The sequence below is a fragment of the Bufo bufo genome, chromosome 6, assembly GCF_905171765.1.
Source record: "Bufo bufo chromosome 6, aBufBuf1.1, whole genome shotgun sequence".
Classification (NCBI taxonomy): Eukaryota; Metazoa; Chordata; class Amphibia; order Anura; family Bufonidae; genus Bufo; species Bufo bufo.
The window spans coordinates 299,854,532-299,923,279 of NC_053394.1; the positions used below are offsets into that span (position 1 = coordinate 299,854,532).

Here is a 68,748-nt window from a genome sequence, read left to right on the forward strand (position 1 = left end):
CATCAGGACCTGGATGGATTGCTATCATCGAAGGAAAAATGAATTCCCAAGTTTATCAAGACATTTTGCATGAGAACTTAAGGCCATCTGTCCACCAGCTGAAGCTCAACAGAAGATGAGTGTTGCAACAGGACAACGACCCAAAGCATAGAAGTAAATCAACAACAGAATGTCTTAAACAGAAGAAAATACACCTTCTGGAGTGGCCCAGTCAGAGTCCTGACCTCAACCTGATTGAGATGCTGTGGCATGACCTCAAGAAAGCGATTCACACAAGACATCCCAAGAATATTGCTGACGTGAAACAGTTCTGTAAAGAGGAATGGTCAAGAATTACTCCTGACCGTTGTGCATGTCTGATCTGCAACTACAGGAAACATTTGGTTGAAGTTATTGCTGCCAAAGGAGGTTCAACCAGTTATTAAATCCAAGGGTTCACATACTTTTTACACCTGCACTTTGAATGTTTACATGGTGTGTTCAATAAAAACATGGTAACATTTAATTCTTTGTGTGTTATTAGTTTAAGCAGACTGTGATTGTCTATTGTTGTGACTTAGATGAAGATCAGATCACATTTTATGACAAATTTGTGCAGAAATCCATATCATTCCAAAGGGTTCACATACTTTTTCTTGCAACTGTATAGATAGATAGATAGATAGAGAGATAGAGAGAGGAAAATAAAAAAAGCAGCACACATTAAACGCGGGTGCAAGTCCTTATAGGGGCCTGTGACCAAGGTTCCAAGTACATATAGAAGAAAAAAGGCAGCACTCCAGATTAGTGAAAAAAAGTGGATGGTTTATTCACCCATCTAGCAGCAACTTTTCAGCTCTCTCATTGGAGCCTTTGTCTGGCTGAATAACATGTGCATAGTGGCATACATAAATAGTGCAAACAATTTCATAATCACAAATCAATAATTAAACAATAAAGTGCAAGTGCATCAAGAATATAGCAATATTAAAAGTACAATTCATCTATCATCATGATTATATCTAAATTGATTGTGAACATCGTCATATAAAGTGTATAACGTGATCCGTACAGTGGAAAAATCAATAAACATACATGATTACCAATCAACGTATAGAGTGTGCACAGTGTATAACAATCACAAGTTGATTAAAACCTTAAAAAACTTTGGATGGGTCACGTTGAGTCATGGAGACATAGTGGAGTCTGCTGGCGTCCGGAAGGGTGGTCTGAGCATGCGCCGCTCCATGTGCTCTCGCGAGACACGTAGCGGACATGCTGACAGGTCTGGACAGTGAGGTATATACGGTCTGACATTCCGTGATGCCCCCCTAACACAGACATTGCGGTACGGAGACTGGTGGTTACCCGCCGATCTTCCGTTTGTGGATCAGCTTTTGTCTTCTAAAAACTGCGGAGCTTTGGACACTTTGAGTGTGTCTTTGTAATTCTGTATAGGGAACTTGCCGGCCTGTATGGGCATGAGCATGCGCCCTGCTAGAAAGTTAGATAGCGGCCATCTTTATTGTGGTTCCCATATTCTCCTATATCACTACGTGTCTCGCGAGAGCACATGGAGCGGCGCATGCACAGACCACCCTTCCGGACGCCAGCAGACTCCACTATGTCTCTTGTGATTGTTATACACTGTGCACACTCTATACGTTGATTGGTAATCATGTATGTTTATTGATTTTTCCACTGTACGGATCGCGTTATGCACTTTATATGACGATGTTCACAATCAATTTAGATATAATCATGATAGATGAATTGTACTTTTAATATTGCTATATTCTTGATGCACTTGCACTTTATTGTTTAATCATTGATCTGTGATTATGAAATTGTTTGCACTATTTATGTATGCCACTATGCACGTTATTCAGCCAGACAAAGGGTCCAATGAGAGCTGAAACGTTGCTGCTAGATGGGTGAATAAACCGTCCACTAATCTGGATTGCTGCCTTTTTTCATATATATATATTTTTTTTACTTTTATACACCGATTGCTTCATATCGTAAAGCTTTTGACAACATCCTTTGGAATTTTATCTTTTCTTTCACCTCATCTCACTTCCATAAATTACGACTTTTGTCTCATACTCAAGACATTAGTCATTGTTTTGTTGAATGACAATTAACTGAAAAAACCCTGTTAGCTAATATATATATATATATTTGATACTTATCACTTGTCTCCATGAGTTGTTTTTCATTTCTTAACCACCTCAGCCCCCAGTGCTTAAACACCCTGAAAGACCAGGCCACTTTTTACACTTCTGACCTACACTACTTTCACCGTTTATTGATCGGTCATGCAACTTACCACCCAAATGAATTTGACCTCCTCCACCAAATAGAGCTTTCATTTGGTGGTATTTCATTGCTGCTGACATTTTTACTTTTTTTGTTATTAATCGAAATTTAACGATTTTTTTGCAAAAAAATGAAATTTTTCACTTTCAGTTGTAAAATTTTGCAAAAAAAAACAAGATCCATATATAAATTTTGCTCTAAATTTATTGTTCTACATGTCTTTGATAAAAAAAAAATGTTTGGGTAAAAAAAAAATGGTTTGGGTAAAAGTTATAGCGTTTACAAACTATGGTACAAAAATGTGAATTTCCGCTTTTTGAAGCAGCTCTGTCTTTCTGAGCACCTGTCATGTTTCCTGAGGTTCTACAATGCCCAGACAGTAAAAACACCCCACAAATGACCCCATTTCGGAAAGTACACACCCTAAGGTATTCGCTGATGGGCATAGTGAGTTCATAGAACTTTTTATTTTTTGTCACAAGTTAGCGGAAAATGATGATTTTTTTTTTTTTCTTACAAAGTCTCGTATTCCACTAACTTGTGACAAAAAATAAAAAGTTCTATGAACTCACTATGCCCATCACGAAATACCTTGGGGTCTCTTCTTTCCAAAATGGGGTCACTTGTGGGGTAGTTATACTGCCCTGGCATTCTAGGGGCCCAAATGTGTGGTAAGGAGTTTGAAATCAAATTCTGTAAAGAATGACCAGTGAAATCCGAAAGGTGCTCTTTGGAATATGGGCCCCTTTGCCCACCTAGGCTGCAAAAAAGTGTCACACATCTGGTATCTCTGTATTCAGGAGAAGTTGAGGAATGTGTTTTGGGGTGTCTTTTTACATATACCCATGCTGGGTGAGATAAATATCTTGGTCAAATGCCAACTTTGTATAAAAAAAATGGGAAAAGTTGTCGTTTGCCAAGATATTTCTCTCACCCAGCATGGGTATATGTAAAATGACACCCCAAAACACATTCCCCAACTTCTCCTGAGTACGGAGATACTAGATGTGTGACACTTTTTTGCAGCCTAGGTGGGCAAAGGGGCCCATATTCCAAAGAGCACCTTTCGGATTTCACAGGTCATTTTTTACAGAATTTGATTTCAAACTCCTTACCACACATTTGGGCCCCTAGAATGCCAGGGCAGTATAACTACCCCACAAGTGACCCCATTTTGGAAAGAAGACACCCCAAGGTATTCGCTGATGGGCATAGTGAGTTCATGGAAGTTTTTATTTTTTGTCACAAGTTAGTGGAATATGAGACTTTGTAAGAAAAAAATAAATTAAAAAAAAATCATCATTTTCCACTAACTTGTGACAAAAAATAAAAAAATTCTAGGAACTCGCCATGCCCCTCACGGAATACCTTGGGGTGTCTTCTTTCCAAAATTGTGGGGTAGTTATACTGCCCTGGCATTTTCCAGGGGCCCTAATGTGTGGTAAGTAGGTAAATGACCTGTGAAATCCGAAAGGTGCTCTTTGGAATGTGGGCCCCTTTGCCCACCTAGGCTGCAAAAAAGTGCCACACATGTGGTATCTCCGTACTCGGGAGAAGTTGGGGAATGTGTTTTCGGGTGTCATTTTACATATACCCATGCTGGGTGAGATAAATATCTTGGTCAAATGCCAACTTTGTATAAAAAAATGGGAAAAGTTGTCTTTTGCCAAGATATTTCTCTCACCCAGCATGGGTATATGTAAAATGACACCCCAAAACACATTCCCCAACTTCTCCTGAGTACGGCGATACCAGATGTGTGACACTTTTTTGCAGCCTAAATGCGCAAAGGGGCCCACATTCCTTTTAGGAGGGCATTTTTAGACATTTGGATCCCAGACTTCTTTTCACGCTTTAGGGCCCCTAGAATGCCAGGGCAGTATAAATACCCCACATGTGACCCCATTTTGGAAAGAAGACACCCCAAGGTATTCAATGAGGGGCATGGCGAGTTCATAGAAATTATTTTTTTTTGGCACAAGTTAGCGGAAATTGATTTTATTTATTTTTTTCTCACAAAGTCTCCCTTTCCGCTAACTTGGGACAAAAATTTCAATCTTTCATGGACTCAATATGCCCCTCACGGAATACCTGGGGGTGCCTTCTTTCCGAAATGGGGTCACATGTGGGGTATTTATACTGCCCTGGCATTCTAGGGGCCCTAAAGCGTGAGAAGAAGTCTGGAATATAAATGTCTAAAAATTTTTACGCATTTGGATTCCGTGAGGGGTATGGTGAGTTCATGTGAGATTTAATTTTTTGACGCAAGTTAGTGGAATATGAGACTTTGTAAGAAAAAAAAAATAAATTTCCGCTAACTTGGGCCAAAAAAATGTCTGAATGGAACCTTACAGAGGGGTGATCAATGACAGGGGGGTGATCAATGACAGGGGGGTGATCAGAGAGTCTATATGGGGTGATCACCAGTCATTGATCACGCCCCTGTAAGGCTCCATTCAGACGTCCGTGTGCGTTTTGCGGATCCGATCCATCTATCAGTGGATCCGTAAAAATCATGCAGACATCTGAATGGCGCTTTACAGGGGGGTGATCGATGACAGGGGGGTGATCAGGGAGTCTATATGGGGTGATCACCACAGTCATTGATCATGCCCCTGTAAGGCTCCATTCAGACGTCCGTGTGCGTTTTGCGGATCCGATCCATCTATCAGTGGATCCGTAAAAATCATGCGGACGTCTGAATGGAGCTTTACAGGGGTGTGCGCGCGTTCACAGGAAATCTCGGCCATCGCGAGAGGACGCGCCGGCACGTCCACTCGGAATCAATCAACCACCTCCAGGACGCGTCTGTGCGTACAGCGGTCCGGAGGTGGTTAAAGGGCTTCTGTCACCCCACTAAACCTTTTTTTTTTTGCTTACTTATAATCCCCACACTGCGATTTATGCCTACATAATCAAATTAATCATTTTGGTCCTGTAGATTTTGTTTAAAACATGCTTTTAAAATATGCAAATGACCTTGCTACCAGCAAGTAGGGCGGCTACTTGCTGGTAGCAGCTGCATCCTCCGATCCTAATGACGCCCCCTCCGCATTGTGATTGACAGGGCCAGGGAACGGAATCGTTCTCTGCTGGCCCTGCCTGTTAGCATTCAAAATCTGGCGCCTGCGCCGCGGCCGCACCTGTCTTCAATCGGCGCAGGCGCACTGAGAGGTGGCCCTCGCTCGGCCGCTCCATCCCCAATGCGCCTGCGCCGATGACGTCACATCTACACCCGGCGCAGACGCATTGAGGATGGAGCGGCCGCCTCTCAGTGCGCCTGCGCAGATTGAAGACAGGTACGCAGGCGCCAGATTTTGAATGCTAACAGGCAGGGCCAGCAGAGAACGATTCCGTTCCCTGGCCCTGTCAATCACCATGTGGAGGGGGCGTCTTTAGGATCGGAGGATGCGGCTGCTACCAGCAAGTAGCTGCCCTACTTGCTGGTAGCAAGGTAATTTGCATGTTTTAAAAGCATGTTTTAAACAAAATCTACAGGACCAAAATGATTAATTTGATTATGTAGGCATAAATCGCAGTGTGGGGATTATAAGTAAGCAAAAAAAAAAAAAAAAAAAAAGGTTTAGTGGGGTGACAGAAGCCCTTTAAATGCGACTGACAAAAAGTCACATCTTTATACCATAAATGCTACTTTTTACATAAACCACCACATAAGCTGGCGTAGTTGTCCACAACAATTTGAGCCATTTATGCCCATAAGAGGATGATAAATGAGGTGTAACGTGCGCCAATTTGATAGCCCCACCCACTTTGACATTTATAACTCATTTCTGGCGTGATGCATTCTTTATGGTGATAATTCTGGAGAAAACAGTTGATATATTTGGTGCAAATCAAAACACCATTCTTTTTGGCGCATTTTACACCATAATTCTGGTGGAACAAGCTTAACCCCTTAGTGACTACCCATAGGCCTTTTTACAACGGTCACTCAGGGGCCTTAGGCCGCTTTTTTACTGCGGCCCAGTCTAAGCGGAGACCCAGCTCTGCACCCCAAAATGGCGCCATTAAAAACTACAACTTGTCCCGCAAAAAACAAGCCCTCATAAAGTTATATAGACGGAAAAATAAAAAAAGTTATAGCTCTTGGAACGCGACGATGAAAAAAAGAAGAAAATCGCTTGGTCAGTAAGGCCTAAAACAGGCTCGTCACTAAGGGGTAATAAATGTCCCCCAATGAGTTCACAGCCAAATGCAGCATGCACACAGATCTGTAAGCATGAGGCCTTACTCAGGTTGCTTTCTCATGTGCAGAATGCCACTTGTAATTTGCTGCGGCAGAACCACATAAGCTTTATAGCCTGCACGCCATCTACAGGTGAAATAAGTCAAAAGCACTTGTTCACCTGGAGAAAACACAACACAGTTTTGCCTCACGTGAAAAAGCTCAGGGTTCGGACTAGGTCTAAACATTCCTGGCAGCATTTAAAGGAGTTTCCCATAAGCAGCCTTCATGACACACTAGTAACCTAGAGGGTTATGCCCACCTGGTACATTGGTGACACATCACTAGGGTATGCCACCAATGTCAGATAGGTTCGGTGTCTGAGATGAGACAACTGCTTTAACGTCAGACCAGTATTAGAACCCCCTCTAATTCTCAGAAGCTGTCACAACCCATAAAAACAGACAGATTTGTAAGCAGTGCAAAGAAAGAGGCAAACAGTCACGTACAAAAGATAGTAGATAAACTCCACAAAGATTTATTAACTTAGAATTATTCTCAGTTCACAAAAAATACAGTTTTTTATTTTTATTTTAAAGAAAACAAACACCTGCACAGAGCAAAATGATAAAAAATAATTATAAAGCCATCACAGTGAGTTTAGGTCAAGAACATTTCAAAAACATGACTAAGCGGAAGAGGGGAGATATACAAAAAGGACAACCCGTCCACGTCCAGTGATTTGTGATACACTTACATCAGCTATAGCACTCTGGCAAGGAAGCAGTTAACACTTATGGTTCAAAAGCCATTTAAAGGGGTGTTCTGGCAATAATTACTTTTAGCGTGTCTCCTGAAACTGAAAATTCATACTTACCCGTTTCCCGACGCTCCAGTCCTCTGTGCTGCCTCCGCTGTGTCCGTTTTCCAGTCCCTGGAGTGTTTACATCTGATGCTGCATGGTCACATGCTCTGCTGCAGCCAATAACTGGCTTCAGCAGTGATGTGGCTACAAGCGGCATATTACCGCTGAAGCCAGTCATTGGCTGCAGCCGAGCATGACCATGGAGCACTAGATGACTCTGGGAACCAGAACATGGACACAATGGAGGCAGCGCGGAGGACAAGAGCGGTGGGGAGCAGGTAAGTATGAATTGTATGTTTCGTGAGACAGGCTGAGGGCATGTAACCATTTCTTAACCACATAGCAGGAGATTTATTACTGGATAGAAATAACTAGTGATGCGGAAAGCAAGCAACCGAGGTACAGCACTACCCTTGGTCAGCCATATTTGAACCTGTGCATATATTAATATACAGTAAAAGTGTAATATCATTTAATTACTAGAATGGCTGGAGAAATCTATTTAAGCAAATATCTCCCCCCCCCTCCTATATTCTTATGTTGTGGAAACTTAGGGCTCTTTCACACGAGCGGATGCCGTGCGTGGAATCCGCTGCGTGAAAGAGAGCCAAGCCCCGCTCCGGACAGCAGAGACACGGAGCATTAATTAATAATGCTCTTTGCCTCTCTGATCTTTTTACTACAAAATCACGCTGACAACTTTATATCACTGTGATTTTGTAGTAAAAAGACCAGAGAGAGGCACAGAGCATAAAATCATGTTACTGCTCCGTGTCTCTGCTGTCCGGAGCGGGGCTTGGCTCTCTTTCATGCAGTGGATTCCACACACGGCATCCGCTCGTGTGAAAGAGCCCTTAAGGTTCATGTATACTGACTATAGGGACGACAAAGAAAGGCTGCTGTATGTGCAGCTCCTGGATATACTAGACTCGGTCACACGAACATTTTGTTCCCCGTGTCTGTTCCAGCACGTATGCGGAACCGTTCACGTCAATGGGGCCCGGGAAAAAAAAAAAAAAGAACATGTCCCATTATGGACAAGGACAGGACTGTTCTATTAGGGGCCAACTGTTACATTCAGCAAAATGCGGAATGCACATGGATGGTATCCGTGCTTTACGGATCTGCAGATTGCCAATGCATGAGCCCTTAGCCAGATGAATGAACCAGCACTTATGAAGACAACAGATTTGACAATGGATTCCAGCAGCAGTGGTTTTTCCAGGATCTATTTTTGGGGAAAAAGGGAACAGTCCTGAAATAAAAGTTGCAGTTATGACAATGATAGCAACACTTCAATATGTGTAATGTGGTGAATGGACTAAAACACTGGATTAGAGGAGGTGAGGAAGGTAAGTTTAAAGTGTCCTTGTACTTTCAAAATGCTTGATATGTCACAGCCATATATTCCCCCAATTCTCTCCCCCCCCCCCCCGGAGTACTTGGACCCCATAAATCACAAAAACATGGAGTTAAAAATGCACATATGGAGTGCTGTCTCCTCGCTGCTGAAAGGAGAGAGAGGGTGCATCTATCTCCACATTTTTGCGATAATGGGAGTCTCAGCTATCGGACTCCCTCCGTTCAAAACCATTCATGTGTCACTATGACATTCCAGCCTCCCTGCTGTTTGTCCCAGAAAAGTTTGAACTTTGACCACCCCTTTAATTCCCATACAGGGAATGACACAGATTTAAAGAATTGCTGTTATGCTCCACCCTCTCAGACCCTGCACTAGACATAACACAATGTTTCTGTTTTGTCCAGAGCATTCCTTTAATATTTTTACATTTCTCAGATGCAGACCCCTTCTTTCTACAGCCACCAAGAATAACAATGGATGCCGCTGGACCAGAATTTTTGAGGACACGTATTCTAAAGCTGGTCATACATCAGGGTACATCAGTTAGAGGAAGTCTCCGCTCATTAATATCCAGAGGCTGAATGGGTGGGTGGTCAGCAGTATACACATTCCCATACCCCAGAACATCATTACAACCCACTCCAATCACTAGGAACCCTGATGTAGCCGAGTGCTATAGGTGGCGCTTTCCTAAAATACAATGTGTATAATGGTTTAATTATTCTTCAAAACAAAAGGTTTATTCAGTATACAGCTGTAGGGGCAAAGTAAATCCAATTTCAGCTTCAATTTCCTAGAATATGTAGTGATGTGACTGGTTGCTATGGGCAACACTGATTTTTTCTTTTTATGCATGCAACCCCATATTTGAGCAAAAGTACAATAACCAAACTGACCATCTCAAATTATATTATATTATAATCCAAGAGAAATTATACAGGCATTTACTTTAGTACGCAGTAGTTACTGACATGGGCATTGGAGCGAGCTATGCGGCCTCTATAGTCTGTATCCCTAGACTAATACAGCCAATGAACTGAGGGCTACTGGACAGCACAGTCCCAATCATTTCTTCTCCTAACTATAGCATATGATGCAAAAATAAAGGACTCTTGATTGATATCCATACTTAGGCAGAAACTAAAAGGCAAGAACTTCTGATCTTGCTTGCCATAAGACTTCATGTACTAAAGTCCACCTGCCATAACCTGCAGCCTGCTAACGTCATTTATCTGCTTACTTAAAGCAACTATGGGCTTCTAATTCAGGCAAAGCAAACTGTGTATAGCCAGATACTGGACCTCCAGGGGCGGAGCATGACACACGAATCCAAAGAGTGCCACAGAGAATCTCTATGTCCAGCACCTCCCCACGAGACAACGCTCTAGACAAGAAAAAAAAATACGAATACAGTACGTCTGGGGGATTTCTTCGCAACATTACAAACTACAGACAACGGTTTGGAAGTTGATGGAAAGAACTTTTTTTTCACAACTTGTTCTATTCAGGAAAATATCTTGGAAACACTTCAAAGATTAATTTTTTAATATATCCGTTGAATGTAATACTTTTTTTTTTTTAGCAGCAGTTTCACTTGCGCTTTTTCCAAATAAAAAGCTGTACAAAGACAGAAGGAACGTAGGCACGCAGCAAAAGAACAAAAACTTTCCTTACATATATCCAAACATGTAACAATATACATTTAATGGTCTATCAACATACCAAAAATGACATCTCTATTGGTGAATGGTGCAAAGAACAGCTTAAAGTTCTAATAAAATCTGGGGAATCCCTCACGGCCCGAGATATTTTTTTCAGTAAAGAAAAATTAAAACAATAAAAGGAAAAAATAAAATACTGTTCTATAAACCAGGACACTCTTCTTGGGAAATAAGCTCAGGAGCTGCTCTTCTCTCTTGCCTTCAAGTGTCTGTTTTCCTGGAAGAAAGGATTTGAAGAAATATTTCATGTTTTCTGGATGTAAGAGGAAAGATGCTAATTCCAACTTTCAAGAGTGACATGAATGTAGCACTGAAAGTCTGCAATAAAGTACAATGCCCAATACATGTGAATGGAGTGAAAAACCGGCCACGCAACAGATTTTTAAACTCCCAGCAGGTCTATTATGTCACAAATCCGTAATAAAAGCTGCCAAACTTAAAGGGGTTGTGTCAAAAAACATTCAACATTTTTCAAACCAGAACATGGATCTGAATACTTTTTGTAATCGCATGTAACATTTTGTATAGCCACCAAGTTATTCAATAGGATCTATCTGTAGAGCGCAACCTGCTGTTTTATTTTCATCACGTCCCGACTCACTGGGTTGGTCAAATGTGCTCAGTATAAATCTTCAACTGCCACAAGCCATATGTTCTTGTTAGAAGCTGTGGCAGAGAGCTGCAGCAGAAAGGACATGCCCAGCAATCCTGGCCACAACCAGTGCGTGTAGCTGTACCCTAAGGCCTAAAGGGGTTGTCCCATGAGCACAACCCTCTACAACTGAAGCTAACCTGTCATCTGGCTGTTCACTGTATTTCAAGCTTCAGAGACCCTAGTGATGACGTCCCCTGTTGCGGCAGGGGATGTGTAGTATTACATGCCAGCCATTCAATTTAGTGAATCTAAACTGTAGACCAACAGGATGAAATTAGACTGTAAGGCTCCATTCACACGTCCGCAAAATGTGTCCGCATCCTTTCCGCAATTTTGCGGAAAGGGTGCGGACCCATTCATTCTCTATGGGGACGGAATGTGCTGTCCGCATCCACATTTGCGGATCCGCACTTCCGCATCCGTGCTTCCGTTTCCGCAAAAAAATAGAACATGTCCTATTCTTGTCCGCAATTGCGGACAAGAACAGGCATATTCTATTATGTCGGCAATGTGCGGTCCGCAAAATGCGGAACACACATTGCCGCTTTCCGTGTTTTGCGGATCCGTGTCTCCGTGTATCCGCAAAACACATTGCGGACGTGTGAATGGAGCCTAAGACATATTGCTCCTTCACGTTACCTCGGGTGGTGGTGGTTTTATAGTGACTGGTTGCGATGTGCGTCGTGGTGGTGAAGGCTTCGGCTGAACTTGTTGGTGTACAGGGTTATAATACGTTACTCCTCCAAACACTTGGGACTGGGCCTAGAAGGTTTAACAAAAAAAATATATATGTCACATAGTAGTAATTATACATAAAGGCGACTATGTTTTAGTAATACACAACATTCTCTCTTACCTGTGTATTGGGATATAAATGGGTCGGTGGTGGTGGTGGCGGAAGGGCACCTGGTGGATAAGGGTAGGTTGGAGTTCCAAAATTAATGACACTAGGGGGAGCAGTAAAGTAAGGTGGAGGTAATAACTGTTGAGGGGGGGGCTGTCCAGGGGGGATGGGAACTGGGCCAGGGTAAAGGTTTGGGGTAGACATCGGAGCAGCAGGCGGGTGCAAACCTGAAAGTGATAACAGACGATTAGTAAGTTATAATAATGTGTGAGACGCACTGCTATGTCTTCAAGTAATCTGAAGCACACCCCTGTATCATTAATGGCTCAGACTATAAGCCAATATGTATTCTCTACCAGAAAAGATAGAGTGGTTGTAAAACTACAAGCAAGTAAACCATTGCACATACACAAGCCAGAATGAGCCTCAGTTGGGAGGGGGGATCCATTTTACTCATGCCACATTCAACCTGGCTGAACATGAAGGCATCTCTAGAGGATGTAGAGAGCAGTGGTGAATGGGGTGGCACAGCCGCACATACTAAGGACAGCTATGGTTTCGTTTCAGGAAACCCTTTTGTAGTTGACAAAATTACCAATAACTAAAAAAATATTGAAAAAAATATGGCCTTAGGCACAAGGAAACTTCAGGTTGCCCCAAAGCAACTAAAAGAGATGCTGGAATCTGACGGGCAGCCAAGTGCTAAAGTTGTTAAAAGGTAGCTTCACACAGAGTTTTTACAGAATAAGATTTTTGCAGCAGGCTTCAGGTGTTTTTTTTATTAGCCAAAGTCAGAAGTGGATCCAATAGGAATGGGAAATATAAAAGGGCATTTACTTCCTTCCACTCCTGGCACGGACACAAAAAAAAAACTGCGGAAAAAAAAAGTTAAAAACACAAAGCTGTGTGAGAGCAGACTAATGTCACTTTCACGCGGTCAGTAAATTCATCGGTATGATGTAAGACACAATCATACTTTTCTTTCATAGGTTCCATTCCTGGTTTTGGCTCACAAATACTGACAGTAAGAAAGTGGTCAAAGGCAGATAGATGTGTATTAAAAAGGGTTTTCTGAGTTTTACATCACTCCAAGCCCTTACCTGTATCTGTCAACAGTTTTGTATTGACTAAACTGCTGACAGACTCCGCCTTTCGAAGATAAAGCAAATCTTTATAATGTGATTACAATCATATGGGTCAACTGAACACTATAGAATCAATGAATCAATCTCATTGCCACAACGGACAAAAGTCCCGGAGCGAAGAGATACCTGGATGAGGAAGGTGCATTTCTTGCGGTACAATCATCCCTTGAGGGGGAATAGAAGGAGGATTTTCTCCATGTGTATATACTGGTCCCTGGAATTGGACTGCAAAGAAAAAAAATATAAAATAAAAGTCAAATCTGATCTGTGCAAAGTTTATGTGGATAGAAATTGTAACAACTTGTGTTGCGGACACTGACGTGGATCATAGTAATGTCCTTCCATGAGGCTGATGTGCATGGGAGCAGGGTCTGGCACTGGTCGCTGACGCTGAGAGGAATACCTTTTAACACGCCCACTCTGAACACCCTAGAAGACCATGATAGTTACTGATGAAACTAAAATAGAAGATATTGCATATACACAACCTAATTGTATTTACTGTTTGGGCGCAACAAAACAGTTTTTTTTTTAATAAACATTAAAAAAAATGTCAGACACCGCTATAGATCATTTAATAGGAGTGGATTAACAACTGGCCACATTGTCGGTCTGTGTAAAGGGACCATTTGGTCCACTGTATGTATTTTTGGTTAACACTACAAATTCGTTTAAATACAATACAGTTTGTACATATTAAAATATGGCAAGCCTTGGAGAGATCTGAGCATGACTTACCATTCCTTCCAAGCGGTTGTACTGGGGAGGTCCTCCTGCCATGTGAATATGATTTGGAATTCCTAGAAAAGAGTAAAAATGACAAATTATTTACTAAGCTAAATGTGCTAAATTTTTCAACAAAAAACAAAAAATCTCTTGCATATGGCATGCGCCACGTTTATTTTAGTGTTTAGACACTTTGGGGGTCATTTATTAAGCTGAAATACACCTATATTAGGCTATTTCAGGCGCAGATTGCGATGCAACAGCTAGTTGTGCTGCAATCTGCGACTTCTCCCTGTTCACGCCAAAAAAAGTGGGCATGGCGTGGGCGGGCTGGCAGGCCTGTCTCATTTACCATTTTTTACGCCTGTTTCAGGCATAGAAAAAGGTCTAAATGGAAGACAGCAAGGAAGCGGTCATACATTTAGAACTGGCAGACGATCTGCCGAAGTTATGTAGAGGGCAGTGCCTCTTGATAACTTAGGGCTTTATTAAGACCGGTGTCTAAAACGTCGGTCTTAATAAATATGCCCCTCTGTGCCTCACTTGGCAAGGGGAGTGCTTTAGCGGGAACTGGTTGTGGCAGAACTGAATGAGGCATGGCTTAGGATGTGCCAAAACACTTTTGCAAAGTATATCAACCAACAGTAGGTGTAAATTTATGATCCAGCACAAACCACTGAAAAATCTGGTGCATTTTCAGTAAATCTGCCCCAATATTTCTAGCAATTGTTGAAGGGGACTTCATTACAATGGTTTACATGATCTCAGTTACTACTCCCTCCACCAATACAATGTACTATGAACATCAGAGAGAGAAATACTCCTCAAACGCTTTCCTTTATAAGGCTACTTTCACACTAGCGTTCGGGTGTCCGCTTGTGAGCTCCGTTTGAAGGGGCTCACAAGCGGCCCCGAACACATCCGTCCAGCTACCAATGCATTCTGAGTGGACGCGGATCCGCTCAGAATGCATCAGTTTGGCACCGTTTGTCCTCCGCTCCGCTCAGCAAGCAGACACCTGAACGCTGCTTGCAGCGTTTGGGTGTCCGCCTGGCCGTGCGGAGGCAAACGGATCCGTCCAGACTTACAATGTAAGTCAATGGGGACGGATCCATTTGAAGATGACACAATATGGCTCAATCTTCAAACGGATCCGTCCCCCATTGACTTTCAATGTAAAGTCTGGACGGATCCGTCTGAAGCTACTTTTACACTTAGACATTTTTCTACAATATAATGCAGACGGATCCGTTCTGAACGGATCCCAAGTCTGCATTATATGAGTGGATCCGTCTGAGCAGACATCAGACGGACCCGCTCTGAACGGTAGTGTGAAAGTAGCCTTATCCATTACATTCAAGATGAGAGCGATCCCCCAGCCCCTCTCTGTAGTGACTGTCAGGCTCCGAAACCTGTATGTCTGGTGTATTCTTACAGCACACCTGCAGCGGTCATATGTTACCCTTACAGATTTGCTGTACCGATGAAGTAGAAATTCTAGTCTTATAACCCATGCTCAATCCTGGGCCAGCTTCACAAACATATCAAATGGAGAAACTAGTCGCAGCTTCAAAAACATTATAGGTAACAATAACTGTGGCATACAACTAGCACAGACAAAACTAATGGAGTTGCCAAGCAGGGGGCCATTCTCCTTTACTTAGATGTCAAAGCAAATGACAACTGATATATGAACAAGTCGTATATAAAGCAATGCAGGAAGCCCCCTTACCACGTGCAGGGATGTACGTAGACTGTCCTGGACTCCAGTTTTGATCTGAAATGTTGACCTGTGACAAGTCCTGTTCCAGTCCTGTCACATTACCTTCTACAGGAGGCTCCCAGCTACCAGGTTTCACTACAGGTATTGGAGGGGAGGGCTCTGGAACCACTTCCGTAGGTATCTGAGGAGGTGGGGGAGGTGGCAAGTCAGGGAATGTAGTGTCATCTATGCTCTTTCCTGCTTCTCCCCCTTTAACCCGAATGCGTCTAGCTCTGGAGTAGGACTTTTTCTCCACAGGTCGATCTGGAGGTGGAGGTGATGGATCTTCCACTTGTTTGTTAGCTGCTGGTTCGGTTTTGATTTGCACTTCAGTGGAGCTTTCACTGGGCTGTGATGGAGTCTGCTCTGTACTTCTCCCTCGGTAGCCTCCATACTCTTGCCTTCTCTCTGAAGTAGAATGTGGGGTAGTACCATCTTCAGGAGGGTAGCTGGCAGGCCGATTCTCTTTGTATCCTGGCCGAGAATAAGTCCTATTAGGGGGGGCTCTGCCGTTATTGGGAGCACTGCGATTGTTGTAGGTTCTTGGTGGAGGAGCAGAATTCGACTCCTGGTAACGGTTTGAAAGTCTGTTAGGCTTTTCATCTTCGTCTTCCCTCTGAGGACTGCTATACCTGCAAAGATGTGTGAACACAGACTTGTAATACAGTTCTTCAATATAAAGCCTCCAAGTTGAAGGACAAAATGCAACCAAGCCGCTGCTCTTCTCTTATACCACGAAAGCAGCATTGCTCATCTTAGCACAGCACAGGACCCTCATCCAACCGTGAGACAGACATCAGCTCTTACCACCCTGGTCTGGAATAGAATTAGTGGCTCCACTGCGAGCAGTCAGATACGCATATTTATCTCATTATCTAACGTATTCCAGCACATAACAGTGTACTATTAAGTAGAATAAGTTGTCTTTTCTGCCTCAGTTTACATCATGAAGTGAATGATTATTTAATTTTTTCACACCATATATAACTGTGGCAGTCAGTGTGTGCCGTGATTTAAGACACCGCTGTATTTGATGTCTCCGTGTGGTATTGTGTGGTTTTGTCCTAATTTTCATCTAATTCTGCACTAGAGACTATATTTATAGGTAGTCTGATATTGATTGCCCTCTGATGAATCTGGTACAAGAGAAAACGCATCAGGGAATTAGTGAGGGGTAACTGTTATTAGTCCTATGTATTATTGATGCTTTAAAGGGCGTTTCAGGGACAATTGAGGGTAGGTAGGAGCACAGAGTGCATCCACCATTAGGGTGCGACAGGGTTTAGGATGAGGGATAGCTATATTACAAGTCCTCTCCTCCCCACTCTCTGCCCAGCTCTCTATTGTGTTATCACCATTTTTGTTGTTGGTATCATTGGGGCTTATGTTTGTTAATACTTTGAATTATATTTTAGATGCAACATTAATAAAAGGTTAATTTTTTGATGGCACTTTCAGTGAATCCAGTAAAATTTAGCAGTGTCTAAAGTTGGATCAGCATATGTCCGCTATACTTCAGTGATATGTGTCATGAAAGCAGCAACCATCAAAAAATGTTTAACATACCTTGGCTTTCTTGGTCGACGTGGGCGAATCTCCTCTGAATTTTTACATGACCGGATGTCATAACCGTACATAGCAATTAGCTCATCTCTAGACTTCGGAGCTTGCTCATCTTCCCGAAACCTATCATGCTCCCACCGACCCTCATCCTTCCACAGTTTGCGGGGGTGGCGTCCCTTTGGCCTGAAATAACAATGATTTTCACCATTGACATTAACAGTACATTCACAGGAACATGTGAGTTTTGCAGTCCGCAAATTACGGATACCGGCCATGTGCGCTCCGCATTTTGCGGAACACACACGGCCAGCCCTATGAAAGAAAAGCTTATTCTTGTCCGCAATGGTGTTGAAATGAATAGATGTGGACCCATAAATAATGGACATGTGAATGTACCCTAACATAGTTTGCCAGCTGGACTTGTTGAGGACACACTGGATTCATGCCCTACTATCTGATCTACGTGTGCTCACCTGACTTCCTCATCATTTGTGTGTCCACGCAAGTCATGTTCAAAGAAGAGCCCCTTACGAGGAATATAGGCTGGATTCTTCCTGTCTTCATCATCATCCAGCTGTTTCTGAGACTTCTTGGTGGTCTTGTTCTCCTCTGGCTCTGTGCTCTCCTAGGAACAGGATATTGACAAATATTATTATATAATTTAAAAAAAATCACGTCAGGGGGATGAATATTAGACAGAAAATATTTTGGACATAAATATGGAAATATGTGCTGAGGTCACAGGCGGAGACGTGATGACGCAGTCATGCTACGTTGCGTCTCCCTCCTCCCATTCCACCTCGTCACGCCGTGCAAACTATGCTCTACCCTGACTGATCTATGGGTATTACTGCCTCTGAGCCTTGGACACGCTCAGACCTCCTCAACACCTTGCCTGTTTCCCTGCCATGATCGCCTGCTTCCACCTGGCGTTTGTGGACAGTCCCTGCTTCTGGTGCCCGCTTGCTTCTCTTTATAGACCCACGCCGTGACAATCTGTTTCCACAGGCGCTCGTGGATTGTCCCCGTCTCCGCCTGCTTTCCTCTACCTCTCTGCTTCTTGACCCTCTGCTTCCATGCTCTTTTCTTCCCGCTGGCTTAGGATTGAGACTTGAAGAGATGCTGCCCTGCGTCCTCTCCGGTCTGTATGTTTGATCCATTACTCCTTTTTGTCTCCTGTGTATACCCTTCGATCCTCCTGTGTTTGCCTTGTTACACCAAAGGTCCGCTCTATTTGCTGATTATACTACTGGATGGGTACTGGCTGCACATTGGAAGAACAAATTTTTTTGGTTCATTCTTTTTTTATCAAGGAAAGTCTTGATTAGATTGTTTATACTATCTTCCTCTGTGGTAATTAATATAAGGAAAGGAAAAGAAGAGAATTTAAAAAAAAAAAAAAAAAAAAAAAAGGGAAAGGAAAGAGGAAAAAGAGAAAAAGGGAATGAAAAAGTAAAAAGGGGTAAAAAAAAAAAAGTCCCCCAAGAAAAAATAGCCATTCTGCTGAGTATACATCTGCCAACCGAACCGCTCCAGGGTCCTTGATGAGGACGTCGTCCAAGTAAGGAAGCAGAAAAACACCCCTGGAGCGGAGCATGGCCAGGACAGGGGCTAGGATCTTAGTGAACACCCGAGGAGCCGTCGCCAGGCCGAAGGGGAGGGCGACAAATTGATAGTGGTCGTTCCCCACCGCAAAGTGAAGGAAACGCTGGTGACACCGAGCGATCGGGACGTGGAGGTAAGCATCCTGGATGTCGATTGACGACAAACTCCCCTTTCTCCAGAGAAGTTACCACGGATCGGAGGGACTCCATCCTGAACCGGCAAAGACTGAGAAAACGGTTTAACCGTTTGAGGTCCAAGATCGGTCTCACCGAGCCTTCCTTTTTGGGAACCACAAAGAGGTTTGAGTAGAACCCCTTGAATATGTCCTTTGGAGGAACGGGAGTAATAACTCCCTTGTCCAGAAGGGCGCGAATGGCTTCGGAGAAGGCGGCCGCACAATCGGGATCCCGCGGAGAACGGGACCAAATGAAACGATCCGGAGGGAGGGACGTGTACTCGATTTTGTATCCGGTTGACACAATCTCGAGTGCCCAGGCGTCGGAGACGTGTGCCTGCCAGATGTCCCTGAAAAGGAGGAGGCGGCCCCCCCACCCGGGTGGGTGTGGGCGCACCTTCAGGCGGAGGTCTGCTTGGCCGTGGAGGGGCGAGCAGGTTGAGACTTACGCCAGGAGGGCTGAGTCCGAAAAAAAGGCTTCTTATGCCTATCCTGGGAGGAACTAGAGGAGGGAGCGGTCGCGGGCCGAGGGCCGGAGGACCGAAAACGAGAGAACCCAGGACGGCCTCGAGTAGCGCCCTTGGTCCTGGACTGGGGAAGATGGGTGCTCTTTCCACCCGTGGTTCAGAAATGATCTCGTCCAAGCGGGTCCCGAATAAACGGGAACCCGCGAAAGGGAGTCCAGCAAAATACCGCTTGGAAGCGGCATCCGCCGTCCAAACTTTCAGCCAAAGTTCTCTCCTGACTGAGACAGCCAGAGCAGAGGAACGGGCTATGAGGGCACCCGCGTCAAGGGAGGCCTCACAAATGAATTACCCTGCCTGAACAATGAGCTGGGCTAAAGAACGGAGGTCCTGAAGAGAGATGTCCGAATCAAGTTCCTGGTCAAGTTGGGAAGCCCATTCCGAGACCGCCTTCCTGGCCCAGGAGGAAGCAAAGACCGGTCTGAGGGCTGATCCGGAGGCGGTAAATATGGCTTTCGTAAGGGATTCCATGCGACGGTCTTCAGTGGACTGAAGAGAGGAGCCGTCTGCCACAGGAATGGCCGTGCTTTTAGACAGGCGGGCCACGGGAGGGTCGACCTTAGGTGGAGACGCCCAAGTGGAGATGCAATCCGCTGGGAAGGGATAACAGATATCCAACTCCTTGGGGGGGTAAAACGGGCATCAGGGCAAGCCCAAGCCTTAGAGACCACCGAAGAGAAGTCGGCGTGGAGAGGGAAAACCGTGGACGCCTGTTTGGGGCAGAAAAAGGACACACCGGCCTTGTCAGTGCTGGGAGGGTCGTCGTGAATTTTAAAGGTGTCGCGAATATGCAATGCCGAGTCCATGTCCCAATCTGAATCCACCAATTCTCCCTCAGAGGGCATGTCCTGTGAGGAGGAGTGACCCGACTGAGTCGGCACACGTGGAGGAGATAGGGAAGCATCCGAGGAAGATGCACACTCCACCCTGGAGCGCTTCTGGAGGTGCCGGGCCCTGGAGGAGTCACTGGGAGCGAGGGACCCCGACGGGTCGGCAGAAGCAGCGGACCCAGAGGGTACGACAGGGGGTGTAGCAGGCTGTGTGTCTACAAAGCGGCCCACAACATGAGTAAGGCTTTTCATGGCCTGGGACAGGGATCTTGCCCAGTCAGGAGGAAACAGGGGGCAGCACAGCAAGTGGCGGACCCTGTATTGGGGCCTGGCATGCAGAGCAATGCGGGTCAGATTGCCCCCGTGGAAAGGGTGCTTCACAGGCGGTGCAAGCGTGGTACCAGGGTCTAGGGGCGCTGTAAATGAAAGGGCGCGACACCCATAGCGCACAATGAATATGCCAATAGATAATCCACACGACCCGAGGGGCGGCACGGCCGCCGCAGAGTAAGGGAGAGCCGCTCTCTCCTAAGACAGAGGAATAGAGCTACCACCGCGATTCTCCCTGCGAAGCCGAGGACATGGGTTGCTAGATACATATGCAAATTAACTTGAGATGTGTCCTGTACGTGAGATGAGTCCAGCGTGAAGGAGCCCAGCACCGCCCCGCATCCTCAGAATCTCCTCCTTGCTCCCCGACGTCAGAAAGCTAGAGCGCCGTAATCTCGCGATGCGCGAAGTAGCGCATGCGCAGTTCCTTCCCTTCCCGCAGTTGAATCACTATTTCTTCTAAGAATAAAGACTTCCTACAGCTTAATTTGATCCCATTGATAACTAAATTGAGATCTAAAATAAAGATATGGCTGTGACTCCCGCTATCTAAAGCCGATAGAATATTGTTGGTAAAGATGGTGATTTTTCCCCAATTACTGTATATCCTTAAGAACTCCCCAGTATGGATTTTGCAGGTCCTGAAAGAAGAAGGAAGACCATGCCGGCTGCGCGATCAAATGGATAAGGTGAGTTAATTATTATTATTTTTTTTAACCCCTTAATCCACATTTTAGTAAGCATTCTGTATTAAGAATGCTATTACTTTCCCTTATAACCATGTTATAAGGGGGGGGGGGGGGGGGGGGCGGGGGGATGGGAGACGCATCGCAAAGGGGTGGGGAGCTTGGGAGGGAATTGGGGGCTAAGGTTTAAAGGGCTAGTCCCATCTTCCCTTTTCATACTTACCTTCCTTGAGCGCGACGTTCACTTCTTGGATTCTTCTCCCGGCCGCGCTTGCGCAGAAGACTGAAGATTTTCTCCCAGCCGGGCAATGTCCTGAACGCGGACGCCGCATGCGCCATGGTGACTTATTCCTGGCCTGTATAGTACAGAGTCGGCATGCATTCGCGGCTCTGTACTATACTAGCCAGGAAGAAGTCATCATGTCGCATGCGCGGCGGTGTGCGCGTTCAGGACAATGCGTGACCTGGCGAAAATCTTCAGCCTTCTGCGCAAGCGCGGCCCGGCGGGATTCGACAGGAGAGGTGGCCGTAACCAGGGGAGACGAAAGACAAAGATCAGGTAAGAGGGGACTTATTTTCTCAAAAAGGGTAGGAATTGGGTAATTAAATGCATTTACAAAAATGATCACAGTCAAATCATTAAAAGATTTAACAGTAAACATTGGGATGGGAATACCCCTTGAAGAAATGAAAATAATTTGGATGTTTTCTTCTCTATGGAAATATCATGGTTTAAAAATGAAAAATAAAAAATTATAATAATTGAAATATGTGATTTTTCACCTGTCCATCCCCACTCTGCCGCTCCCCTGTAACTGCTCCCTTTGACTTGGGCTTTTCTTCTTTTGGGGCAGGTGTCTCAGATGCATTATTTTCGGATTTCAAAGTTGTTTTAAGGGCATCATCCTCACTGAAGCGAGCCTCCTCTTCCTCCTTGGTAAAGAGAAACAAGTTTTTTTATACTTGGCAAAAATTGTATAGTTGCTCACCTGTTTAGTGACTGGATTAAGGTGCTCTAAGTCGTATCTGATCCACCCAATCAGAAAAAATGTACAGAAAGTATTACTATAGAGACCGGCACTCTAAATCTGAGGTCACGCAGAGGGTTAAATATGTAACTAAATTAATATCAATAATAAAAGTCCATAAACGCACCCATTAATAAAATACAAAACAATAAAATAAAATGAGATAGAATAAAATAAAAAAAGGATAACCCCCTGTAATATGTAGGTATTAGTTCTGTGACATTTACACTGCAATCGCCTAATAGGGAGAAAAAAAATAATAACCGTTTAAAACACTATGAACAGTATAGAAAAGGAGCACAATATTTGTGCTATTTAGCTGCCAATGTAGACGCGCTATTAGTCCACATCAAATCTGTCTCTGTATAGTCACCATGTGGTATTTGTAGTATAGCCATCAGTTCAATATATAACACTGCAGGATGGGTTCTTAATGTTACTTGTGGAGCAGATGTAATATTACCACAGGGTGGCAGCACAGACCAGAACTGGGCACGTAGCGAGTCCTGTATCTCGGCTCGCTCGGAATATCTTCAAAAGTGTACACATATAGCCACAAGAGTGTGACGGTAAGTTCCATCAATTATCTCTGTATGTTCAACATGCTTAATCCCGGTCAATGGTAAAATATCGCTGCTCTGATCAATGCACTAATCAGATATCCCCACTTCTGCCGACCAACAGGGACGGTCAGAAATAATCTCTGCATGTATTTTTCAATACTTCCACTGCTAAGTCCATTTGGCAGATAGAATAATAGCAGGCCTGTGCTCACCGATGTGTAACAGTGGCGTCCCACTGTACACGGGTGTGCTGGCCGCTTACCTATCCCGGCATCCGCCCGGAGCTCTCGCTGTTGGTGAAGGCGGGATGCTTTGCCTGCAATTAGCGTCCGACGTGTGTCGGCTCCGTGTATTTTGCTTGTGCGGACAGATCGTTACTTGGTAAGACTAATGGAAGCGCTTCCACTTTCAATGCCCAATATATTCTTTCTGAGTGGGGTATATGGGTGCTGCATCCTCTCTTTTACACCAGACGCGTTTCGAAGTCCATTCTCGACTTCTTCCTCAGTGGTCACCCGTTACCCCATGTTGCAGTCCTTTAATACCCTCACCGGGTTGAATAGAAAAAGTGAAATGGATCCCACATTCCGATATTTAATGAAACCATAGAATTATTGTTGCGGTACCGTTGCGTTATAGTTGTTGACATTTTTTTCATTAACGGAAATATAAATATAATGGGGGGTTCCATTCCCATATACATTTATTTCTCAATAACATGGAGATATGTGAAAATATATCATTCATTCAAAAGGGGTTTGAATATTGTGATAAAACTTTCTATCACACTAGGAACTCTAATTTTTTTTCTGTACCCCCTATTCCAAATAAATCTATATCACTTCTCGTGTGTCAGAGTTATAATGGAATAGGATTCTCACTGGAATAGAGTAGAATAAAACGAGATAATCCATTCCTAGATTTATGCTATATGAAAAACGAGATTTTTGTATAACTTACCAGTAAAATCTCTTTCTCGCTCTTCCTTGGGGGACACAGGAAACCTTGGGGTATAGCTCATCTCCATAGGAGGCGTGACACTAAGTGAAAGACTGTTAAGCCCCTCCTCCAGCAGCTATACCCTCAGCCTGGAGCGAGCGACTACCAGTTATGTGCCCAAGTAGTTAAAACAAAGGCAAGGATCAACCAAATTAACACCAACAAGTCAAAACTCCCGTCAGGGCAACCAAAACAATGGGTGGGTGCTGTGTCCCCCAAGGAAGAGCGAGAAAGAGATTTTACTGGTAAGTTATACAAAAATCTCGTTTTCTCGCCCAATTCCTTGGGGGACACAGGAAACCTTGGGACGTTCAAAAGCAGTCCACAAATAGGGAGGGACCACAACCCAAAGTGAATTAAAGCACCATAGGCATTAAGGCACCGCCGCCTGCAAGACCAGGCGGCCCAAAGCAGCATCCGCCGATGCATAAGTGTTCACCTTGTAGAACTTGGTGAAAGTGTGCAAAGAAGACCAGGTGGCCGCCTTACACAATTGTTCAGCCGAAGCTCGATTTCGCTGAGCCCAGGAAGCCCCGACCGCTCTGGTAGAATGAGCGGTAACACCAAAGGGCGGTTCCCTGCCCTTAGCACTGTAAGCCTCAGCAATAGCCATCTTGATGAAGCGGGCAATAACCACTTTAGATGCCGCCAGCCCCCTGCGCGGACCCTCCGGAACCACAAATAGAGAATCCGAGCGCCGAAAGGGTCTAGTTACATCCAAGTAGATCCTCAGAGCCCTAACAACATCCAGACGGTGAAGATCCCGTTCCCGAGGATGAGACGGGGACGGGCACAGAGAAGGAAGGATAATATCTTCATTCAGGTGAAAAGCGGACACCACCTTCGGAAGGAAATCCGGAACCGGGCGGAGAACCACCTTGTCCTGGTGAAAAACCAAGAGGGGTTCTACGCAAGAAAGTGCCGCCAATTCAGACACACGCCGAAGAGACGTGATGGCTACGAGGAAAAAAACTTTGCAAGACAACAAGCGAAGGGAAACCCTGCGCAAAGGCTCGAAAGGAGAAGATTGGAGAGCCGTCAGCACAACATTAAGATCCCAAGATGGAACAGGAGCGCGATACGGGGGAGCATAGTGAGCAACCCCCTGCAGAAAAGTCCTAACTGGACCGAGCGGAGCCAGAGGTCGCTGAAAAAGGATCGAAAGCGCTGAGATCTGACCCTTTAGGGTACTGAGACCCAAACCCAAGTCCAGACCAGACTGCAAGAAGGATAAAATCGTGGGGAGAGAAAACCGAAGGGGATGAACATCTAAGGTCTCGCAGAAGTTCAAATAGGCCCGCCAGGTTCGGTAATAAATCCTGGACGATGCCGGTTTACGCGCACGAATCATGGTACGGACCACGTCAGCAGAAAACCCCCGCCGCGTTAGGACCGCGGTCTCAATAGCCACGCCGCTAAACGTAGCGACCCTAAATGCTGGTGGAAGATCGGCCCTTGAGAGAGGAGGTCTTCTCTTAGAGGCAGAGGCAAGGGAGCGTCTGCCAGGAGCAACATAAGGTCGGCGTACCAAGGACGACGAGGCCAATCCGGGGCTATTAGGATCGCAGGCGTGCCCTCCGCCGCGATCTTCCGAAGGACTCGTGGAAGAAGAGGCAGGGGCGGAAAAACGTAGAGGAGAGAGAACTCCGTCCAGGGAAGGACGAGCGCGTCCGCGCCGTAAGCGTCCGGATCCTTGGTTCTGGCCATGAAGGTGGGGAGCTTGTGGTTGAATCTGGAGGCCATGAGATCCACGTCCGGACGACCCCAACGGAGGCAAAGAGACTCGAAGACGTCGGGGTGCAGAGACCACTCGCCCGGGTCGATCGTCGTCCGGCTGAGGAAATCCGCCGCCCAATTGTCCACCCCCGGGATGTAAATGGCCGAAATGGCTGGAACATGAACTTCCGCCCAGCGAAGGATTAGAGACACCTCCCTCATTGCTGCCGCGCTGCGAGTGCCCCCTTGATGATTTATGTATGCCACAGCCGTGGCATTGTCCGATTGGACACGAACAGGGTGACCCTGAAGCAGCGAAGTCCAATGCCGGAGTGAGAGGAGAATCGCCCTCAGCTCCAGAACGTTGATCGGCAGTTTGGCCGATGGAGACCAAGTGCCTTGTACGGACCGAGGAGGAAACACCCCCCCCCAACCCCGCAGACTGGCATCGGTGGTAATCACCAACCAAGTTATCGGTAGGAAGGACTTCCCTTGGAGAGGGGTCCGTAACCACCAGAGTAGAGAGGAGCGAACCTGGGGGGGAAGGGGAAAGTGCTGATCCAGACTTTCCTGGGACTTGTCCCATGCGGACAGAATGGCAGTCTGAAAGGTGCGGGAGTGATACTGCGCGTAGGGGATTGCTTCGAAACAGGATACCATCTGTCCCAAGACCCGCATGCTGAACCGGAAGGAAGGACGGCGGTGGTTCAGAAGGCTCTGAACCGACCGATGAAGAAGCTGGCGCTTCTCTGACGGAAGCCGAACCTCCGCTGCATCTGTATCCAGCAGCATCCCTAGAAAGATCAGTTGCCTGGATGGAACAAGAGCGGATTTGGGAAGATTGATAATCCAACCGAACCGGCGTAAGGTTTGTAGCGAGAGGTCCACACTGGCAGATGTCAGTGACAGGGAGGGTGCCTTGATAAGGAGATCGTCCAAATATGGAAGAAGAAAAACTCCCCTGGAACGAAGTAAGGCGAGGACAGGGGCTAGGACCTTTGTGAAAACGCGAGGGGCTGTCGCCAGCCCGAAGGGGAGGGCAACGAACTGGTAGTGGTCGGACCCCACTGCAAAGCGCAGAAAGCACTGATGACACCGAGCGATTGGAATATGAAGGTAGGCGTCCTGGATGTCGATAGAGGCCAGGAACTCCCCTTTTTCCAGAGAGGCCACCACCGACCTGAGAGACTCCATCCGGAACCGCTGAAGACGAAGGAAACGGTTTAACCGTTTTAAATCCAGAATGGGACGAACCGAGCCTTCCTTTTTGGGGACCACAAAAAGGTTCGAATAGAACCCTTTGAATCTTTCCTCCATAGGAACCGGAGCGATGACCCCCTTGTCCAGAAGGGTACGAGTGGCAGTAAAGAAATCGGCCGCCCTTTGGGGATCTCGAGGAACCCGGGAGCGAAAGAACCGAACTGGGGGGAGGGACGCAAACTCGAGTTTGTACCCGGAAGACACCACCTCGAGAGCCCAGGCGTCGGAGACGTGCGTCTGCCAGAAGTCCCTGAACAGGAGGAGACGTCCCCCCACCCGGGTGGGTGGGGGCGCACCTTCAGGTAGGGTTCTGCTTGGTCGCGGGAGGACGAGCAGGCTGTGACTTGCGCCAGGAGGGCTGGGTCCGAAAAAAAGGCTTCTTACGTCTGTCTTGGACAGGGTTAGAGGATGGACCTGAAGTGGTGCGAGGTGTGGGAGCTCTGCGGGAAGACCTGAAGCGAGAAAAAGTGGGACGGCCTCGAGTGGTGCTCCTAGTCCTTGATTGGGGAAGATGTGTACTCTTCCCTCCCGTGGCTTCAGAGATGATTTCATCCAAGCGGGCCCCGAACAATCGAGAACCAGTGAAGGGAAGGCCAGTAAGAGACCGCTTTGACGTGGCGTCCGCCGTCCAAACCTTTAACCAAAGCTCCCTTCTAGCCGAAACGGCCAGGGCAGATGAACGGGCTATAAGAGCCCCCGCATCCAGGGATGCCTCACAGACAAATTTTCCGGCTTGAACGATAAGTTGGGCCAGAGCGCGGAGGTCCTGAATAGGGACGTCGGATTCAAGCTCCTGATCCAGCTGAGACGCCCATTCTGAAACCGCTTTTCCAGCCCAAGCGGAGGCAAAGACCGGCCTGAGGGCGGAACCGGAGGCTGCAAAGATACCCTTTGTAATGGCCTCTATCCGGCGATCTTCCGTGGATTGTAAGGAAGAACCATCTGCAACGGGAATAGCCGTGCTTTTGGACAAACGGGCCACAGGGGGGTCGACTTTAGGTGGTGACGCCCAGTTTGTAATGCAATCCGCCGGGAATGGATAACAGATATCCAACTTCTTAGGCGGGGTAAAACGGGCATCAGGACGGGCCCAGGCTTTAGAAACCACCGACGAGAAGTCAGCGTGGAGGGGAAAAACCGCAGACGCCTGTTTTTGGCGAAAAAAGGAAACACTGGCCTTTTCAGAATTAGGAGGGTCATCGTGAATCTTAAAGGTATCACGGATATTGTTAATAAGATGGCCCACAGCAGAAGCCAGCTTTGAAGGCAAGGCCGAGTCCATATCCCAATCAGAATCGGCTAGTTCCCCTTCAGAGGGCATATCCTGTAATGAGGAAGGACCCGACTGAGGGCGCACCCTTGGGGGTGATACCGAAGCATCCGAGGATGATAGGTGCTCCGCCCTGGACCGCTTCTGGAGTTGACGGACTCTGGAGGTGTCGCCTGGAGAGAGAGACTCAGACGGGTCAGCTAAGGTAGCGGACCCGGAGGGCCCAGCAGGGGAATTATCCAGCTGCGGTAAGGGCAATGTATCTGCAAGGCGGCCCACAACATTAGTGAGACTGACCACAGCCTGGGAAAGGGATCTAGCCCAGTCAGGGGGATCCAAGAGGCCAGGGGGTGACACAGCAGATGGCGGACCCTGTAATGGGGCTTTGCAAGCCGAGCAATGCGGGTCAGGCTGCCCTTGAGGAAGGGGTGCCTTACATGCGGTGCAGGTATGATACCAAGGACCAGCAGGCACTGAGGGGTCAGACATGTTGGCTGGAAGTAATATACAAAAACGTCCAGGCCAGAGGGCTGCAGTGCTGGAAGGGGTCAACAGTCCTACCAGGTCACAGTGGGAGCAGACGGCACAGCAGCGGGAACAGCAGCGGCAACAGCAGCGGTCCTCAGAGCCCTGAGGTAATCTGTCCTGAGAGCAGGCAGGCACGAAGAGGAGGCGGGGCTAGTGAGGAGCGGGAAGAAAGACGTCCGCCCCTTGACTGAAGCCTAACATGTACAGTGGAACGGAACGAAGCTCCGCCCACCGATAAAACTTCTCGCGCGCGCGTGCGTGATTCAAAATATTACATGCCGCCGAAACCCCACAGAATAATGTCCCCCGTTCACTTCCATATAAGTGGAGGCGAACGCACACCAGTGGCCGGACAAGAGCGTGCGCTTGTCAGAATATCAGCCGACAGTTGAACACAGCCGCAGTACACGTGTGCCTGCTATCCAGCAGCTGATAACGAAAGGCGGCCCCCGGCCGCCGCACCTGAGGTAAAACTGCGCTGTAACCCTCCCCCACGAGCATCGCTCCGCTTTTGCCCCACACACAAAGGAGCCGCAGGACTCACAGCTAAGAGAGCTGTAACTTGTAACTGACATGAAGGTCAGGCAGAGGGGACAGCAGCATCAGGCCCTAACGGGGGGGGGGAGGGGGGAGGGGGTAGAACGGCTGCACAGCCACCTCACCATCGACGTTTTCACCCTCTGTCCATCCAGCAGGGACGCCCCTTCAGCCACTGGCACCGAAGTGGCAGGGAGCTGGAGAGGGGCTTGCAGGTGGGCGACCCTTGTGCTGGCGGGATGCAGGGGAGCTGGGCTGCCCTGGTCCTTCTTTTCTTCTGTGGGGGAGGCAGCAGTGCGGATAACCGGCACTGGCGCAGCTCAACCCCGGGAAAACAGAGAGGTCTAATGCGACTCTGTTGTCCCTGTTGAAAAAAGGAAAAAAAGTTGAAAATAATAAAAGAGAAAAAATAAAATCTTTAGCAAAGACAGCTCTGCAGTGCAGAGAGTGTCTTGCCTCCTTGACACTAAGCAAAAAACTGGTAGTCGCTCGCTCCAGGCTGAGGGTATAGCTGCTGGAGGAGGGGCTTAACAGTCTTTCACTTAGTGTCACGCCTCCTATGGAGATGAGCTATACCCCAAGGTTTCCTGTGTCCCCCAAGGAATTGGGCGAGAAAATACAGAAGATATATAAAAAATTAAAGATGATAAAAATATATGACAAAAAGCATGTATAAAAAAATATATATATGGAGAAACATGTAAAGAAAAATGCAAAGAAGAATACACCAGATTATCACACTCATTGGTTCCAAGGCATCTTTGTAAACATAAAAAACATACATAATCGATATCAGAAATATTCCCAGAAGAAAGAGCGAGTGTATATCCGGAGAATGTAATATTTCTTGATTTATATCACTTCTTTCTTAGTAGGGTATTTGGAATACTGTATAGTAATAGTAATCATAGTCATAATCATAATCTTGCTAGAAGTATGGGGACCGGGGTCTTGCACCAAGGGGGGGATCAGGGTGCTGATTATACATCTTCTGTATTTTTCATATAGCATAAATGGATTATCTTGTTTTATTCTACTCTATTCCAGTGAGAATCCTATTCCATTATAACTCTGACACACGAGAAGCGATCTAGATTTATTTGGAATGGGGGGGGGTACAGAAAAAAGAAAAAAAATTTAAAACTTTTTCTATCGCACTAGGAACTCTATCACAATATTCAAACCCCTTTTGAATGAATGATATATTTTCACATATCTCCATGTTATTGAGAAATAAATGTATATGGGAATGGAACCCCCCATTATATTTATATTTCCGTTAATGAAAAAAATGTAAACTGCTATAACGCAACGGTACCGCAACAATAATTCTATGGTGTCATTAAATATCGGAATGTGGGATCCATTTCACTTTTTCTATTCAACCCGGTGAGGGTATTAAAGGACTGCAACGGGGGGGGTAACGGGTGACCACTGAGGAAGAAGTCGAGAATGGACTTGGGTGTGGTGTAAAAGAGAGGATACAGCACCCATATACCCCACTCAGAAAGAATATATTGGGCATTGAAAGTGGAAGCGCTTCCATTAGTATTACCAAATAACGATCTGTCCGCGAAGCAAAATACACGGAGCCGACACACACACGTGGGACCCTAATTGCAGGCAAAGCATCCAGCCTTCACCAACAGCGAGAGCTCCAGGCGGACGCCGGGACAGGTAAGTGGCCAGCACACCCGTGTACAGTGGGACGCCACTGTTACACATCGGTGAGCACAGGCCTGCTATTATTCTATCTGCCAAATGGACTTAGCAGTGGAAGTATTGAAAAATACATGCAGAGATTATTTCTGACCGTCCCTGTTGGTCGGCAGAAGTGGGGATATCTGATTAGTGCATTGATCAGAGCAGCGATATTTTACCATTGACCGGGATTAAGCATGTTGAACATACGGAGATAATTGATGGAACTTACCGTCACACTCTTGTGGCTATATGTGTACACTTTTGAAGATATTCCGTGCGAGCCGAGATACAGGACCCGCTACGTGCCCAGTTCTGGTCTGTGCTGCCACCCTGTGGTAATATTAGATCTGCTCCACAAGTAACATTAAGAACCCATCCTTGATGGCTATACTACGAATACCACATAGTGACTATACAGAGACAGATTTGATGTGGACTAATAGCGCGTCTACATTGGCAGCTAAATAGCACAAATATTGTGCTCCTTTTCTATACTGTTCATAGTGTTTTAAACAGTTGTTATTTTTTTCTCCCTATTAGGCGATTGCAGTGTAAATGTCACAGAACTAATACCTACATATTACAGGGGGTTAACCTTTTTTATTTTATTCTATCTCATTTTATTTTATTGGATTGTATTTGATTCATGGGTGCGTTTATGTACTTTTATTATTGATATTAAATTAGTTACATATTTAACCCTCTGTGTGACCTCAGATTTAGAGTGCCGGTCTCTATATTAATACTTTCTGTACAAGCTTTTTATACTTGTCAATTTTCCTAATTAACATAACATTTCTTAAAAGGGTTTCCAGGATTTTAAAACCGATTTCCTACCCTCTGGATAGGTCATGAATATCTCATCAGCAAGTGTCTGTTTCAGGGGGGCCTCCATTATGTGTGCATTCCATGCAGATCACACCCCGTTACAGGACAGTTACCAGTGACATGCAGAAAGGACACAGATCACTTCTTCTCTGCATGCCTCCAGGCGGCTTCCACCGGGAATCTCTGTGACGTCATTACTGCATTGGGGAACAAAAAGCTCAGGGCTTTTTACGTGACAGATATTTGCTTCCCATTCCCTGGTAAAGTGAAGGACTAGACTGTCAGTGTGAAAGCCTGCTGGATCAGACAGTGTGACATGAAAGGAAGCACAGAAATAGCAGGCCCCTCTTGTGGTTGGAGAGGGCCAACTCTTCAGTGATTGTGATAGGGAAGCAGCCAATAAAAATTGGTGGAAAGTGGGAAAGAATCATAAGACCCCTGTTATACTGATAGGCGAGGATTCCAGAGGTGGGACGCTCACCTATCAGGCATTTATGGCACATCTGAAAATAACGGCTCTTCTGCTCTATAAAAGATCAGCTAAGACGTCAGTCATGTTTTATTTAAGAGGTTGGCCACTATATATTACTGGGAACAACACAGTTGTGCGGCTAGTAATGGGCATTATTCAGCTGGCGCCAAAGTCTCATGGTTTAAAGGGAACCTGTCAGCATGAAAAGGTAGTGTAATCTTCCAGCAACAGGAGCTGAACAGGTTCATATATAGTTTTATGGGGAAATATTAAATTGTTCATTTAAATTCCTGCTCATTCTGGGCTTTGCAGTCAAGGAGATGGTTCTTTCAGTGATTGACGGCCTTCCCTCTATGACTGTGTATACAGAGACAGCTGTCAATCACTGATAGGACCGCCTCCCGGACATCAGAGCCCAGAATAAGTAGGAATTTAAAGGGAACCTGTCACCTCAAAAATGCATCTACACCCGCCAGCAGTACCTCATAGCAGCCCACAGTCTGATATAGCTCATAAGCTCCATCAGCACTATATTGCCAGTCAGCTTGAAGTCAAGGGGGCAGCGGCTTCCTTGCTTTAAGTCAAGGTAACCACTCCCCCTGACCGTCCCCTCTTGCCTTCAGTTCGGCTGCGATTGCAAAAGTTTTGCGCATGCGCGGTGCACCACTGAAACCCAGCTAACAGCGGCAGCAGGAGATGGGATCGTGCATGAGTACAAAGCGCATGTACAAGACTTTGGCAATCGCGCCCGAACTGCAGGCTGTTACTCTCAGGCAAGAGGGGACGGTTATGGGGCATGGTCACCTTGACTTGAAGCAAGGAGGTCGTTGACTTCAAGCTGACCGGCATTATAGCGCTGATGAAGAATAAACCTGTGTTTTTTGAGCTTATGCAGCATCGGACAACAGGATGAAACATAAGATTATTATCAGGCTGCGGGCTACTATGAGGTACTGCTGGCGGGTGAAGATGCATTTTTGAGGTGACAGGTTACCTTTAAATGAACAAAATACAAGTTATACTGAATATTTCCCCATAAAACTATATATCAAGCTGCTCAGCTCCTCCTGCTCTATAACATGCTGCCTGCAGATTGCACTGCATTTTGTGGTGACAGGTTCACTTTAATATAAATAATTTGTGTTAACATGCAGGTCTGCTCACCTGCTCCTGGGCGCTGCGCTCTGAAAAAGGCCACTCAGAGGGTCCCATCCATCTGCGGCCTCCATTCACTTACACTGGGGATGTACAGGGAAACTAATGCATGCGCAGTCTGTCCCCCAGTGTAAAGTGGCCAACCGGTTAAACAATCAATTGTTAATTAAAAAAATGGAACTGTGAATGCAGTTCTAAATAAGTGGAAGATAAAGAATAACCCTTTCAGTGGACATTCCCTTTAATTGTAAACTCGTGTGTTTGCATCCCCTCCCATAGCACGCAGACACCACTTCTGTGATACTCACTTCTGACTCCTCAGCACTCTCGTAGTCCGTCAGCACAGCTGTAAGACAAGGAGACACTTCTATAAGTATGTATAGGTAACGATGACAAACACCAGAGCACATTTAAAGTCACTATGGGGTTTAGCTTGTCCCAATCCTTGTTGCTAATGGCGGGTTGAGACTAAATAGAAATGCAGCTGCAGGGCTTGCTGGCAGAAATGCCAAGCTCTACTACACAAAGAGGCAATCACATAAGATAAATGAACTCTTGTTCAGTCATGCAGTCACTGGCGGATTCATGAGACCTGTAGTGAGCCAAAGAGAAAAGTGGAGCAAGAAAACTAAGCCAAAATTACAGCTAAAGCAAACCCGACAACCTCTTTTATAAGTTCAATGAAACAGGTCAGGCCTCTTTCACACTTGCGCTGTCCGGATCCGTTGTGCACTCCACTTGCCGGAGGTGCCCGCCGGATCCGTAACACCGCAAGTGAACTGAAAGCATTTGAAGACTGATCCGTCTTCAAAATGCGTTCAGTGTTACTATGGCACCGAGGACGCTATTAAAGTCCTGGCTGCCATAGTAGTAGTAGTGGGGAGCGGGGGAGCAGTATACTTACCGTCCGTGCGGCTCCCGGGGCGCTCCAGAATGACGTCAGGGCGCCCCATGCGCATGGATGTGGTGATCCATGTGACACGTCATCCATGCGCGTGGGGCGCCCTGACGTCACTCTGAAGCACCCCGAGAGCCGCACGGACGGTAAGTATACTGCTCCCCACTACACTTTACCATGGCAACCAGGACTTTAGCGTCCTGCCAGCCATGGTAACCATTCAGAAAAAGCTAAACGTCGGATCCGGTAATGCGCCGAAACGACGTTTAGCTTAAGGCCGGATCCGGATTAATGCCTTTCAATGGGCATTCATTCCGGATCTGGCCTTGCAGCAAGTGTTCAGGATTTTTGGCCGGAGCAAAAAGCGCAGCATGCTGCGGTATTTTCTCCGGCCAAAAAACGTTCCGTTCCGGAACTGAAGGCTTCCTGATGCATCCTGAACGGATTTATCTCCATTCAGAATGCATGGGGATAATCCTGGTCAGGATTCTTCCGGGATAGAGCCCCGACGACGGAACTCTATGCCGGAAGAAAAGAACGCAAGTGTGAAAGGGCCCTCACAAAGGTTAGGGGGGATCCCACCTCTGTGAACCCATTACAGAGAATAAGGGGGTAAAAAAAATCCCCAATCTGCGCAGGAGTACAGGATCAGCAGACAAGCAATTTAAAAGGGTTGGCCCACGAACGCCATTGACCACGAGAATAGTGGTCCAGGTCTCCCGTGTGACGTATGCTAGCTCCCTTTACTGTCAATGGGACTGACAGATTGAGCCATGCGGTGTGCTTGGCAGTCCTGGAGTAAATGGAGCAGTGCATGCACACTACCGCTTCATTCAGTCATGATCAGAGGAGATTCCTGCGTTCATTTATTTATCGCCTATCCTGTGGACAGGTGATCAATATTTGTGGTCCAACCCCTTTAAGCATATATAGTGCTATTATGAAAACAGGTTATACTGGCAACTTGTGACAGACACTCACCATCTCCTTCTATACCGTCCTCACTCTCCTGCAGAGAAAAAGAACATCATGATTAACTGAAGTGATCATCAATAGTTTACATCTATCCTGTAAAGAATTATTAAAGCAGAAAGCCATCCTAAACAAGTCACAGTAACAATGCAGAACCACCCCTTTAATTCTGGAAGTAGCAAGAGTCACTGACCTCCACCGATGCCATCCCCCTTAAAGGGGTTCTCCGGGAATTAAGAAAATGAAAATACTTAAATATTACTTCATTATAAATATATTCCCAAATATCTTTCATTAGGTATAATTACTCATTTTGTCTAGGAAGCAATCATGAGGGGAAATAAAATGGCCGCCGTCCTATCAGTACACAAAACATGTCCTAATCACACAGGAGGACAAGTTACTTCACAACACTTCGGTAAAGAGCTGCCTCATCCTCCTCTCTGCTCGTCAGGAATCATGATCCTGAATACAGCTGATAAGAACTTTAGCTGAATCTCTGTAGGAATGTAGTTCATGAGCTAATGAGCAGCAGCACTTGTATGCAGTCTCCATTACTGCAGCCCCACATTACCACAGCCTGTCCTGTCCGTCCGCTCTGTATTTCATGTCTCCTCATGGACTCTACTCCCACACAGATTTAGCTGAAGTTCTAATCAGCTGTATATAGGATCATAATCCCTGACAAGTACAGTCGTGGCCAAAAGTTTTGAGAATGACACAAATATTAATTTTCACAAAGTTTGCTGCTAAACTGCTTTTAGATCTTTGTTTCGGTTGTTTCTGTGATGTAGTGAAATATAATTACACGCACTAAATACGTTTCAAAGGCTTTTATCGACAATTACATGACATTTATGCAAAGAGTCAGTATTTGCAGTGTTGGCCCTTCTTTTTCAGGACCTCTGCAATTCGACTGGGCATGCTCTCAATCAACTTCTGGGCCAATTCCTGACTGATAGCAACCCATTCTTTCATAATCACTTCTTGGAGTTTGTCAGAAATAGTGGGTTTTTGTTTGTCCACCCGCCTCTTGAGGATTGAGCACAAGTTCTCAATGGGATTAAGATCTGGGGAGTTTCCAGGCCATGGACCCAAATGTCAACGTTTTGGTCCCCGAGCCACTTCGTTATCACTTTTGCCTTATGGCATGGTGCTCCATCGTGCTGGAAAATGCATTGTTCTTCACCAAACTGTTGTTGGATTGTTCGAAGAAGTTGCTGTTGGAGGGTGTTTTGGTACCATTCTTTATTCATGGTGGTGTTTTTGGGCAAAATTGTGAGTGAGCCCACTCCCTTGGATGAGAAGCAACCCCACACATGAATGGTCTCAGGATGCTTTACTGTTGGCATGACACAGGACTGATGGTAGCACTCACCTTTTCTTCTCCAGACAAGCCTTTTTCCAGATGCCCCAAACAATCGGAAAGAGGCTTCATCGGAGAATATGACTTTGCCCCAGTCCTCAGTAGTCCATTCACCATACTTTCTGCATCTGTCCCTGATGTTTTTTTTGGAGAGAAGTGGCTTCTTTGCTGCCCTTCTTGACACCAGGCCATCTTCCAAAAGTCTTCGCCTCACTGTGCGTGCAGATGCGCTCACACCTGCCTGCTGCCATTCCTGAGCAAGCTCTGCACTGGTGGCACTCCGATCCCGCAGCTGAATCCTCTTTAGGAGACGATCCTGGCGCTCGCTGGACTTTCTTGGACGCCCAGAAGCCTTCTTAACAAGAATTGAACCTCTGTCCTTGAAGTTCTTGACGATCCTATAAATTGTTGATTGAGGTGCAATCTTAGTAGCCACAATATCCTTGCCTGTGAAGCCATTTTTATGCAACGCAATGATGGCTGCACGCATTTCTTTGCAGGTCACCATGGTTAACAATGGAAGAACAATGATTTCAAGCATCACCCTCCTTTTAACATGTCAAGTCTGCCATTTTAACCCAATCAGCCTGACATAATGATCTCCAGCCTTGTGCTCGTCAACATTCTCACCTGAATTAACTAGACGATTACTGAAATGATCTCAGCAGGTCCTTTAATGACAGCAATGAAATGCAGTGGAAAGTTTTTTTTGGGATTAAGTTAATTTTCATGGCAAAGAAGGACTATGCAATTCATCTGATCACTCTTCATAACATTCTGCAGAATATGCAAATTGCTATTATAAAAACTTAAGCAGCAACTTTTCCAATATTTATGTAATTCTCAAAACTTTTGGCCACGACTGTAGAGCAGAGAGGAGGATGAGGTGGCTCATTAGCTCAGTGTCCTGAAGTAAATGTCCTGCTGTGCAAATTAGGACAGGTTTTGTGTGTACTAATAAGACGGCAGCCATTTTGTTTCTGCTAACCTTTGCTTCCTAGACAAAATGAGCCCTTATAACTAATGAAATGTATTTGAGAATATATTTATAACAAAGTAATATTTCCTGATTTTCATTTTCTTAATTCCCGGAGAACCCCTTTAAGACATTTTCCAACATTCCACAGTCTACAGCGGCTCAGCAGAGATGTCAGTAAGACCGACACGTCAGCAAACACAGACGGAGAGTCACCAGAGCATCCGCACCCAAGTGTCAGGGATTTAAAAGCAGAGTACAGTAGGTTATGTACCATATTTTTCACTCTATAAGACAACCCCCCCCACACACACACACAAAGTGGGGGGGGAATGTCTGTGCGTCTTATGGGGCGAATACTGATGAGCGATTCCATTCTGGAAGTGCTCATTAGTACAGGAGGACCAGGAAGCGGTGGGCTCTGTACTCACCGCTTCCTGGTCTTCCTCGGCTGCTCGCTGTGCTGTGACTCCAGCAGGAAGAAGAGAGCTGATGTGAGGAGCTGCGGCATCTGGAGCAGGAGAGGCAAGTTGTTTTTTTTTTTTTATCTGAGCATGGGGGTCATTCACAAGGATTTGCTAATTTTCTGCCATTCTTGTCCCTAAGCCACTCCTGTGTTATATCTGGGCTCTGTTCTTAGGGTCATTGTCTTATTGGAAGGTGAATCTTTAGCCCCAGTGCTATGTGGGAGGTGGGCAGAGCCCTGTGTATCAGGTTTTCACTAAGAATATCTCTGTACTTTGCTCCATTAAGCTTTCCCTCAATCCTGGTCAGTATCCTTGTCCCAGACACAGAAATACACCCCAGACTAGAGAATCCTGTTTCTCAGAGTCCTTTAGGTGCTGCTTTTTTTTGTTGTTGCAAACTTTCATGTGTCTTTTGTTGAGGAGAGGCTTCTTTCAGGCCACTTTGCCATAAAGCCCAGATTGGCGGAGTGCTGCACTGATGATTGACCTTCTGGAAGTTTCTCCCATCTACACACAGGATCTTTGGAGATTAGCCAGAGTGACCATTGGGTTCTTGGTCTCTAGAATGAGTTTTCATTCTTCAAACTTCTTCTACTTAAGAATTATGGAGGCCACTGTGCTCTTGGGAATTTTCAGTGCAGTAGAAAGTAGTTATTTTTTCTCCCATTCCCCAGATCTGTGCCTCCACACATTCCTGTCTGTCAGCTCTATAGACAGTTCTTTCCTTCTCATGGCTTGGTTTATGATCTGATATACAATGTCAGCTGTGAGACCTTATATAGACAGTGGTGCTTCTTTCCAAATTACAACCAATCAGCTGAATTTACCACAGGTGGACCGTGGACTCCAGTCAAGGTGTAAGAACATCAAGGATGATCAAGAGAAAAGGTAGATTTTTTTAAAAACCTCATAAAACCCCTTTAGGCCATGGCTACTTGTGGACATAAGACCGCAATGTCGTGCCCAAACATCAACTGATATACAAGTTAGGCTACTTTCCCACCTGCGTTAGGTGCGGATCCGTCTGTTATCTGCACAGATGGATACGCACCTATAATGCAAACGATTGTATCCGTTCAGAACGGATCCGTTTGCTTTATGAATAACAAAGTCAAAATGGACCCGTCCTGACTTACTTTGAAAGTCAATGGGGGGGCGGATCCGTTTTCAATTGCACCATTATTGGGTCTTTGAAAACGGATCCGCCCCCATTGACTTACATTGTAAGTCAGGACGGATCCGTTTGGCTCCGCATCGCCAGGCGGACACCACAACGCTGCAAGCTGCGTTTTGGTGTCCACCTGTAGAGCGGAATGGAGGCGGAACGGAGCCAAACTGGATCCTTAGCCATTCAGAATGCATTAGGGCTGAACTGATCTGTTTTTAACCGTTTGTGAGATCCCTGAAACGGATCTCACAAATGGTATTCAAAACGCCAGTGTGAAATTAGCCTTAGGGTCCATTCACACGTCCGTAATGTATTGCGGATCCGCAATACACCCAGCCGGCACCCCCATAGAAATGCCTATTCTTGTCTTGCGGAGCTGCAGACCGGAAGATCGGGGGCGCGCTCCGGAAATGTGGATGCGGAGAGCACATAGTGTTAAAGGGGTTTCCCTCTGGATAGGTCATCAGTATATAATTGGTGGTGTTCTGACACCTGGGACACCCCCACCGATCAGCTGTTTGAGAAGGCACCGGAGCTCCTGCGAGGACCGCAGCCTTCCCCATGCTCACCAAACACAGCGCTGAACATTGTATAGTGGCTGTCCTTGGTATTGTGCTCCACCCCACTCACTTCTATGGGGCTACGTGAACGATGAAAGGCTTGGGAAAAGCAGTGGCGCTCACAGGAGTGCTGCTGCCTTCTGAAACAGCTGATCAGCGGGTGTCCCGGGTTTCGGACCCCCACCAGTCAGATACTGATCACCTATCATGAGAATAGGTCATCAGTATCAAAATATCAGAAAATTAATTTTAAGTCTACAAAGTTAAAGAGGACCTTTCAAGTTTAGATAACATAATTTTGTCTTACCGGTAAATACCTTTCCAGGAGTTCGACACGACAGCACACATGAAGGATGTCCTTTATATCTCTAAGGCCTGGTTCACACCTGAGCATTTTACAGCGCGTTCCTACGCGCTGTAAAACGCTCAGTTGAAAACCCATGTTTCCATATGGGCATGATTCTCACCTGCGCGTTTTACAGCGCGTACGAACACGCTGTAAAACGCCCTACGCCCAAAGTAGTACAGGAGCTTCCTTGGGGCGTATTGTCGCGCGTTCGCGCCCATAGACTTCAACGGGAACGCGGCAAAACCTTGTGTGCACGTAGGTTATCGTACATGGCCCAGAACTGTCCGCTTTGCTGTCGGTTCGCAGTCACAGGATGGACCCAGAACCGTCGCCTGCTCAGTCTCTCTCCTCAAACGCATGATATGCACTGCTGCAACAATTGCTGCAGTTCGTCGTCGTTTGCAGAGATCCATGGTTTGACAGACTGCAACCAACACACTCACCTCTGTACATAAACACACAGGAAAGGGTGATGGTGCTCCGCAGGAAGTCTCTTTCATTGGACACCTCATTGTAGACATGGCTATTTTTCATTGGACGCCTCTGTGGTCAATCGCAAGAACTACGCACGTTTCCTATTTCCAAAAACACGCTGTAATACGCCCCGAAAAACGTCCAACAAAAACAAGCGTAAAACACGCTTATCAAATACGCTCAAGTGTGAACCAGGCCTAAAGGGACAGGAAGCACATACAGGTTAAAAGCCCCTCCCTCCCCTCCAATGCCACTGTTCTAAATCCTCACACCGGTCAAGTAACAGACTACATGTAAGAAACAGATTCCCAAGTAAACAATATATACATATATGCTTCATGTGTGCTGTCATGTCAGACTCCTGGAAAGGTATTTACCGGTAAAGACTAAATTATATTTTCCAGGACGTCCTCCATGACAGCACACATGAAGCAATACCAGATAACTATTTTTAGGGAGGGACTACTGCCTGTAAGACTTTACGTCCAAAGGAAATGTCAGTCTTAGAAGAGAGGTCTAATCTATAATGCCTACAAAAGGTTTGAAAACTAGACCAGGTAGCTGCCCTCCAAATTTGTTCCACCAAAGCGTAAGCTCTTTCTGCCCAAGAAGCCGACATTGATCGGGTAGAATGGGCTGTGACCCTGAATGGGCAAGATCTGTTCTGGGAAGAATATGCTTGCTCAATTGTTGATTTAATCCACCTTGCAATAGCGGACTTTGAAGCTTGCTTCCCTTTGTTCTTCCCCGCAAATTGTACAAATAGGGCTGAATCCTTCCTGAAGGGGCGAGTGGCTTCTAGATAGCGTATTACCGCCCAACGAATGTCCAGAGTATGAAAAAGCTGTTCTTTCACATTCCTTGGGTCAGTACAAAAAGAGGGTAGAACAATTTCCTGGTTACTATAAAAAGGTAGAGACGACCTTTGGTATAAAAGTCGGGTCTAACTTTAAGATAATTCCCTCGTCCAGGATTCTCATATATGGTTCCTTTGAAGAAAAGGCTTAAATTTCACCCACTCTTCTTGCTGTTGTTATGGCCACAAGAAATACTGTTTTAAAAGAGAGCATTTTAATCTGACAGCTAACGGTTCAAATGGAGATTGACATAGTTCTTCTAAGACAAGCGACAAGTCCCAAGGAGGGACCAACTTTATAACTGGAGGCCGGATCCTAGGGATAGCACGAGTAAAGATTTTTATCCAACTGTGCTCTGCAAGAGGGAAGTCAAGAAACCAACTCAAGGCCGATATTTCAACTTTTATTGTGCTGGATCGAAGACCATTATCAAAACCTTCTTGTAGAAACTCTAGAATGTCCTGTATGGAAGGAGAGTGCGAATCCTTATGCAAGCACAGATTTCCAAATCTTCGCATAGATGGCTAAAGTGACTCTTTTGCGGCTCTGAAGCATAGTAGATATCACTTTTTCCGACAAGCCTCTGGATCTCAGCATCTGCTTTTCAGAATCCAGGCTGTCAGTTTCAATTTGTGCACTTGTGGATGGTATAAAGGACCTTGAGACAATAAGTCTTTTTCTGAGGAAAGAAAAAACGGTACCTCCAATGCCAAGCTTTCTAGAACTAAAAACCAGCTCTGTTTCAGCCAATGGGGAGCTACTAAGATCAGAGTAGTTTTTTCTGATCTGTTTTTTTTAAGACCAACTCAAATCAGAGGAAACGGGGGAAAGGCATAAGCCAGATCCATGTCCCAATTTTGAGACAAGGCATCCACTGCAAGTGGTCTGTCCCATGGGTTTAGTGAGAAGAAACAGGGGATTTCCCCCATGTGGCAAAAAGATCCACTTGTGGCGTCCCCTATCTTCTGCAGAGTAGATGAAAAGTTTCCTTCTTGAGACAACACTCCCCTGGTTGTATGGAGTGTCTGCTTAAAAATTCTGGGGTAACATTTTGTTCCCCTTTCAGGTGGACTGCTGATATTGACAGAACATTTTCCTCTGCCCAGCTGAAAATCCGGGCTGACAGATGCTGAAGGGGCGGGAATTTTGATCCCCCTTGATGCTTCAGAAAGGACACCGTTACAATGTTGTCCGAGAAAACTCGAACATGATGACGCTTTAGCAGATCCTCTGATTTTAGAAAGGTCTCCAAGACTGCTTTCAACTCCCAGAAGTTTGATAATTTCTGGGAGAGAGAGTGTTCCCAGTGGCCCTGGAAGTAAGAGTCTTGTATCTGGGCGCCCCAGCCTGACTTGCTGGCATCTGTTGTCATTATAATCTGAGGTTCTGAAGTCCAAGGAATTCCCAACAAAAGATTCTCTGGATCTTAGCACCATGAAAGGCTCTGGATTACAGAGTCCGGGACGCGGAGCTTTTAATTTAAAGCCTTCAGATCCCGGTTCCAGTAAGTCAGGATTGTCTTCTGCAGGGGTCTTGAGTAGAACTGACTCCAGGGGACCATGGGCATGCATGAGGTCATTAATCCCAGGATTTTCATGGCCGATCTTATGGACGAGACATTCTTCTTCTGGAATAAGGAGATTTCCTGGTACATTTTTACTTGTTTTTCTATTGGAAAGCATGAACGTTGTTTCTCTGAATCCAAAAGTATACCTAAGAAAATCTTCCTCGTTTCTGGAATTAGGTTTGATTTCTCTAGGTTGATGATCCACCCTAAGCGAGAAAGGCTGGACAGGGTGTATTCCAGCTGTTCTCTTAGCATTGTGGCCGATGGAGCTGTCAATAGGAAATCGTCCAGATAAGGTATTATTCTTATACTTTCTTTCCTTCTCAAGCAGGACATGACCTCTGCCACTATTTTTGAAAAAAATCTTTGGAGCCGAGGATAGGGCGAAGGGAAGGCACTGGAACTGGAAATGTAGAATGGATTAGTTTTTTTGAACTGCAAATCAGATATTTCTGATGGTCTGGGAAAATTGGCACATGATAATAGGCATCTTTTAAATCCACCGTGCGTGTTGATGCACCTAGATCGATCAAACGAGTCGTGGTTTTTATTGATTCCATTTTGATTCTCCAATATTTTACTCACTGATTCAGTATCTTGAGGTTCAGAATGGTCTAATATGTTCTGTTCTGCTTTTTTTTTTATAAGAAGAACCTTTGAGTAGTGACCCGGTGTACCCGGCAAGGAAAGGTATTTAAACAAAAAATAAAAACAACCACCACACATGAAAGGTCCTCTTTAATTAACGTAAAAAGTTTTATTTATCATGTAGATAAAATGTGGCATAAGATGTGTTACTGCCATTAACTGGTGACAGAGAGAAATGCATTGTGGGAGCTCAGGTGACAGTTACACATGTAGAACTCTGGTCATATCCGGCAACGTCAATCCCAACTGGTAGAATTCATGACAACAGGAAAGAACTGCAGCTGCTGCCATAAACAGGTGGGCAGTGCAGGGGGCACCAATCCTGCCATGTTTTTTTGATGTTCTTCATTGTGGTTATGGGGGTATTAACAATACTACTGGTGTGCCATACTGGCCTTCTGCAAGCCCTTGCTCTGTGGACCTTCATCTAGTTCCCAGCTGTGTCCATAGTGATACTAACCGCCTGCGATCACAGCCACAAGGCCCCCCCCCCTTTTATACGGGGTTGTGTCACTGAAAGGATTAAAGGGGGTTTCCAAGACATTGAAATTGACAGCCTGCGGGACCAGTAATATAGTTATGCTGACGCCTGGCACCACCTACCCACCCCCGCCAGGAGTGGGACCCCCACTGATCCGACACCGGTGGCAACAAGGATGTTACCAGTCGCTGACAACCAGCAAACATCTCGAGAATGAAACAACGCATTTTAAAAAGTCGCAAACATATGACCATCTGCACCATGTTCAGAAAGGGGTAATCCTAAAACATAACATTTATTGATAATACAAATAAAATATATTGTGTCCAAAAATAGTGTGCAAAAACAAAAACATTGGGATAGAGGGTAATGGACCCCCGATTAATGCAACCATAAATATCCCAAATGAAATAATACAATAAATAAAGTGCACGGCGGCATTAGTAACCAGCAAGTCCTACCGGTACCAAGAGACGGTCACCAGATCCTTCGCCAAAAGCTAGAGCCGTATCGTACCCATCTAAGGATGATGTCCATTCAACATGAAGATGGCAATGATACTCAGCTATGTAGGGTCCCTGTTCAGGCCCTATGGCTAACTAACCATTCAGCCCTGATACTAGGTGAAAAGTAGCAGCCTGACCACAGGGCACTCGTCCTACCAAGGACGACCCCATCCGGAACCTGTCCCTCGGTCAAAAAATCTATATGTCCCTATATATACACATGAAACACTCCCTACACGCATGTTTCACTGCCAGGACAAAAATCAGTTCATCAGGGGAGATGGAAAAAGTACTAGGGATCAATACTTAAATCATCAATCCCATACAGCAAGTTGACAATTATAAGTCTGCTTGTCAAGAGGGGTGCCAAGATGGTGGGACCCTCCAGGGGCAACCTCAAAGTTGGGAGGTAGATGTGGTGCAGGATAAAGATGGATATGCCTGCACATGGGACGCCAACTAAACTGGCGCTCCCACCCTGTTTAAATGGTTACCTGGTTCCGACTGCCGCCACCTGTGAGGCCAGTAGCCAATGAGCGCGCGCGCCCGCCAGCGCGGCACATGCGCTCATCACAAATCCAGAAAGAGGTATGAAGCGCAGGGAAGTGCCGGAACAGACTAAGCACTCGCACTGGGTCCCGACGTGTAGGAGAACATCTCCTGGACATAGAAAAGCGACGAGATACAGTGGTTGCTCGCCATGTATGTGAACTCCATCAGGGAGACCCTAGGGTCATTAAAGTCATGGGCATTGAAGCCGTTAGCCCCCCTAAACGCGGGGGAGACTGGGACAAGATTCTATTACAGCACGAGGCCCGTTGGATCTTTCTCCTACGGATGGTCACACCGACAGGGCTTAATGAACAATTGAACTATAGTTGTTTTTTGTGAACTAGCACTTGCCCCTGGTTACTATTACTGTAATAGTGCGGTGGGTCCCTCCTTTCCTGGAGTAGCTATTAGCAGTCTCTCAATGCCCTTGACTCTAACTTCTTACATATTGTTTAGGGGTTGCATCTTTCCCCCATATTAATGAGGGTCCTTCTCTCATTAATGATTGTTCACCTCTTATTTGTCGTCATCCATGGCTTTTTTACCTTAATTACTTTGCCACTAAACATTCACCTCTTGTAGGAAGACCACTATAATATTTAGTAGTTAATGCCAATGGCCAACGTTTTTGTTGTTGGGCCAGCATCCAGGCGTCTCTTTTGTCCTCATTATGATAAATGGCCTTCAATACCATGTTTAATATTTGGTCCGAAGTGCTCTGGTGGTGATTTGATGTCCGATCATCTCACCACCTTTGAGTATATAGGAGCAATGGGTATCGCTGATTGCCTCTAATGCCCTGGTCGTTCTGGCCGGCTAACGCGATCTCGCGGGACCCAGTGCAATATTGCGCATGCGCGGGAGTGCTTAGTCTGTTCCGGCACTTCCCTGAGCTTCATACCTCGTTCTGGATTTGAGATGAGTGCATGCACCGCGCTGGCGGGCGCGCTCATTGGCTACTGGAATCACAGGTGGCGGCAGTCGGAACCAGGTAACCTGATGAACTGATTTTTGTCCTGGCAGTGAAACATGCGTGTAGGGAGTGTTTTATGTATATATAGGGACATATAGATTTTTAGACGAAGGGACAGGTTCCGGACGGGGTCGTCCTTATTAGGATGAGTGCCCTGTGGTCAGGCTGCTACTTTTCACCTAGTATCAGGGCTGAATGGTTAGTTAGCCATAGGGCCTGAACAGGGACCCTACATAGATGAGTATCATTGCCATCTTCATGTTGAATGGACATCATCCTTAGATGGGTACGATACGGCTCTAGCTTTTGGCGAAGGATCTGGTGACCGTCCCTTGGTACCGGTAGGACTTGCTGGTTACTAGTGCCGCCGTGCACTTTATTTATTGTATTATTTCATTTGGGATATTTATGGTTGCATTAATCGGGGGTCCATTACCCTCTATCCCAATGTTTGTTTTTGCACACAATATATTTTATTTGTATTATCAATAAATGTTATGTTTTAGGATTACCCCTTTCTGAATAATAATTTGACCTTAGGTAATCTAGAGCGCAGGCACGCATCAGTTCTGGCCTCTCATTTAGGAATTATATGGAGATATGTTCAGCAAAAAAATTATATTTTACATGTGATTTTTCTTTTGGACATACATTTTTTTTGCAATATGTTCACAAGACGTTACATCATCACTGGACTTCATGTCATCGCCATATAGATGACAAAGTGATCTCCTCAGCCATACACAAGAGTCTGACATCGATGCAGATATGACAGGGTCAAACCCCAAATCATTTACTTCTCTAATGACAGAACCCTAGGGCTAGATTTTAGAGATGCACCCCGTTAGCAGAGGAGTTTTCAGAGAAAATTAGATTCCCTGCCAAACCGAATCTCCTCGTGCTTCGTGGCAGCGAATCGATTTTCCCTGAATAGCGGTAAAAAAATAATAATAGTAATATATATATATATATATATACACACACACACATACATATATACACACACATACATATATATACACACACACACACACACACTCACCTAAAGAATTATTAGGAACACCATACTAATACGGTGTTGGACCCCCTTTTGCCTTAAGAACTGCCTTAATTCTACGTGGCATTGATTCAACAAGGTGCTGATAGCATTCTTTAGAAATGTTGGCCCATATTGATAGGATAGCATCTTGCAGTTGATGGAGATTTGAGGGATGCACATCCAGGGCACGAAGCTCCCTTTCCACCACATCCCAAAGATGCTCTATTGGGTTGAGATCTGGTGACTGTGGGGGCCATTTTAGTACAGTGAACTCATTGTCATGTTCAAGAAACCAATTTGAAATGATTCGAGCTTTGTGACATGGTGCATTATCCTGCTGGAAGTAGCCATCAGAGGATGGATACATGTTCTCATTCTGTTTACGCCAAATTCGGACTCTAACATTTGAATGTCTCAACAGAAATCGAAACTCATCAGACCAGGCAACATTTTTCCAGTCTTCAACAGTCCAATTTTGGTGAGCTTGTGCAAGTTGTAGCCTCTTTTTCCTATTTGTAGTGGAGATGAGTGGTACCCGGTGGGGTCTTCTGCTGTTGTAGCCCATCCGCCTCAAGGTTGTGCGTGTTGTGGATTCAGAAATGATTTGCTGCATACCTCGGTTGTAACGAGTGGTTATTTCAGTCAACGTTGCTCTTCTATCAGCTTGAATCAGTCGGCCCATTCTCCTCTGACCTCTAGCATCCACAAGGCATTTTTGCCCACAGGACTGCCGCATACTGGATGTTTTTCCCTTTTCACACCATTCTTTGTAAACCCTAGAAATGGTTGTGCGTGAAAATCCCAGTAACTGAGCAGATTGTGAAATACTCAGATATACCTAAATCATCCTTTTGAGCGCGAACAGCCGGCCGCCGCCACCTTGATTGAAGATCTTGCATGAAATCCCATGCATGGTGACGTATGACCCCACCAAGCCGGCCGACGTGATGATGTCATCACGGGCTGTGCGGAATTTCGTGCTGGATCTTCAATCAATATGGCAGCAGTGGGCTCTTCGTGATCCAATGCGGTAAGTATGATTTTTTTAGTTTTTATTCTGTAACATTGCTGTCAGATGCCACGATCTGAGGGGTACAATGACGAGGGTTGGCGCAATTGCCGCTCCTTGTCATTACACCCACTACTTCCAAAGAATTTTTTTTGTAAAATTCGACGAAACAGCTGAATCGAATTTTTCAAAACTTCACTCATCACTAATGAGACACCATGTAGCCCAAACCTTGGTCATTCTTCTAGGTGGAAAAGGGGGTCAGTTCAAGCTCCCCCTCTAACATCACTCGATTTCCTGCGGGGGCACATAAAATGTGAGCTTGGAACGAGCAGCTAGAAATCATAGGCAGTGATAGTCAGTTCGCAGTGTTCGCCAGCGAACACATGCGGGCTGCCATCTTTAGTAAGGTAGACTCACCCGTCCGGCGATTCACAGGTAAGCCCTTACCTGTGTCGGGAGCCGGTCTGAAGTCAAATGCAGTCACCGGTAGCAGGCAGTTCCGAGAACAGCCGCCGGGGGCCTTCATCGAGCTGTTCTCGGAACTGCCTGCTCCCGGCGACCGCGTTTGATTTTATACCGGCTCGCGGCACAGGTAAGGGCTTACCTGTGCATCGCCGGACGGGTGAGTCTACCTTACTAAAGAAGGCAGCCTGCATGTGTTCGCTGGTGAACACTGCGAACTGACCATCACTAATCATAGGGCACCCTGTGAAGGCGTAGACGCGTTTCGGGAGGCACTGTGCAGGAACATCAGCGTTGGACGCCAGGACGGTTCACAGCAGCACCCAGCTCTGTACAGCCAAGGCATGCCCAACCAGGCTAATGTGGGATTACCATCACCAGTGCCCACCATTTACCACAGCAATATTCCTATAGGAAAACTGCAGAGTGTGCACGGTGCAGAACTGTGAGGTGAATGCGGGGGTGCATGTAGTGAGGGAGGAATGCCTGTCTGCATGCACCGCACTGAGCCGGCCTCCTATACTCACACACTCAGACTCCTTCCCATCTCTGGCCACCGCCACCGCCGCCGCCGCCTCCACTCTCCGGTTACCCAGTTCCCGGCCTTCGGTTCTAGCAGGCTGTACTGCCCGCTCCACCCCAGTACTGTCACTCCCGGACTCCTCTTCCCCCTCCTCTTCACTATCCTGGGACGCACGTCTCCTCCGCCGCCTCCTGTCCGCCATGTCGGTAAGGAGAGATTCCGCGGGGTAGCTGAAGGAAAACTACATTTCCCGGTGTGCAACGCGCTACACCGAACGTTCTATAGACACCAGGCGCAGCAATACTACACTTCCCGGCGTCCAGTGCGCCAAGCGATGACAGGAAATCTCGCTGTATCGCGCGATAGCTGAGCGGTGCTCCCATTGTGCGCTGCTGGTAGTGCTGACGTCATTCTTGGGCGCTAGGTGAGGTGCGGGGGCTGAGGGCTTCCATCTTATTTTAGTCTTTAGTTTCTGTTGCTATAGTAATGTCCAAGAGTGTAATGAGGGACGCCATTTTGTAGGTTGTACTTTATCCAGCGGTTCTTTATGTCACAGAGGATGTTAGGCTCCTTTACCTATTAGTATATAACAGTAGCAGGGCTGGTGCTTGGGGTCTTATTGAACACAGGAGATAGGGGCTTAGTTGCCCATAGCAACCAGTCAGGTCGCCACTTTCATTTTCCAGTAGTTCTGGTGTCACGGTGGATCCAACTCTGGAGCAATGTAGTAGCCGTCCATGTAATGTCAGAGCGAGAAGCGGTTCTTGTAGGGTTGCCACCTTTTCTTCAAGCCAAACCCGAACAGAAGGGAGGGAGGGCCCCTTCCATGCCCCACCTCCAGCCACGGCCATGTCCCGCCTCCACCCCTGGTCGCTGTCGCACCAAGATCGTTACGCCCCTGATCCCGTCACTACAGAAATACAGCGCCCCATACCTCTTACATCCAGTGACATCTCCTTTGATGTAGATGTTCTCTTTCCTCATCTTCTCCCTTCAGACCAGACCACCATTTTGTCGCCATTTTTCGTCTCTGCAGTTTGACAACAACAAAAAAATAAATCTTAGTTTACTACTTTTCCATCATCCTCCCATCTTCTGGACAAATCATCCTACTACCCCCAATACTGTGCCTAGGGTGACCACGTGTCCCGGTTTGCCCGGGATCGTCCCGTAATTTACGTTTTTGTCCCGTGTCCCGGGAGCCTTCAAACCGGGACAATAGAGAGTCCCGGAATCAACTGCCTGCCAGTCTGCAACATTCACTGCCGCTGCTGCCGCAGTGCTGTTGTAATTAATTCATCCTAAATCACTGGTTGCTACGGCTGCCCCGCTTGGCGTGTAGCAACCAGTGACGTCACCATGTCCCGCTCTCTCTGCGGCTCCGACTCCACACCCTGCACACTGCACGCAGCTGCCCCAGCAAGTGAGAAGAAGAAAACCCTGCGCCGCCCCCGCCGCCTCCTCCTTCACTCCCCAGAGACGTCACGTGGTGTCCCCAAAGCCAATAGGCGGCCGCCGTCGCTCAGGTACAAGATTCAAACTGTGCCCGTCTCCTGGAGACACAGCAACACCGGGGAGAGGCGACCGGGCCGGGGACATGGAGCACCGCATCATAGGCCCGGGCCCCTACAGAGCTACCAAGCTGGTGAGAGCTACCTACCTCTGCGCTGCACTGATGCAACATAGGTAGTCAGGGCGCTGCATGGGAATTTCTATAGTCTGCGGTGGTATGACGTCAGAGGTGCTTTATATACAGGGGGATTTCTATAGTCTGCGGTGGTATGACGTCAGAGGTCCTGTATATACATGGTTGCAAATCTACTAAGCTATGCTCAGTCCTAGATATGGGGAATACTATGCAAAACTTTAGACTTGAGCAGTGGCTGATCTGATCCGTTCTGTAGATTGCAGTCAGTGTGTGCATTATGTGCCAGGGTTGTGCAGTTTTTATTTCTGATGTCACGTGACTTGTACTGCCAGGTAGTCACCCACACCGTGGGGTGCACGCGTTACAAGCCTATAGAGCGCCGCTACCTGGCACATCACGGGTCACATCTCTGATCGCTTACTAAAGTGTTGGTCAGCTCCTTGGTGCAGTCGCACACCTGCCCTTTGAGGGTACTTTCACACTAGCGTTATTCTTTTCCGGCACTGAGTTCCGTCCTAGGGGCTCTATACCGGAAAAGAACTGATCAGTTTTATCCCCATGCATTCTGAATGGAGAGAAATCCATTTAGGATGTCTTCAGTTACTGAACGGCGTTTTGGACGGAGGAAATGCTCTGGTATTATCTCCGTCCAAAATTTCGGATCAGATGCCGGATACGGCATTCATTTATATTGAAATGTATTAGTGCCGGATCTGGCATTAAAAATACTGCAATGCCGGTGTGCGCATGCGCAGACCTTTAAAAATGTGAAAAAAAAAATATAGAAACGGATCAGTTTATCCGTATGACAGACGGATCCGTTCTTGCAATGTAATTGTGAGATGGATCCTCATCCGGATCCTTCTACAAATGCTGTCCGTTTGCATGCAGATTGCCGGATCCGGCAGGAAGTTCCGACGACAGAACTGCTTGCCGGATCCCTCTGCCGCAAGTGTGAAAGTAGCCTAAGCTTTTGTGCCACTTCAGCCCCCAGCCTGGATGGGAGAAGGCCGCTGAAAGTACCTGTATGACAGGAAATAATCTACGACTCTGTTCACTATGACGCTTTTTTCTCTGTTCTGATGCATGGTTTTTCACCAATGTTACAGATTTCACACAATGCATTGCAAAAGAGCGAAACCTGAGCACCTGTGGCAATTTTGCAACATAGGGGGAGATTTATTAAAACTGGTGCAAAGTAGAACTGGCTTAGTTGCCCCTAGCAACCAATCAGATGCCACCTTTCATTTTTCAGAGCTCCTTTGGAAAATGAAAGGTGGAATCTGATTGGTTGCTATGGGCAACTAAGCCGGTGCCCTGAATTCTGTGCAGATCTCTCCTCTGCTCGTGAATGGTGTTTCCTATTCCCCGTGCGCTATGCAGTACGGGGAGGAGCAGAGCATTTTATTTTCATTTCCGTTCTGGTATGGGGGACAGAAAATAAATAAATTTGAAAGTGCCAAATCCAGCATGTGCTGGGCACCAAGACGCCCAACTGGACCTTTGAACCAAAAAGGCGATTGTCTGCTTTCCATAAGGCCTGTTTCACACTTGCGTTTTGGTTTCCGGTTTTGAGTTCAGGCAGAGGATCTCAAAGCCGGACCAAAACGGTTCAGTTTGATGTTAATACATTCGGACGTGTCCATTCCGTTGCGATGCGTTTATGTTACACTGAAATGGAACAAACGGGACCCAGGACTATACTCATTGTAAGTCAATGGGTGACAGATCATCTTCTTCCGTTTTTTTTTTTCAGATCCAAAAAAAAAAAAGATCTGGCATCATTGGCTTACATTGATTTTGCTGCTGGATCCGGTTTGTTCCGATTCGCAGACCGGACCCAAAACCGCAGCGGGTTTTGTGTCCAGTCAAAAAAAACTTAACAAAATGGAACGGAAGGCATACTGGTCAGTTTTGTCCTCATTCTTTGTCAATGGGGACAATACAGAACCGTTTTGGCCCAGTTTTGAGATCCTCTGCCGGATCTGATGACCGGAATGCCAGAACGCAAGTGTGAAACAGGCCTAAGCGGCAGAAAATCTGCAAGAAATCTGCACTGAAATTGCACATAGGGCCTCTTGCACACGAACGTTGTGCATCTGTTCCATGCATTGTCCCCCCCCGGGATGGATCAAGACCTATTCAACTTGAATGGGACTGTGATCCATCCACACCGCAAAAAATAGAACAAGTTCTATTTTTTTTTGCGGTGCAGAGGCACCGACAGAAACGCCACTGAAACACTCCGTAATGCTTCTGTGGGGTTCCGATCTGTGCTTTCGTTCCGCATCTCCGCGATTGCGGACCCGTTCAAGTGAATGGGTCTGCATTAGGGTGACCACGTGTCCCACCGGCTGCCAGACGCCAGTGCCTCCTCGAGTCCTGACTGGAAGAACACCGGCGCAAGACTGCCCTGCCCTGCTCCACCACCACCAGTGACCAGACGAGGAGACAGTCACTCCATCTCCATTATATGACTCCAAAAGGTGAGCAAATAGGGGCAATTGACACTGGGTGGCAGCATCTGATGGGGCACAGTAGCGACAATCTATGGGCACACTGGCATTTGATGGCGCACAGTAGCGACAATTTATGGGCACACTGGCATTTGATGGGGCACAATAGCGACAATTCATGGGCACACTGGCAGCATCTGATGGGGGCACAGTAGCGACAATTCATGGGCACACTGGCATTTGATGGACTGTGCCCCATCAAATGCCAGTGTGCCCATGAATTGTCGCTACTGTGCCCCCCATCAGATGCTGCCAGTGTGCTAATGAATTGTCGCTACTGTGCCCCCATCAGATGCTGCCAGTGTTCCCATGAATTGTCGCTACTGTGCCCCATCAAATGCCAGTGTGCCCATGAATTGTTGCTACTGTGCCTAGCAACAATTTATGGGCACACTGGCATTTGATGGGGCACAGTAGCGACAATTCATGGGCACACTGGCAGCATCTGATGGGGGCACAGTAGCGACAATTCATTAGCACACTGGCAGCATTTGATGGGGCACAGTAGTGACAATTAATTGACACACTAGCAGCATCTGATCTGATGGGCACAGTAGCGGCAATTGATAGGCACACTGGCAGCATCTGATGAGGCACAGTTTGCGACAATTCATGGGCACACTGGCAGCATCTGATGGGGCACAGTAGCATCAATTGATCGGCACACTGGCAGCATCTGATGGGGCACAGTAGCATCAATTGATCGGCACACTGGCAGCATCTGATGGGGCACAGTAGCATCAACTGATTGGCACACTGGCAGCATCTGATGGGGCACAGTAGCATCAACTGATCACTAAAAAGTATCAAAAATCATATTTTTTGGGGCGTGGACATGGGTGCGGGGGGGCCGGGGCGGGTGTCCCTGAATGGCAGTTTGGAAATGTGGTCACCCTAACTGTGCCGCTGTGCTCCCCAATACTATACTGCAGAAACAGATAAACCCCCTGATAATACTAGTACCACACAGAGCCCCCCATATAAAATACCCCTTCTTTGTGGCATCAGTAGAAGCCCCCAAATAATGTGCCAGTAAGAAGTGCCCCCCATAGATGCCCCCCATGTGTCAGTAAGAAGTGCCTCTTTTCTCCCCCCCAATATGTGCCAGTATAAGGTGCCTCTTCTTCCCCCCCTTCCCTTATATGTGCCAGTATCAAGTGCCTCATTTCTCCCCCCCAATATGTGCCAGTATAAGGTGCCTCTTTCCCCCCCTTCCCCCCCATATGTGGCAGTTTCAAGTGCCTCATTCCCCCCCCCCCCCCACAATATGTGCCAGTATAAAGTGCCTCTTCTCCCCCCCCCTTCCCTTATATGTGCCAGTATCAAGTGCCTCATTTCTCCCCCCCCCAATATGTGCCAGTATAAGGTGCCTCTTTCCCCCCATATGTGGCAGTTTCAAGTGCCTCATTCTCTCCCCCCCAATATGTGCCAGTATAAAGTGCCTCTTCTCCCCCCCCCCCTTCCCTTATATGTGCCAGTATCAAGTGCCTCATTTCTCCCCCCCCCCCCCAATATGTGCCAGTATAAGGTGCCTCTTTCCACCCCTTCCCCCATATGTGCTAATTTCAGGTGCCTCTCTTCTCTAAAAAAAAAAAAAACTTTTACTTACCTCCAACGATGCGATGCGATGCAGGCCTCTTCCCGGCCTGTGTACTGTGCTATACGGCTCAGGCGGCGTGATGACGTCATCGCGCCGCCTGCACCGGCCTCTGATAGGCTGCAGGCACAAGGCCCGCAGCCTATCAGAGGAACAGGGGAGGGAGACGCCTCTCCCTCCCCTGCCGCAGCACAGCCGTCTGTATCGCTGTCCTGAGGACGGCGATACAGATGACTATGGAGATGAGCACTTCCACAATGGAAGCGCTCATCTCCCTGTGCCCAGCCGCCGCCGCCATCATCATTCACAGCTGATCCTGTGCCCGGGTCTGAGAAAGGCTTGTACCCGGGCACAGGATTGCAAACCCGGACTGTCCGGGTCATTCACGTACGGGTGGCAACCCTAGGTTCTTGTCAGCAGGACCCCTGTCCATGGCGTTCATAGGCCATATGGGAAGGACTTACTGACATCAGGAATCCTGAAGCTGCACGTGCGCCTCACCAAACACACCATGATAGGGATAGTTCATATTATATTACTAATCATTATTACCACCGCACATGGGATGTAGGTATTACCCTGCCGCCTCAAGCCATAGAACCTACAGAGAATTTTTTTTTTTTTTTTGGGGTGGGGGGGGCGGTCTCTTAATGGCTGCCAGCCAGGTACCTAAAGATGCCCCAGGTGCCCTTCTAACTTTTCATACTAGGGCACGGCAGCAGTATTTTGTGCTGCACTGTGGTGTTTGGTTGTTTTTGGCCGGTATTTTGTTATGCACAGCAATATTGCTGGCCCCGCCTTCTGTCAGTTTGGATCCACCCACAACATGGGTCCGCCCCTGAGAAGGTCTGTACGGATTTAGCCACTACCATTGACAAACTCTTTAAAGGGAACCTGTCACCTCCCAAAACCATCCCAAGCCGCCAGCAGTACCTGCGTGTAGCCAGCAGAGTGTTTCTGATGATGCCTTTCTTCCTGAAGGCCAAGGCCGATGCAGCAAAAGTACTGAAAACGTTGTTTTATCCCCTGCCCGGCGCGCTTCTCCACACATGCTTGAAGTCAAGGAGGCAGCGGCCCCTTCGCTGTGACTGACAGCCGGCTGTTCGGCAAAGGCAGCCGAACTCTCGTGCATAAGCGCTGTCAGTCACAGCGAAGGGGCAGGGAAGGGGGCCTGGTTACTGTGACTAAAATCAAGGAGGCCGCTGCCTCCTTGACTTCAAGCATGTGTGGAGAAGCGCGCCGGTCAGGGGATAAAACAACGTTTTCAGTACTTTTGCTGCATCGGCCTTCAGGAATAAAGGCATCATCAGAAACACGCTGCTGGCGGCTTGTGAGGGTTTTGGGAGGTGACAGGTTCCCTTTAAACTTGCTGGTATAAATCTCAGTCAAGTGTTCTGTCAGGTTACATATATAGCTGTGAGTGAAGAAGCATCCTTGTGTAGTCCGTAGTGTAGTACTGTGCTCGACTGGTGCTTCATTCAAACAAGGAGACCCCCGACCCCTATGCTCGTGATTGGCGCAGGCCCACCAGTGATCAGACACTTATCCTCTGATCTATCCAGTGATAGTTTGCCATTCTGAGAATACTACTTTAAAGGGGTTCTCCAGGCTATTAATATTGATGACCTATCCTCAGGATAAGTCACCAGTATCAGATAGGCGGGGGTCTGACACCCGGCACCCTCGCAGATTAGCTGTATTAAGGGAAGCAGCAGGAAGGGAGACAGCATATGTGCACTGTATAAAGCTGATCAGTGGGGGTGCCTGGTGTCAGACCCCCGCCCATCTGATATTAGGTAATCAGTATTAAAAGCCTGGACAACCCCTTTAAATGGGTTGTCTGGGTTCAGAGCTGAACCCAGACATACCCAGAATTTCACCCAGGCAGCCCCCTGAGCATCGGAGCAGGTCACTCACATTTTGTGGAGTCCCAGTGACGAACCAGGCTCTCCTTCGGGCTGCCAGGCGGAGGCACCGGCACTGATCGGCGGACTTTAGCGCTGCCCTAGCCTGTAAAGTGACGTCAGCAAACACACTGCCGGGCAGAAGCCTCTGCCCGGCAGTGTGTTATAGTAAATAAAAGAGCCGGATCGTGCATGGCAAGGGAGAGCATCGGAGCATGCTCTATATTGTGCGATTTACACGCAACGCAGGCCCCATAGAAGTGAATAGGGCTGCATGAAAATCACAAGCATCCGCAAACAAGTGCGGATGCGGTGCGATTTTCACGCACGGTTGCTAGGAGACGATCCGGATGGAGACCCGATCATTTTATTATTTTCGCTTATAACATGGTTATAAGGGAAAATAATAGCATTCTGAATACAGAATGCATAGTATAATAGTGCTGGAGGGGTAAAAAAATTTTTTTAACTCACCTTAATCCACTTGCTCGCGCAGCCCGGCTTCTCTTCTGTCTCCTTCTTTGCTGATTGCAGGAAAAGGACCTGTGGTGACGTCACTCCGGTCATCACAGGATCCATCACCATGGTAAAAGATCATGTGATGGACCATGTGATGACCGGAGTGACGTCACCACAGGTCCTTTTCCTGCACACAGCAAAGAAGGAGACAGAAGAGAAGCCGGGCTGCGCGAGCAAGTGGATTAAGGTGAGTTAAATTATTTTTATTTATTTTTTTAACCCCTCCAGCGCTATTGTACTATGCATTCTGTATTCAGAATGCTATTATTTTCTCTTATAACCATGTTATAAGGGAAAATCATACAATCTACACAACCCCGATCCCAAACCCGAACTTCTGTGAAGAAGTTTGGGTACCAAACATGCCGATTTTTCTCACGCGCGTGCAAAACGCATTACAATGTTTTGCACTTGCGCGGAAAAATCGCACATTTTCCCGCAACGCACCCGCCTCTTATCCGGGCCAAAAATATGACGCCCGTGTAAAAAGGGGCCTAAGAGGTACAACGGGTTGATGGGAAAAGAGCAGTCTTTTATTCGTTGCTTTTTACCAACCAAACGTTATCTATACTTCAGCTTGCTTTAACTTGTTTCAACATGCTTGACCATGCTTCAACCTTCTCACATTTCTATATAATCCTACACGTTATACACGTTAGCTCTCACAAACTCCCATAGTCGCTAGACTTTCAGGAAACTGTCATGGCTTCTGTTTATCCAGCTAGTCATTTCCTCAAACAGATATATTTGATCCACTTTGGCTTTCCATTCTTGAATTGTGGGAGGCTGTGGATCTAGCCAACGCAGTGGTATGAGCGTCTTGAAAGGGGCTGTGCCAATATAGGCATTTGCCCCTCATGGTGGCAATTGAGACTTTTATATAGTAGGTTGTCTTGGTGGATTTGTCTCTCTCCCCCTTTTCCCCCTTCTTTCCCTCCTTTTCCCGCCATTATTCTCCTCAAAGGTCAGCCGGCAAACTGAAAGTGTTTGGCAAGGAATGGTTGCTGTCCGGTTGCTGGGCAAAGGGCTAAATTTAGCCGAAGTTATGGATTGGTCAAGTGCAAGTTTCAGCGGGAAGAGAAGGTGAATTTATTGAGGACACTCACCTTTCAGAGCTCTGTCAGCGGCTGGGAAAAGAAGAAGAAAGATCGTGTCATTCTGCAGGACAAGCGGCGGTACCGGCGGCGGCTTCAGCGGTGGATAAAGTGACAATAAGAAGTGGAGGAAGAGGAGAAGCTGAAGAAGAAGCCGGGAAGAAGAATTCATCGCCGTGAAGAAAAAAGCAGAGCGGCACCTGTGGAAGAAGCAAGCCCAGCAGTGAACGAAGGTTCTGGGAGTCATGGAAGCGCTTCTCAGCCAGCTCCTTGAAAGAGCTAAAACCTGTGGGGGCGAGGAGTGGCTGCAGAGATGTCTGGCTGGTTTGGTACCTGCTCTCCCTGACCCCGGTCCTTCGCAAGAGACTGCAGTGGATGTCGGCGGAGAGAGTCAAGCTGAGGAGCGGCACCGGATTCAGCGGAGGTCGGAAATGAACAGCGCATGCGCAGCCAGCTTGAACCAGGAAGTGGAGCGGCGGCCGGAGATACGTCATCAGGCGGCAACGTCCCGGCCGGCAAGAAGACAGAAGATACCCAGGAATCAGTATTCGCCGGCAAGAAGGCAAAGTGGAAGCGGGTGCCAGCGGGCCCCCCCCAGGCAGGCGGTCTCGCTGCCTGAGGGTGCGGAGATAGGCTGCCTGCTGAAGATCCAGCAGGGCAAGAGATGGGTGAGAGCTCTAGTAGGCAGGCAGTGCTGCCTACTAGTAACTTGTTTAATACTAACGAAGGTGTTTCTTTTTTGTAGGGTTTAGCCAAGGTCTTTACTGACTTGGCTAGTGGTGCTACCGAAAGTGTTGGTTTGGCTGCTCCATCGCCGGCGGTGGTGTGGACTGACCGGTCTCCAGCTGCGACAGTTGTTGCGCCTGCTCGGGGCGGGCCGGTCTTAGCCAGTGCGGATGGGGTGGCTGAAACCTGCTTTAAAGAAGTGTTAGCTTGTGAGATGTCATCGTTAGGGTTTCATCTGTCCAATTCTGTTAAGGAAAAAATTTGGCGTTTGGAGTAGAGTTGTTGCGATACCAAATTTTTGATTCGGTTTCGATACCATGAAAAAGTATTGCGATACTCGATACCATTCGATACCACGCGAAAAAAATAAACAAAAAAAGCCACGTGCATTCCTCATTTTTAAAAATGGCGAATCGCGCAGTTTTTATTTTATTTTTTCTGTTCCGGCATTCACCACCTAGATTTTTTTTTTATATTTTAATAGTTTGGACTTTTCTGACGTGGCGATGTAATATGTTTATTTATATATTTTATATGTGAAATTGGGAAAAGGGGGGTGATTTATACTTCATATTTTAGGCTACTTTCACACTAGCGTTTTTCTTTTCCGGCGCTGAGTTCCGTCCTAGGGGCTCAAATCCGGAAAAGAACTGATCAGTTTTATCCCCATGCATTCCGAATGGAGAGTCAGTCCTTCAGGATGCATCAGGATGTCTTCAGTTCAGTCTTTTTGACTGATCAGGCTTTTCAGAAAAACGTAGCATGCAGTATTTTTACCTCCGGCCAAAAAGCCTGAACACTTTGACTGAATGCCGGATCAGGCCTTTTTCCCATTGACTTGCATTAACGCCGGATCTGGCACTGTGTGTTCAGTCAAAACGGATCCGGCTTTTGCATGTTAAGCCCGAAAAATGTGAAAAAAAAGTTAAAGTCCATAAATGGCGGATCCGTTTTTTCCAATGCATTTTTTCATTGTGATCAAAATCCTGATCAGGATTCAAATGTAATCCGTTTTCACACGTTTTTCCGGATCCGGCGGGCAGTTCCGGTGTCGGAATTGAACGCCGGATTAAAACAACGCTAGTGTGAAAGTAGCCTAAGTGTTTTTTTTTTTTTTCACTTTTTATTTAATAACTATTTCCCCCCTTAGGGGCTAGAACCTGGGATCTTTCATCCCTTTTCCTATTCACCCTGATAGATCTCTATCAGGGTGAATAGGACTCCACACTGTCCCTGCTGCTCTGTGCTTTGTGCACACAGCATCAGGGATGTTACCATGGCAACCAGGGCTTCCTGGCTGCCATGGTAACCGATCGGAGCCCCAGGCTTACACAGCTGGGGCTCCGATCAGAAGCTGCCACTGCACCACCAATGAGGGGGAGTGGAGAGGTCCCTGTGGCCACTGCCACCAATGATTTTAATACTGGAGGGTTGAGAGGGGCCGGCGCACTGTGCCACCAATGATTTTAATGGGATGGGGGGATTGAGGGGGGGGGGGGGCACACTGCACCACCAATGATTTTACCCCTTTATACAGGAGGCGGGTACTAGCAGATCAGCGGCAGTTAACTGCCGCTGATCGCAGCTCCCTGTCAGGGGCAGGGTGCCGGCAATGCGATTCTGCTGCCGGCACCCGCCTCCTGTATGTGTTAAAGACTGACTACTGTATATGAGTCCAGACTTTCACTATTAGGCCACACAGAGCGGCGCCCAGCGATGTCTCAGCACTCACCATTAGTCCTGGGCGCCGCTCCGTTCGCCCGCAGTGCCCCATTACTGTCTCCTCTCCTGCTCCACATGCTGCTGATTACTATCGGAGCGATGGGAGGAGACATCAGCTTCACTAGTGGGCGTTCCTTCTCCCTGGCTGTAGCGCTGTCCAATCGCAGCGCAGGGAAAAGGAACGCCCACTAGTGAAGCTGATGTCTCCTCCCATCGCTCCGATAGTAATCCTATCATTGGGGGCGCAGTGCGCCCGCCCCTCCTCCGCCCCTCTCTTCTCATTGCCGCCCCTCCTCCACCCCCTCTCTTCTCATTGCCGCCCCTCCTCCACCCCCTCTCTTCTCATTGCCGCCCCTCCTCCGCCCCTCTCTTCTCATTGCCGCCCCTCTCTTCTCATTGGCGGCAGCGGCAGCAGCACAGGGGGAGGGAGGACAGCTTCCTTCTCCCCGTGCTGCTGAGAGAGAACATGAGCGCGCCGATAGCAGCGCGCTCATGTTCAGAGATACTAGACTGCGCAGAAGCGCAGCCCAGTATCGAAAAAACGGAAATCCCGGTATCGTATCGATACCGGGACAAAAGTATCGATTGGGTATCGAAATTTCGATACCCGCAACAACCCTAGTTTGGAGTATATTGATATGTTGTCATTACTCCCTTTGCCAAAAGAAGTTTTTAAAGTTGATAGGAAAAGTGATGATAAGTCTGAGGATGATAGAAAGAGGAGTGCTCCTAGATCCTTCAACAATTGGCTGCAAGCCTTTTGCATATATGCATCTATTTTGGGATCTAAACATCCACAATATTGTTCTGGGTTGTTCCAGCATATTGACACCCTATTGGAGGCATACCGCAACTTTGGCGGCATGTCATGGTTTCAGTATGACGAAACATTTAGACAGAAATTAGCAGTCCATCCTTCGTTAAAATGGGGTATGAAAGATGTAGGTTTGTGGTTAAGTTTAATGTTGCCGCAGAAAACAGGTGGAGGATTTAGGCAAGCGATGAATCCGTCTCAGAATGTTTTTAAAAAAGGTTTGTGTTTTGCATTCATGTAAGTGTAAATTATTCATGTAAGTGTAAATATAAACACGAGTGCTCGGTCTGTTTGGGTCCTCATCCTATGTTTCGTTGTTTCAAAAGGATGTCAGGACCCCAGCAGATTGTTAGTACCCGTGAGTTTCAAAAAAGCGGTGACGCCAGTGATTTTGGAAAACATGGTCCCATGGCTAGACATGTACCCAAATCAGGAGAAGGCGGAGTTAATTCGTAAGGGTTTTGAAAGCGGTTTCTTTGTTCCTAAATTTAGAGGTATAGGTTGTATGTGGATAGAAAATCTAAGTTCAGTTAATACGAATAAGGAGATAGTGCGGACTAAGATAGCGAAGGAAGTGGCGGCAGGTAGGGTCGCAGGTCCATTTGTGCAGCCGCCATTTGAAGATTTTCGGATATCTCCTTTAGGTTTGATCCCTAAGAAAGCAGCCAATGAATTCCGTTTAATTCATCATTTATCATTTCCAGAGAAGTTTTCCTTGAATGATGAGTTAAACAAGGAATTATGTTCAGTTTCGTATAGTTCATTTGATGAGGCTGTTAGTTTGTTGAATGGATTTGGGAGAAATTGTTTAGTGGCAAAAGCGGATATTAAATCAGCTTTTAGATTGTTACCAGTATGTCCAGAAGGTTTTAATTCTTTGGGGTTTCAATTTGAAGGGTGTTACTATTTTCATAAGTGTTTACCGATGGGTTTTTCATTAGCTTGTTCATATTTTGAGTCTTTTTCCTCTTTTGTGCATTGGGTTACTATGTTTTCAGTTGGTAGTGCTGGTTTGCTTCATTATTTAGATGATTTTTTGTTTATAGGTAGTGCCGAATCGGATAATTGTTTGTTATTATTGAATCGTTTTATGGAAGTGTGTAGGTGTTTCGGCATACCATTAGCAGAGGAAAAAACAGTTTTTCCTTGTAAAGTAATTGAATTCTTAGGTATTACTATTGATACAGTGACAATGGAATTTAGATTACCGGTAGAGAAAGTCCATAAAATGTTGGAGCTTATTAAGCGTATGTTAGCAGTCAGGAAAACTACGCTGCGGGAGTTGCAGAGTTTATTAGGATTGTTTGTTTTTGCCTCTAAAGTAATTCCTATTGGTAGGATATTTTCCAGAAGGTTATATATGGCAACTAGGGGAGTTAAAGGGATTCTGTCACCTGCTTTTACCATTTTAAGCTGGCACCATCGCTATGTTGACTAAAGTACCTTATTTCCAGCAGTCTTCTTTTTACTTATTTTCGTTTTGTAGTTTTGATATAAAAGCGATTTTTATGTTATGCTAATTAGGGTCCAAGGTGCCCAGAGGGGCGTTTTTTTCACTCTCCGGAGCCCAGTGACGCCCCCCTGCAGTGCCCAGCCTGCCTTAATTTGAATTCCAAGGACGCCTCCTGATCATCAAATAACCTCCCACAGCCCGGCAAACGGTTCCGCTCCCTCCCCACGTCATAGTCTACCTTTATAGAAATGCCCTGTCCTTCTTCCTGTCTGCGGCCAGAAAACTCGTGCAGGCGCAGTACTGCCAGCGGTCTGCGCCTGCGCGATCATCAACCTCCTGAGGGCAACAGCCTCAAAAGTCTCACTGGGCATGCGCCGAGCCCAGTGATGTGACCTGAGCGCTGTTGCCCTCAGGACGTTGATGATCGCGCAGGCGGTACTGCGCCTACGCAAGTTTTCTGGCCGCAGACAGGAAGAAGGACGGGGCATTTCTATAACGTAGACTATGACGTGGGGAGAGGGCGGAACCGTTTGCCGGGGCTGTGGGAGGTTATTTCATGATCAGGAGGCGTCCTTTGAATTCAAATTAAGGCGGGCTGGGCACTGCAGGGGGACGTCACTGGGCTCCGGAGAGTGAAAAAAACTCCCCTCTGGGCACCTTGGATCCTAATTAGCATAACATAAAAATCGCTTTTATGTCAAAACTACAAAACGAAAATAAGTAAAAAGAAGACTGCTGGAAATAAGGTACTTTAGTCAACATAGCGATGGTGCCAGCTTAAAATGGTAAAAGCAGGTGACAGAATCCCTTTAAGTCTCCTTTTGCGCATATAAGGTTGAATAAAGCTTTGAAAGATGAGTTAAGGATTTGGGAAGAATTTTTAATTCACTTTAATGGGGCCAGTATTTGGCAGAAAGAATTTGTGGAAGCAGAAACGTTAGGCCTTGTTACAGATGCATCAGGTTCTTGGGGATATGGAGCTTATTTTAATGGTCAATGGTCAGCAGAACCTTGGCATGAGTCTTGGAAGAGTAGGGTAGTCATAAAGAATATGGTGTTATTGGAATTATTTCCGTTAGTGGTGTCCTTGGTAATATGGGGTCATGAGTTAGCAAATAGGAAAGTTTTAGTGTATACAGATAATAAAGGGGTATTGTTTGCAATTAACTGTCTGTCCTCAAATAATGAGCAAGTAGTGAAGTTACTCCATTTTATAGTACGTTGTTGTCTGAATAAGAATATATGGTTGAAAGCTAAATATATTCCTGGTAAGTTGAATGTAATAGCGGATGCCCTTTCTCGCGCACAGTGGGAGAAATTTTACGCATTGGTTCCGGAGGCAGAGAAGGAGGGGATTCCGTGTCCGGTTTACCTGTGGAGTCTAATTTGGCATTGATGTTTATGCAGATTCGGAACTCGCTGCCGCCTAACACATGGAAAGGGTATGAACAGGCTTGGAGGAAATGGTCAGTATTTTGTGAAAACAAGAATATAAATGTTTTTGAGAGTAAGGTAGGTGTATTTTTAGAGTTTATTGGAAGCTTGGTGAAGTTAGGGCTAGAAGCTGCAGCAGTAAAGAAGACAGTCGCGGGCGTATCTTTCTTTTTTAAATTAGCAGGTTTAGAGCCGATGAATAGCTCATTTGCAGTAAAGCAAGGTCTGAAGGGTCTAGCAAGACAGAATATTATTTTGGATCATCGTAGACCTGTCACAGTGGAGTTATTAATAAGGTTGGTTTCAGTATTAGAACAGTGTTGCTTTTCTTTATATGAATTTAAATTGTTTAGGGCTGCGTTCGTTATAGCGTTTTTTGGAGCTATGAGAATCAGTGAGTTGGTGTCAAAAAATGTTCATTCTTGTTCTACGTTATTATGTTCGGATGTTCAATTATTGTCTGATTGTGTTATGGTGTCTATTAGAAAGTCGAAAACGGACCAGTTAGGAAAAGGGATAGTAGTGTGTTTGAATCAGTTTGTTGACTCCCCAATTTGTCCAGTGTTAGCTGTTAAAGAATTCTTAGAAATGAGGCCGTTAGTACCTGATTCCTTTTTGATACATTGTAATGGTGGGGCGCTTTCTAAGTTTCAGTTTAATGCAGTTCTAATGCCGTACTACTGCTAGTCGCTCAGCCTTACTGGGTGGACTCTGGATGAGTAGTGCACTAATGGACTCGAGGTAAGATTGGAAAAGTTTAATGGCTTAATAATTTATGGTATTTTATTATTTATGGTTACCCACTTCCCCCCCCCCCCAGTTATTAAAGACCGCGGCCATTTTTTATACACAATGGTAGTAGTGTATTATTTATTATATTATAAGGTTTATTGTCGAATATGGCACCATGAAAGGGGCTGTGCCAATATAGGCATTTGCCCCTCATGGTGGCAATTGAGACTTTTATATAGTAGGTTGTCTTGGTGGATTTGTCTCTCTCCCCCCTATTCCCCCTTCTTTCCCTCCTTTTCCCGCCATTATTCTCCTCAGGTGAATCTATGGTCAGCCGGCAACTGAAGGTGATTGGCAAGGAATGGTTGCTGTCCGGTTGCTGGGCAAAGGGCTAAATTTAGCCGAAGTTATGGATTGGTCAAGTGCAAGTTTCAGCGGGAAGAGAAGGTGTATTTATTGAGGACACTCACCTTTGGGAGCTCTGTCAGCGGCTGGGAAAAGAAGAAGAAAGATCGTGTCCCGCCCGCCCTCCCAATGTTTTTAGTCGCAGTGTTTGGAAAGGGGGGAGTGTAGAAGGGTGGGGGGGTTAGTCGCTCAGCCTTACTGGGTGGACTCTGTATGAGTAGTGCACTAATGGACTCGAGTTAAGATTGGAAAAGTTTAATGGCTTAATAATTTATGGTATTTTATTATTTATGGGTACCCACCTTTCCCCCCCCAGTTAATAAAGACCGCGGCCATTTTTTATCCACAATGGTAGTAGTGTATTATTTATTATATTATAAGGTTTATTGTCGAATATGGCACCATAGCTATTGCTATCAGGTGTGTTATTAGGTTTTTCTTTGCAGGTGTGTATTGGCTAGAAGGTTTTGAGAGAATAACATCACTCTGGAGATGGTCAAAGTCTGGCATAGTGATTCTCTTAACTGCTTTATTTACGTTTTGATCTGGGGACATGACCACCAGATATGTGATAAGGAACCCACTCCCTCCTCACATCTCCAACACCGCTGGGATTCAGAAAGCCCTCTTTTAGATAAGAACGTCTGAGTTTTATACCACCTAGAAAGGAGTTTAAAATGGTTCTCCTGTAGACGGACACATTGTGAGAATCCATGTGAGGTTGCCAGTATCTTTTTTGTCTCCTGTTCCGAGAGCACAATATTCAGCTCTTTTTCCCATGCCAATAAGTATGGTGGTTTTGTTACCTCAGCCCGACCTCCCAGCATCGAGTAGATCTCTGATACTCTCCTTTGTTTAGTTAGAGTTGTTGTCACCAGTGTCTCTAAGTTGGTTAAGGGTCTCTGAAACAGGTATTTCCCTGCTGCTCTCCTGCACACAGTTCTTACATGGGAGTCAGCCAAGAAAAATGTTGGAGATTTTCTAACTGATTCCGTGAGCTTTTCTTTTAAGTGACGTTCTGTGTCTTCCATGAATTCTCCAATTCTAATCTGTGAAAGGGATGACCATTGTTCCGGGAAAATTTTTACCGGAATTTCTAACAAATCTGGGAGGAGACTCGCGAGCATCAGTGGGGATGGAGTAGGAGCCAGAGATCCCCTCTTAGAGCTCCACATCTCATATACTCCTTTAAACATAGGATCTAGGTCCTCTATTGCATCTGTCTTTTTGTTCGGGAGCCAAAGGTATTTTTGAAAAAAAGTACCTACACTGTACTCACATAGCTCCTTGACATCTTTTTGTCTTTTTGGTTCTGCTAGTTCAAGCCATCTATTTAGTTGTATTGCTTTATAGAATATGCCTATGTCGGGCAGTCCTAAGCCACCTTTCTCTCTGCTCTTTATCAGTACTTTATATGGTATGCGCGGTCTCCTCCCAGCCCAGAGAAAGTTGGAGGACATGTGCTTTATATCTGAGAAGAATCGTGGTGGTAAGTGTATAGGCACCATTTGCATTGTGTATAGGATCTTGGGCAGTACGTATGCTTTAATGATGTTTTTCCTGCCCATCCATGACAAGAATGGTAGATTGTATTTCTGTAGTAATTGTTTGATGTTATCCCGTAGTAGTGCGTAGTTATGTTTGAATAAGTCTCCCAAACTTTGTGGAATTTTTATTGCCAAGTATTTTATGGGGCCTGTGGACCAACAGAAGGGGGGATGCTTTCTTTAGTTGTGCTACTTTATCTTCAGGGAGTGTGATATTGAGAATCTCTGACTTGGCGGTGTTTACTTTGAGGTCACTGAGGTCAACACTTCGAGGGCAAAGCCTCTGACCACCACATGCTTTTTCAGTCGAGGACATCTTACTACTCCGGGTCGAGTAAACATTGCACTTCACACATCCAATCTCTATCGTCAGCCTGGAATAGCAACAAACCTCATTCTCCAATCAGGTGTCCGGTCACATGCAGGCGAAAGACTTTGGATTCTGCTCACTGATTGGCTAATCTGGCACTCCTGCATTGCGATAGGCTGTCGCCGATGGGTGGGCGTGGCTTAGGATGGCGGGCGTTTTGATGGACAGCGCTGATAGGCTGCAGTATCCGGTCACTATCAGATGCACTTGTGTGAAGGTGAGGGAACCGGAGTGGTCACAGTTTAGTGGCACATGTTCTGCCGCCGGGCGACTAGTGGGGGTTGTACAGTCAGTCAGATTTCACATGTGATTAGCTAGGCTCGCGCCGGGCTCTGTGGTACTTGTAGTACCACGGGTGCTGGGGATATTTGCTTCTTACAATGTTAGCGTTTTACTCTTAAAGGGACCCGCACAAATCTTTACTTCATTCTCTTTTATTGGTCATTTCAGAGAGAGGCAGAATCTAATAGGTCAATGCCAGCAAGTCAAAAAATCTCCTTTAGGGCTGGTTCACATGGGGCAGTTTTTCAGTTTCAATCTGCAGACCCACTTGTGGTTTAGCCGCTACGTTACATGCCATCTCCCATTGAAAACAGTGGGAGGCAGATGAACTGCTGCTGCTGGTGGCTTTTTGGTGCAGAATCTTTGAACGGGGCCTGAGGATGCTTTCACATGTGGGTTTTTAGTGGATGGTTTTTTTTTTTCCATATAGGAGGAAGACACACTGGCCCAGATTTTCTAATGTGTTTGTGCCAAAGATCTGTCTAAAAAGTGGCGCATCTAGGTATTCTACATCTAGGAAAAGCAGCTTAGCGGAAATGGGTGGAGCCTTGGATGCACCACGTAGTGCCAACATTGTGCCACAGTTCTGGCATAAAATTCTGACTCAAAATAAGCCAATCAGTAGCTGGTACAGAGTCAGAGTAAGGCCTCATGCACACGACCGTTGTTTGGGTCAGCATCCGAGCCGCCGTTTCAGTGGGGCCGCAAAAGATGCAGACAGCACTCCGTGTGCTGTCCACATACGTGGCTCCGTTCCGCAGCCCCGCTAAAAAAATATAACATGTCCTATTCTTGTC

General features: G+C 46.4%; 1 protein-coding gene across 1 annotated transcript; it reads right to left on the reverse strand.

Annotated features, from left to right (window-relative positions):
• Positions 1-8,305: 8,305 nt before the first annotated feature.
• Positions 8,306-49,522, reverse strand: CASC3 (CASC3 exon junction complex subunit). The gene is made up of 13 exons (XM_040434582.1): positions 49,193-49,522; positions 35,218-35,245; positions 33,647-33,684; positions 22,062-22,211; positions 17,602-17,753; positions 17,132-17,311; positions 15,536-16,197; positions 13,816-13,877; positions 13,398-13,506; positions 13,204-13,302; positions 11,945-12,159; positions 11,728-11,850; positions 8,306-10,650 (listed from the first exon to the last, which is right to left on the reverse strand). The coding sequence occupies exons 1-13, from the start codon at positions 49,388-49,390 to the stop codon at positions 10,609-10,611; spliced, it is 2,058 nt and encodes a 685-aa protein (XP_040290516.1). The 5' UTR covers positions 49,391-49,522; the 3' UTR covers positions 8,306-10,608.
• Positions 49,523-68,748: the final 19,226 nt, after the last annotated feature.

Bases quoted from the DNA above. Each gene is read 5' to 3' on its own strand.
- CASC3 (XM_040434582.1), bottom strand. From the start codon at position 49,390: ATGGCGGACAGGAGGCGGCGGAGGAGACGTGCGTCCCAGGATAGTGAA. The intron at 33,685-35,217 runs GTGAGTGTCTGT...CTTGTCTTACAG, and splicing joins GGACGGTATAGAAGGAGATG to CTGTGCTGACGGACTACGAG. The intron at 13,878-15,535 runs GTAAGGGGGCTT...ACTCTTTTCTAG, and splicing joins TACGTACATCCCTGCACGTG to GAATTCCAAATCATATTCAC.